Here is a 72,089-nt window from a genome sequence, read left to right on the forward strand (position 1 = left end):
CCCTTCTATGAAAGCGCCGTTGAAATAAAAAACTGAGAGAGACCAATGGTTAACTAACTAGATATTAGAATATTCTCCGAGAATGTCAGTTTTTCTTAAATATCAGTTTTCTAACACCATCTAAATTAATCAATACATAGCTTAATCAATAGTTAGCTTATGATGTCTTAACCCCAAATAAACAAAATCTTGGAGTATTTTGACATGCATTGGTATTGCTATTAAAAATATATTTATTGGGACATCTGGGTGGCTCAATCGGTTAAGCATCTGACTTTGGCTCAGGTCATGATCTCACAGTTTGTGAGTTTGAGCCCCGCGTCGGGCTCTGTGCTAACGACTCGGAGCCCAGAGCCTGCTTCGGATTCTGTGTCTCCCTCTCTCTCTGTCCCTTCCCCACTCGTGCTCTGTCTCCCTCTCTCAAAAATAAATAAATATCAAGTAAATAAATAAATAATAACATTATTTATATATCAATATAAAATTAAAAATATATTTAAGTACACTACTACTAGTAACCCCAATACACTATTGGCATTCCCAATAGTATCTTATGGTAATACTAGTATGTTTTATTGAAAAAATTGTTGTGCAGTCTTAACACATGCATTTTTGGTAGATAGATGCTTCTGGCCAACAGAAGTTCTGGATTATTTGTCATGAAGTGGCTCTCATGCAGCCAACCCTCACAGCCTCAGCTCCTGCCTCAGCCTCACGGAACCCTTGCTTCAATCTCATTGTTCTCCTTGCAGTCTCTCCAATGTACTGTGCACCTTTCTAGTTGTCTTTCTTTTCCTATGCTGTCCTTTATCTCAAGCCCCAGAGTACATCTGGAGAAAACAGGTTTCAAGCACCGGATTTAAATGTCGAATGAAATAAGTTAAATAAGAAACAAATAGTGTCCAGAGGCTCTATGCACTGTGTGATAAATGGTAGTTAAGTAATATTTTTAACTGTACTTTCTTGGCTTTTGAATAGCAATGGAATTATCATAATATACTTAGCAATGCGTTTTATTATCTTTTTGGTGTATTTCAAAAAATTTTAATATTTATTTATTTTTGAGAGACAGAGCGTGGGCAGGGGAGGGGCAGAGAGAGCGGGAGACACAGAATCTGAAGCAGGCTCCAGGCTCTGAGCTGTCAGCACAGAGTCTGACGCAGGGCTCAAGCTCACAAGCCGTGAGATCATGACCTGAGCCAAAGTCGGCCGCTTAACCAACTGAGCCACACAGGTGCCCCTCTTTTTGATGTATTTAACAACTCTATTTGACTCTATCCTTGTGAAGTGTAGGGACAGACTGCATCTTACTCACCTGTATCCTTGACAGCTCACTGCATTATGCCTGCTCTGAGGCACTTAATAAATATTAACTGAATCAAGTTGACTTGACATTTAAAAAAGGGTTTGAAGATATAAAGTGACTCCTAGAGCATATAATCTTGGTGGAATATAAAATACAAAATCATCTACTCTAGCTTGTCTCTTTTGTTACAAGCAGGTAATTAACCCAAGAACAAGAGTATGAAGAAGCTGAGATGCATTTGCCCACTTGGACAAGAACATGCATCACTTATAGTCTGGCTTCATCAGTCCCAAGTTTTCTTGGGTCAGGTGTAGAATTTGCCAACTGATCATATTTTAGACAATGCCTTAAGTACACTGCAATGTGATATCAAGTTTCAGTTCCAGCTCACATATAATAAAGTTAGAGTTTAGATTTCAGAAAGATCAATAAGACTATAAAATACTGAATCAGTGTAGGTTTATTTGGGGGGAAAAACAGGTGAAACATTCTGAGGATTTTCTGAACATCTTCATTTCTCCAATTTTCCTCAAAGAAGCAAGTGTAACGTGGATGTTCTGTTTTGAAATTTCTGATGGTCTTGTAATATTTCAATATTTATTCAGTACTTATCAATATCTCTTGAATCTATTGTTCTATCTATGTAAAACTTGGTCCCCACTCTCATTAAATTTGCTATCCAGTGGAGGAAAGAGACCAAAAAGTTAATTATCAAATTAATGAAATAGGAATAAAGTAAACTGTGAGGAAAAAATAAAGACCAGAGATAGAAAACAATGAGGTAAAACTTTAGACAGCATAGCCAGGGACAGTGTCTTTTAAAGAGGTACCATTTAAATGGTGCTATGAATGATGAAAGGTAATTTATGTAAAAGTCTGGGGAAGAGAGTTGCAGGCAGAGGAGAATAGGTCTAGAACTGAGGATGGAAAGCCCTGAAATAACTTTCTGGACTATTGTTAGCTTAGGCTGTGCTGTGAGATGGGTAGATCTACCCAAGAAATTGCTACGTTTTCTTCAAGATCAAAGACCATATAAAATAGCCAACATTTCTTGAGAGATGTCTCCAGATCAGGCACTGTTTCGAGTCCTTTACATATAACTTTCTTAATTATCCCAATAATCCTATGAGGTTGTTTTTATCCCCATTTTATAGATGAGAAAACTGAGACACAATAAGGATGAGCAAATTCCTCAAGACTCAAAGCCAGATTCAAACAAGTCTTTTGTCTCCAGAGTCTATACCATTATGCTATTCTGCCTTTTTTGTGTTCTGTAGCTTTTAGGAAGCTAGTATGGAAATAAAATCAGGCTTGCTTGGATAGTAGTGGAATAGACCAGATAGGATATGGTGAGATGAAGTAAAATCTACAAAGGAATCTCTCTCACACATACTCCTCTTCTCTCCTGATTTTCCTCCAGGACTGAAAGAAAAAAAAAAGGGAGGGCATGAGGCTTAGTCCATTAGTCCACAGGATATAAATCTGAAAGGAGATCTAAAGTGGGGATAGTAATTAAAAGAGGAAAAGACATGTGTACACAAACTGTTAGTAAGTCATTTCACATTCTGGTACCCAAAAGTTCATTTATCTAGCAGTGGTGGATTGAACCAAAAAGGCAGAGCCAAACTCAGGGTTTCAAGTTTAATTGTATATGCATGGTTTCACAGAATTTTTCCAATTGATAATGGCTGAGTAATGACAAGATGACTGGAGCTGAGAGGTGGAACTTTATTCAATGGGAGAACTAAATTTTTTTTTTTACATTTATTTATTTTTGAGAGACAGAGTGAGACAGAGCACGAGTGGAGGAGGGGCAGAGAGAGAAGGGGACAGAATCCAAAGCAGTCTCCAGGCTCTGAGTAAACATTCAGCAAAGAGCCTGATGAGGGGCTCGAACCCATGAACCATGAGATCATGACCTGAGCCAAAGTCAGACACTTAACCGACTGAGTCACCCAAGAACCCCTCAATGGGAGAATTAGAAGGACAAATTAGGAACTGAGTCAAAAGAGACCTGAGGTGAAAAGGGAGACCCAGGAGAAAAGATGAGCTCTAAAGAACTGTGATACCAAGGCCCTAGAATATCTAGTAGTGTGAATGGAAGTTAACCTATACTGATCTAAGTTCCTTTATGGTCTTCTTGCTTAGAAAGAAGGTACCAGACCCTCACTGTTACTCTGTATGTCTCCTGACCCAATCTGAGAGTCATGACACTTGAAGACTGAAAGGACAGTTGACATCACAGGCTATCCAATCCACACATCTGTTCTGAGACCCACCATGTGCCCACTAATGGGTGCTCCCTTTGTAGCTGTCTCTCCAGACAAGCCAGTGGAGAGACAAAGGCACCCCTTGGACTTTCTTTGGCTGTCTTCCCCAAGCTGGATCCTTACAAATAGAAGTAGGCACAGTAAATAAATACTAAACTAAAATGATCATTGCACACAATGTGTACCTCTGCCAACTAGATGTTCCTGAATGGATCGGAGCCAAAATTTGGGGAATACAGAGCAATAAGAGAAGCCAGCAGCCCAAGAGCATTAGAGACGGCCAGGACAGGGGGATATCACAGTGTCACAATATCTTACTCTTAACTCATCCCAACTCACTTTCCAGAAATCTGCAGTCTGTTCTTCCATCACCTTGGCCTGCCACAGGCGCTGAATCTATGTAAAGGAAGTGCAAAGTATTCAAGAACAGACCTTTTCCCACCTATTCTCCTGGACAAAGTAAGTGTGACAGACTTCACTGGAAAAACCTCTCCAGCTCTCTTTATCCATGACATCCAAAGGAGCTATTTTTTGCGTTGCTGTGAGCTGAGACTGCAGAAATCTCCACAAAAGTGTCCCCAAGACAATTGTGTGTGCACAAAGACAGAATATAACGGCAGGGGTATTCTGTAGTGTGTGGAAAATCTCATATACTTCTTGGAAACTGTACCAGTATGGACAACAATACCAAATGAGAAAAGGCAGATGGGGTAATTAAAACAATACACAGTGCCGAAGCAAAGACTAAGCATTGTGTTTAAACTTAGAAACAGTACAAATCATCTAGTCACTGAAACACTTTTCCAATCACCGTTTCAATAAAGTAAATAGCTCCTTAAAGAACATGAAGAACTAATACAACTTGAGAGAGCGGAAGCCGTCCAGTTTTCCATTCAATGTGGTGGAGAGAGTGCAGAGAGGGCGAACTAGTATATTAAAATCAGGTGAGCCCATAGACGGTAATTGGAAGATTGAGGGCGAATCCCCAGCTGTTTAAATCCTCAAAGAAATAATGGGCTAATATCCTGTATGCACAGATATGTTATATGTAGGTCAAAGAGAGGGTAAACTTTTTTCCAAAGCTTCCCCTAAGCCAGAAGCTAGCTCTCTACCTTTTGAAACAGTGTTGTGTACAAGCAGGCACTGAGATCTCTGCTCAAGAACCAGCCAAACTGCCGGCCGTGGTTAGTGAAAATGCTTATTTGTTCTGGGAAGCAAAACTAGTGGGAGAAAAAAGGCAACTTTTGAACAAAACCCTAAAAAGAAACAGATCTGAGGAATCTGGTGAAATTGAAACTTTTAATCCAAGGAAGATAATAATGACTGAATGGAAAATAATCTTCGTACCCTCATATTTTGATTTCAAACATTGGAAATTATTTTACAGTCTAGAGTTGCTGCCATCACAGTGGATAATTGTGCTTGATCCGCAGTTGCTTATTGGAATTATTTCTTCTCTTAACCTCAGGTTAACTGACGGCAGCAAAAGAGTTAGTTGGGGAAATTACTTTAAAGATAACTGTTTCAAGTGAAAGCCTGAAAACTAATTTTAGTCTCCTTTAGCTTCCACTGGAAGAGTGATCACATTGTAAATGAGGAAAAGAACTATACATAGGCATGGCTAGTTTCTACATGGAGCAGCTAGCTCTGTTCACCAGGATCTCTTCCAGGTACTCACATGATCTTATTCATGAACAGACTGGCTTACATTTTGGGGAAATATCAGTGTAGATATTTGTCCATTCATAGTCCATGTCCAAATGTGCCATGCCCCTTTTGGCAAATGCAGGTGGGGAAAAGATAGGTGCCACAAATTAGAACTGAAAAAAGCGCCTTTCCATTTATTGCTCATATTGAGCAAGGTGCATACTCTGTTTTTAGTTTAATGAGCTTTTCTTCCCCCCATTGGATATAATTTCTTGTTTAAATATTTTTAGCAGGAATTTAAATTTTTCTCTAAAATCCTCTTAATCCAATTCTCCATGGAAATATATCTTCTGTCCCTATCTATCTATCTATCTATCTATCTATCATGTGAAGACCTTAAGTGGAAGTGTAGTGAAAATTGTATCCACTTTTTTTAATGAATTAATTTTTTAATAAAATGAACTGATAGCAGTAAAGATATCTTGTGTTCACTCCTTACATTGTTTCTCATATCATTCACTCTATCAAAGTGTTTGTTTGAATTATTCATTTATACGAAATGTAGTGCCTTTAAGGCAAGCCTCAGATTCAGATCTTTCTTTAAGTAACTGTGAACCTGAGATAGCCAGTAGAAAAATTCTATTTCATGATGAACGAAAAAGTAGTCTAGAGAAAATGTGAATCCATCTGGCAGAGAAGGAGCTAACATTAGTTTTCTTTTCTTTTCTTTTTTTTTTGTCATTATAAAAATGTTAACCTTGCATATTCTTTGACTTCTAGTTAATGTTCCCCAACTGTCAGTCTACCCTTTGTCCAATCCAGATGTCCAGTTAGTCTTCTGGAGTAACAATATAGCATTTAGTCAAAAATCTAAAGCTATGTGTATTTTATTGCATTGTGCTTAAATTACATATTATTCCTATTTTTATATTCCTATTAGAATCTGGTTAGTTCCAGCAACGGATGGGAAACTATTCCTACTCTCTTGAAATTTTAGAATGGAAAAAGGTATTCAAAACAACTAAAATCAAGTTCCAGTTAAGTGCTAAAGTCTTTTTAACTGTACTTAAATGTGAATGCACTTTCATTATCATGTTAAAACATTATGTTTGGGATTGTTTCTCAACCATCTGTTCATGAAAATTCAGATTACTGGAACATATTCTCTTTTAAACTTGTAGGGGAAAGGTCTGTTTGACAAGAATATTAGAAATATGATGAAATCTCTAAAATGGAAAAATTTTAAGGGGAAATTACCTACTAATATTTCAACGGAGAATGTGGGCAAACTAGTAGTTTCATAAATGTTTTACAAAATTAAATCTGCAAAAATGAAAGATTTCTTTTGATTTGGGAGGAGGAAAGTCAAAATGTACAAAATGTTTTATTTTACAAATGATATGATTATACCAGAAATTGAATTACACAGAGCAAAACTCTTGACTTCAGAAGAGGATCAAAAATATTAATGAAAAACTGTTTGATGATTTAGAGTCAAATAGTGGATCCAAAGGCCAGCTCAATTTTCTTGATGTGATTATGGGTGAACACAGCAACACATGGAGAATATTTGTAAGACATGGTTTTTTGTTTTTCTTTACGACAACTATTTTCGCTTCTATAATCACTTGGGTGTTACTATCTATGATAACAATAGTCATTATTTACAACCAATTATTCGATGTTTAACTAGGGGCAATGTCATTTTTCAATATTTATCTACTTTTTACTAATTTACTAGTCTTTCTGTCAAGAAATCTACCTATGAAATTGAGTAATGGTTTAACAACATAGTCTGGAATTAATTTGCCTGGGTTCAAATCCTGACTCTGCCACTTACTAGCTAAAGATTCTCAAGGATTCTTTCAAATCCTATTTGAGAGGGGAGGAATCTGAAGAATGTGATAACCAAAGAGGAAACAGGTGGGCAGTGGGGCAGTTTCTTAGGGGACTTTACATAAAGCTGGCCCCCATCAGTGTAAGAGAAGATGAGAAATAAACCCACCACACAGGAGGGGACAGCTTGAAAACTTGCCTGACTTCATCTTGGCACTAGGTGGTAAGAAAATACAATCGTCCTTGAGAATTGCAACCACAAACAAGCCCTTATTCGACAAACGTTTCGGATCGAACTCCACTCTGTCTTTGTGGTCTGAAAAATCTGAATCAAGGAACTTAATTTAAGGTAGTTCAAGATTCGTAGTGTCCTAGGAGACTAACTGAGCAAAGGAAGCTCCTATTGGAGGAAGTTGGCTTGAACCCAGGCCCCAAATAATCTACAGATAACATTCCTGGTTGTATGCATGACGTGGAGGAGAGGATCAGCAGATACAGAGTATAAAATAATTACACTTAATTCCTGCAAGAAATAAATGAAGCCTAAAATACCCATAAAAGGAATAAGATGCTTCAAATAAGAACCAAGAAATTTTGAGTAAATGCCAATTGTATCTTTGAAAATAAAAACTCAAATGTTTTGTTACTTACAATTATGCCTTTTTTTTTTGTACTGATTTACTTAATAGTTCTGTATACAAAAACTTCTAGAAGTGCACTCTAAACTGTTTCTACCAATTCATGCTTTGCCTTTTTATTCTCTTGATACCATCTTTTGATAAGCAGGTCTTAATTGTAATGCAGTTCCATTTATCAATCTATTCTTTTAGTTTTATTGCTTATTTTGTTCTGCCGAAAATGTCTATCCCAAGGTTATGAAGATAGTCTCTTTTCTTCTGGAAATATGATTGTTTTACTTTTTGTTTATATGTCTATCAATCTATCCCAAGTTAATTTTTGCATATACTAATTTTTGATTTGTCTATCCTTGTACCACTGTGACCTAACTCTACTAATTGTAAAATGTTAGTACTGGAATTTTAAGAGGGATATCATTGAATTTGTAGATCAATTTGGAGGGTATTGATGTCTTTTTTTTTTTAATTTTTTTTAACGTTTATTTATTTTTGAGACAGAGAGAGACAGAGCATGAACGGGAGAGGGTCAGAGAGAGAGGGAGACACAGAATCTGAAACAGGCTCCAGGCTCTCAGCAGTCAGCACAGAGCCCGACGCGGGGCTCAAACTCACGGACCACAAGATCATGACCTGAGCCGAAGTCGGACGCTTAACCGACTGAGCCACCCAGATGATGTCTTAAAAATATTGGGTATTTTGGGGTGCCTGGATGGCTCAGTTGGTTAGGTGTTGGACTTTTGATTTCAGCTCAGGTCATATTCTCATAGCTTCATGGATTCTAGCCCCACATCAAGTTCTCCACTGGCAGTGTGGAGTCTGCTTGGGATTCTCTCTCTCCCTTTCTCTGCCCCTGGTGCTGTCTCTGTCTCTCTAAAAATAAATAAGCTTAAAAAATTATATGTTGGGTTTTCCAATGCATGAGAAAATATGTACATTTTAATTGACAAACTCTTACAATTTCTCTCAGCATTTTTTGTGCATTTTAAATTGAAGTCTAATGAACAAACCGTGTTATATTAGCTTCAGGTGTACAGTATGATTCAACAAATTGATCTATATCTTAGTGCTTATCAAGATAAGTGTACTCCTAATCCCTTTTATCTGTTTCACTCCTCCCCCATTTTTTGGAATTTTTAATAGTAAAAATAGTAAATTTTTTATCTTGCATATATTTCTTTAAAGACTAGACATTTGGTATTTTGGTACGATTGTAAATGAATTTTTCTTTTAATTTTTTTATGTTTATTTATTATTGAGAGAAAGTGAGAGAGAGCACAAGTTGGGGAGGGGCAGAGAAAGAGGGAGACACAGAATCTGAAGCAGGCTCCAGGATCTGAGCTGTCAGCACAGAGCCTGATGCGGGGCTCGAACCCACAGGCTGTGAGATCATGACAGCCTGTCATGAGAGTCGAAGTTGGACGCTTAACTGACTGAACCACCCAGGCGCCCCTGTAAATGAATTTTTAAATTTTTATTTACTTTTGTTGCTAATAAGAAGAAATTCAAATGGACATCTATGTGAATAGTGACTTTTTATTAATTCTAATTATTTGTAAGTTCCTTTGGCTTTTCTAGGCATGCAAGCATGTCTTGCATTAATAATGACAGTTTTGGGGTGCCTGGGTGGCACAACCACTGGGTGGTTGAGTGCTGAACTCTTAGTTGGGCTCAGGTCAGCTCGTATAATAATCTCAGGGTTGCTGAGATGAAGCCCCTCTTCTGGCTCCCTGCTGACAGCACAGAGCCTGCTTGGATTCTCTCCCCTCTCTCTCTGCCCCTCCCTCTGCTCACGCTCTCTCTTACTTGCAAAATAAATAAGTAAACATTTAAAAAAACAGTGACTGTGAAAAGATTCTTTTCTATTCTTTTTATCTTTTATTTCCTTGTCATTTTACACTGGGTAAGACTCAAGTACAACATTGAATAGAAGTGATGGTAATGTACATCATTGTTTTATTCTTAGTAGAAAATTGTTCAATATTTAAGCAGCTTAAATATGATGATAGCAGTAAAACATTTGTCAATAGCTTTTATCAAATTAAGGGAAGTTCCCTTCTTTTCCAAACCAATGAGAAGTGTTTTGATTTTTGTTTTTTATAATAGTGTGCTAATTGTTATCAATGATCTTTGCGCCTCTATTCAGGTGATATATGAATTTTCTTTTATTTTAATGATAAGAATTATACTGATTGATTTCTGAATGGTAAATAAACTTTAAACTTTAATAAAACTTTAAATAACTTTAAATAAACTTAATACCTATTGGTCATAATGTCCACATATACTGTCTTTTACATATGTTACTGGATTCTAGTGTTTTTAGTGTTTTGTTTCTTGAGAGGTATTGGCCTGTAGTTACTCTTTCATGTAATGTCCTTGATTACCTTCATGTATCAAAGGTTATACTGGCCACATAAAACAAACTGGAAAGTGTCCCTCATTTTACAACTTTTTGGAAGAGTCTTTTGAATTTTACTATTATTTCTTTTTCAAATGTTTAGCATAATTCACTTGGGAAATCATCTAGTCCTGAAGAGTCCTTTGAAAGAATGTTTCAAAGGAACATTAATTGAATTAAATGTTTAATTACAGATTCGATCCATTTAATAAATATGCTGCTATGCAACTTTTTCATTTCTTCTTATGGTAGTTTTGTTGATTTTTTTCAAGTAATTTGCCTATTTTACTAGAATTTTCAAATACATTGGCATAAAGCCATTTATAACATATTTTATTATTTTTTAATACTTATAAGATTTATAGTGGGTTCTAGTTTTTCATTCTTGATATATCTTGTTAAGGATATATCACATTTATTAATATTTGCAAAGAAAATTCTTTTTGATTTATCTGTGTTTCCTATCACACACCTGTTTTTCTTTTCATTGATTTCTGCTCTTACCTTTACTTTTTTTTTCCTTCTACAATCTTTGAGTTTACTTTGCTGTTTTTATTAGCTTCTTGTGATAGAAGCTTAAGTCATTAAAGTTTGACTTCTCTTCTGCTACATGCATTTAGAGCTGTAATTTTATAGTGAAACACTTTTTTGGTTTTTGTTGCAGCACCCAAGTTTTTATGTCATTGTTTCATTATCATTCAATTTTAAAAAATCCTATAATTTCCATGTGATTTAGTCTTTGACCCATGATGAACTCCTTAATTTCCAAACATTTGGGATTGTTCTCTTTATATTTATCTTTTTTTCCTCCTAGTTTAATTCCCTTGAGACAAAAGGACATACTCTGTGTTATTTCAGTCTTTTGAGATTTGCTAATTCTTGCTTTCTAGCTCAACATATGGTCCAATTTGGTACATGGTCACACGTACAAAACATTATTCTGCAGTTGTTGGATGAAATCTTCTGTATGTAGCAAATAAGTAATCTTGGTTGATCAGAACTTCTATGTCCTTCCTAATTTTTGTGTGCTGATTCTGTCACTTGAGACATGTGTTAAGCCCTCCCTCCCCCCATGATTCCTGAATTATCTACTTTTTCTTTTAATTCTATCATCTCTTGATATTGAAGCTATGTTATTTGGTGCAAAAAAAAATTATAATTCTTATATCTTTCTATAGGATCAAGAATAATGAGTCTTTAATGTAATTAAAGACTGAGATAATTGGATTTTAAAATAAACATGTAGCTATTTATTTCCTATTTGTCCAACTCTTCTTCGTTGAATTCCTCCTTTCTTGACCTCCTTCAATTAATCACTGTCTTTCCATTTTCCTTTTCTGTTGGGCTCTTATTTTCATAATCTTTTATCATTCCTTAAATGATTGCTCTAGAGTTTAAAATATGATTTCATAATTCATTACTTAAATTAATACTGCTATCATTTCCTCATGATACTGCTTACATTTCCTCAATGCAAGAAACTTAGGACAGTTTAATTCCATCTATCCCTGAAGGGGAACAGAATACACCACATCCAAATATACCATTTGGTATATTGAGTATTTTGAATAAAAGCTACTTAAGCAAAATCCAGGGCAAGAAAGACACTGTGACCCTCCTTTGTCTTCCTGAAAGTAGTAAATAAATGTCCTTGTGAAAGGTCCCTTCCCTGTCTCAGGAGGAAGAGACACCCTTATGATCAAGGGTAGCGAATTTAGGGCTAAGAAGGCTGTAAGCCTTGTTACTTCTTTACTAATTTATTACTCCAAGCCCAAACCCTTCTGTCTTGTCAATTCTTCACAAATTTATTGTTTCTTTGTTTAAATGATATGAAAACTGCCTACTTCGGCTATGTTTTTTATTTCCATATTTTAATGAGCTCCCCTATGTATGAAATTAAATTTGTTTTTCTCCTGTCAATCTGTCTGGTGTCAATTTAATTATTAGACCAACCAAAGAACCAAGAATGGAAGAAAGGAAAGTTTTCCTTCCCTAGACTATTTGCATTAGTACGTTATTGTCGCATATATATTATTGTATATGTTATAAACTACATGAGACATTATTATTATTGTATTTTAAACAGTTAACATTCATTTACATTTATTCCAATATTTACTTTTCTGACGCTTTTTATTTCTTCATGTAGTTTTATTTTCCAGCCAGGATTACCTTCTTGTATTGTATTTAAAGAACTCCCATTAGTATTTCTGAAAATACAGGTATTCAACAATAATTCTCTCAACTTTGTTGTCTTTTAATCTGCAATTTTGTTCATTTCATCTTCATTTTTGAAGGATATTTTCCATAGGTATAGAATTCTAAGTTAGAGGTTTTCTACTTCTAATACAGTACTTTAAAGACAATATTCCTTTGTATTCCATCTTCTAGAGTTTCTGTTGGAAAGTCACCCATCTGTCTTATTGTTGCTCTATTAATGACAATGGGCCTTTGCTTCCTGTTGCTTTTAAGATCTTTTATTGTCTTTAACTTTTAGCAATTTGACTATGATGTCCTTAAGGTAATATATATATATATATATATATATATACACACACACACACACACACACATATATATACATATATATACATATACATATACATATACATATATACATACATATATATGTATATATATAGTATATAGACACACATATATATACATATACACATATATATATACATATACATATACATATATATACATATACATATATATGTGTGTATATATATAGTATATAGACACACATATATACATATACACACATACATATATATATCACATATTATATGAATGATATAGGTAATATATATATATGATACATATATGATATGTATTCAGGTTCTTTAATCTCTTGGTAAATGTCTCATATCACTTTGGGAAAAATCTCAGTAAATCAGAGGAATGTAAAACCTGCATTATTATTATGGATCAGAGAACAGGGGTATAGGGAGAGAGGACTTAATTCAGATATCAGATCTTTTAGAAAGTCTTTGGACAGTCCCATACCTACTCATAAACCCTATGTCTCCCCTGAGTGTTATTTCCTAGAATGTTGCATTATAGCACATTTAATAATGTACTGTGCCTGTCTATCTCTTTCACTAGAAATGAGCAGAATGCAAATAACATGGACCTTTTTTTTCCCAATATGCACAAATGTGTGTGTATGCAAACATATGAAAAATAATTTTTATTAATCATATAATCATATTCATAAAAATGACTTTATTATGTCATCATTTATTTGTATTTTTGTTTGTGTGTTTTGCTTGTTTAAAAATTTTTAAAACTAGACGATTGAATACGTACTTTAAAATGCCCTGAATAGGGGAGCCTGATTGGCTCAGTCATCTAAGCATTTGACTTCGGCTCAAGTCATGATCTTGTGGTTTGTGGGTTTGTGCTGACAACTCAGAGCCTGGAGCCTGCTTCAGATTCTATCTCCCTTTCTCTCTGACCCTCCCCCACTCTCTCTCTCTCTCTCAAAAATAAATAAATATTTTAAAAAACTATTTAAAAATAAATAAATAAAATAAAAAAGTTAAATGCCCTGAATAGTATTTACAATTAAGAGCTACTTATTAAAATTGTAAAGTTATGTTTTCCCCTATATCATTGAATTTACTGGATAAGGAGATCAATGCTTACATTGTAATTGATTTCTAATTTTTTAGTAAGTATAAAATGCCTACAGTAGATTCACCTTTGAAATTACTTTTAATTAAGCATAAAGTATAACACTAAACCATTATTTAATATTTACAACTCTATATCAATTATTCAAACTCTTAGTGTTTCTCTTCAACTACAACGTCAAATATCTTCAAGAAAATCACCATCCACTTGCTTGTCCACCTGTGGAATGAATTACATTATTTTGTCAATGGCTGGGAATCTCAAAATCATTTGCATATTCTTGGCATAGATTTTATTAACATGTATTGATCATTGCTTCTATATTTAATATAAGTAACAGAAGAGAAATACTAAATGTCCTATGATTAAATTCTTCTAAGCTGCTGTGAGTTTTTTAACAGAAGTATGCTCCTACAGATAGTTACAAGAGTGGCATCTGTAGGTTACTCATATATCTGTATATCTGCAGATATGGAACTATAGCAGATATGGGACTCATATATCTGTATATCTGCAGATATGGGACTATAGCAAAAATAATGTAGCACCTTAACCACAGTCTTACATAAAAAGCGTTAATTATCTAAGTAGTGAAAGGCTATTCTGTGCTAATACTTTGTGATACAAAGATGACCCTACCATAGGCCTTGTAGCATAATAAAATAAGAGTTTTGGAATATTTTTGAATATGCAATAAGGGAGGCTAAGAGGTAATTGCAGTATTGAGATGCAGTTCAGTGCTATTGGTGCTTAAAGAGAACAAGCTTGTAAGGACAAGCTTGAATCCTAAGATTGCCAGAGGAGGTATTAAAGCTATGTGAGAAGGATGTATGTCATGGAGGGCACACACATACATACACACACACAAGCATCCAGAAAATGTTAACGATACAAGACTAGACAGAGATGTTGAGAAGTTTAGGTTAGTTCATCTATAGGAAATGTGTATGAAGCACAGCAGGAAAAAGCTATCAACAAAAACTGTCATCTCCGCATAGGGGAGGTCAACTGTAAGGAAATGTTTGCATTTATTCTATGGGGGCAAGAAGCAAAGGAAAGTATGTGAACAGGGATGTTATGTGTCAGGGTTGGCCTCAGAAAGACTGATTTAGCAATAAGATGTGCCATGAATTCAGTTCCACATCATATTTAAGAACCTACTTATTCCTCACTTGAACCACAAAAAAGTACCAAAGACAATAGAGGTCAAAGAGAGTACAGAACCCAAGGAGAAGAATTAAAAACAAAGAAATAAAAACAAAACAGAATGAAGAGTGCCTTGAACCCAACAGAGTGAAGAAAATAAGTACTCGCTCTTTTCAATAAATAGATCACAGATCTTCCCAGTCAGTTCCAATTTCACCTCTTCAGGGAGACCTTTTTTGACTGCCACCATCTAAAGTACCCTGTAACAGTTGGGGAGAGGGACAGAGGAGCAGAGGGAGAGAGAAAGAGAATCTTTAAGCAGGCTCCATGCTCAGTGTGGATCCAAGCAGGGGGCTCAATCCCAGGACACTGGGATCATGACTTAAGCCAAAATCAAGAGTCGGTGGCTGAACCAACCGAACCACCCAGGCGCCGATACTTTTGATCCTTTTTTTTTTTTTTCTATTTGAACGTGTTTCTTCTTCAAATTGGTTTTATGGCTTCAGTTCATGAATCCAGTCAAAATAGAATTCTCACTATCTCGGTGTTTTGTGTACAAGAACTCCCTAAGTGCTTTGGGGAAAAGACCCAGGTTTCACACACAATTAATTCTGTTATTTCCAGATTGTTCTATTTGATTCACATGGCATTACTGAGCAAATGCAGATGTTGACATACTTCTTTTTACTTATTGCTTCTTTCTCTTTTTCTGTAGCCTACTCTCATTTTTAAGTACAAATAGTGCAGGAAAAAGCTGAAGAATTTGGTGCTGTTCTCTCAGAACTAGCATTCTTTGCCTCATTCTTTCCCATATAAGGGTGAAATCAGGGGTAAACATAAAAATGTTTCTCTAGGCAATCTCTATCATAAGTTGACTATTCATACTACATGGACATGTTCCCAAAAGGATATTAATTTAATTCTGATTTCAGCTACAGATTAAAAAAAAAGGTAACTTAGATGAAAGATATTGGTTTTCTGGAAAAACAGGCTTGGGTAACTGGTTCTGTGGTAAATTAATTCTGTTAGCAGAGATTCTCTAAGGATATAGATCCCATAAAGCACAAATTTACATTTATGTTGGTTTAAAAATGTTTGCTAATCATAAAGCTTCGCTGTCACCAGCTAATATATCAAGGCAAATGTTCATTATTAATGAATATTTAATAGCATCATCACCATTCCAAGTAGGTTTGGAAAATTTTAATTCTTTGGCCAGTCTGCCATGTGTGATTGGATCATCAATATTTTTACATCATTGTGCGGTTGACAGAAAGCCTATTATCATAAGCGTGGTAGTTACAACAGTTGAACTTCCTTAGGGTTAACTTGGGCTTTCATTAGTAAATTATTCTGAATATTGGTTCTGCAGGAATTTTCCAAGAACGTTTATTAATGTTCAGTAAAAGTTAGATCTCAAAATTAGATAATTCTCTACCTGACTCACTAAAATGCACTGAAAAGGCCCTGAGAGCAAATAGCCAGATAAGGAGCGTGGCAATGCTTCCTTGGACAGCTCCTTATTCCTTCAGGTCACCCCACTTTCCTCAGAAGACATGCAACCCTTATATGTGTCGACCTGGGTAAGGGGATGCTGTCTACCCCATTAGCCTGTAGAAAATCTTAACAATATTTTTTTTCCTAGGTAAAATTAAATACAAATAGAAGTTCTTGATAGAAGTTCTTGTGTTTTTTAAGTACTTTTCTTAATGGTTCTTCTTGTGCACACTCTGGGAGCACAAACCCCACATTGGACACCATTAATCTATGTGAGAAACCATGGCGACTTGGATTAGGCCAATGAAAGTTGAGCTGATGCCAAGCATTACGTCTAGTGGTGAATGGTGTCAGAGACAACAATCTGTGCAGCAAATGGCACTTATTGTTATTGGATTGCCATATAGCATCTAGGGCTTTTTACCATTCAAAATTAAAAATATATTCATTTTCAAAAAGAAGATGCCTTGAGTTAATAATTCATATTTAATATTTCAAATTCTTATTTAACATTTTAGTGTTTCTTAACTTTTTGGAAAGTATACTTCTTTTCTCTTACATTGAAAACCTGAAAAAAAAGTACCCTAATTCCTTATTTGCATTTTTCTCCCTCATTTCCCCACTAATACTACTATGGATGGACTACTGAATAAAGTTAAGTACTTCTTTGCAGCTCTGTCTTTACAATATATTCTGCTAAAGATATACACTATTGTGGGGTTCCTGGGTTGCTTAGTCCGTTAAGCGTCCAACTTTGGCTCAGGTTGTGATCTCATGATTCGTGAGTTTGAGCCCCAAGTCGGGGCTCTGTGCTGACAGCTCAGAGCCTGGAGCTTAGTTCAGATTCTGTGTCTCCCTCTCTCTTTGCCCCTCCCCCCTTCCTCCCCCCCCCCCCCCCGCTGTCTGTCTGTCTGTCTCTCTCTCTCTCAAAAATGAATAAATATTAGAAAAATAAAAAAGATACATGCTTATTGTGTTTCAAAGTTATTTGATATGTTTTTGTCCTCTCTGTCCTGTTCCCTTCTTATTCCCATAGGTAATCATTTTTATTCTTATTTATAATTCTACCTCCATTTTTGCAAATAAGAACAAATGTATATTATAACTGCATGTGTATTTAAGTGTATTGTTTCTGCTAATATTTCTTACAAGGGCAACATTCTAGTTTTATAATAGTGTACTATGCCTTTTCATTTAGTATCATATCCTGGAAGACAACTCTCTACCAGTATACAGAGATTTTTCTCATTCTGTTTTTTATTTGCATAGTATTCCCTTATGTGGACATACTATTCAGCCAACCCCCTTTGTAACTTTCCAAATATGTGGATGGGAAACTGGAGGCTTAAAAGATGACAGAGTGAAGTAAACAGTCAGGACCAGCAGGAGAAAGAGAAGCAATTGACAAAAAGCCACAAGACTCCTGGGGAGACCCTCTGAAAAGGCGTAGGTTAGTGAGGCTTTCTTGTCTTGGGTGAATTATGGTAAATTGGTTGTAGTACCAATGCCAATGTATGTGTGTTAGGGGGTAGGAGGCTTCCCATACATCACCAGTCAATTCTCAGGCACCGGCAGGTATCCAGGAATTCAACTCAATTCTGACACTGTCTAGCAGGAGGTAGCATCGGATCCCACAGGTGAAGGTTCAGTCCTACAAGATTGCTCCCCCCCTCCACTTCAGATGCCAGCTGGGAGCCCTATGCTTCCAACCCACCCAGCTATGGACTGGGATTCCCATGACTCCCTCCTTGTAGTTCAGATGCCAGTGCAAATCCAGGTTATTACCTGCACTTCTAAGCAACTGGCTATAAAAAAGAGGTTCCCACTACTTCCTCCTTGTGCTCAATCAATTTGCTAGATCACTTCATAGAACTCAGAGAAATTTACTTACTAGATTACCAGTTTATTATAAAAGTATGATAAGAGAAGATAGGACTCAGTAGGCAGAGAAGGAAAGATTAGGGACTGAGGTCCCTGGGTGGGGAAAAATGCCAATTTTGGAACAATGCTGGGAGTGTCTGACCACAGCAAACCCCCCCAGGCATAAGGTTTCTCTTAAGAATGTAACAGATCCTACCTATTCCCCCTCAGGTTTCCCCTCAGGAATTTTACAAAAGACCTAAGTCTGGCCATAGACCACCCCTCATACAATGGAAATAAGCCAATCAGGAACGGACAACCCGGGGCCTAGAGCTGTCAAGCCAATAAGGGTAGAACCTCAGAAGGAACACGGAGGAAGGGATGGGGGAGGGCTGACCAGAGCCTTATAAAACAGTGACCCTTGCTTATAGTCCTCAGGCATTCATTTTCCAATGTCCCCTCTCTGTGGAGAGAGCTTTCCTACCAGTCTTCCTTTCTAATTTTATACTCTAATAAATTTTTTCCTGCTGCTCATTTTGTATCCACCTCTTCATTCTTCTGAAGCTGCGAGACAATGAACCTCAGGTATTGTGGTAAAAAATCCTGCAACAAAAGGATATAACTCTGGAACAGACAGATGGATGAGATGCATAGGGCAAGGAATGTGGAAAGGGCAAGAACTTCCATTCTTCCATTCCCTCTCTTGGTGTGCCACTCCTAGCACCTCCACGTGTTCACCAACCTGAAAGTTTCTCAGAATCCTGGTGTTTTTGTTTTTTGTTTTTTTGTCTTTTTGTTTGTTTTTCTGGAGGCTACAACAGATGGGCATGGTTAATTACATCATTGACCATTGGCTGTTGATTCAACTTACAGTCCCCCTCTCCACAAAGGTCAAAGAGTGGGACCAAAGTTTCCCACCCTCTAATCACATGGTTGGCTCCATTCACAACCAGTGCCCATTCTTAAGTGTTTTCCAAATGTAACTTCATTAACATAACAAAACACACCTTTGTCACTCTCCTTCAACAGTTAGGAAATTCCAAGGATTTGGCAGATGTGAGCCAAAAACCAGAGGAAGACCAAATATGTATTTCTTATAATAAATCACAATATCACACATGGTAAGGAGAAATTTAAAGTCTTAGATTCAAACCCTTCTCAGTGAACTGGCCTATTGGATCTACATCTCACCAGAGTGAAAGGAATCACCCTTCTACAAGGCAGAGCCACCCTGGGAATCACTATCTTTGGGCCAGCTAGTGGCCTGAGGTGTGCCTTTCTGGAACATCTATGGTTTCTCTTCAGGCCTTCTGTGTGGGGAGCATAAAAATATTTATGTTCAACTGCTGCAATTTCCCTCAGCCAGAACTTCTTGATATATTGTTCTTTTCTTCTCCCTCCATGGAAATGTCTTTTGTATTTTACTTCCAACTATTTTTTGGAAAAAAAGGAAAAGAAAGGAAGAAGGAAAGAACTAAGCAGGGAAAAGAAGAAAGGGGAAAAAAGGAAAATAGAAGATTTTTGGTGTATTTCAGTGATGCATTAAAGGTATAATCATTGTTGCTTTAGAAAAGTAGTTCCTAATACACCTTACCAAAATTATCATGCCATCTAGTTCTAGATTTATTTTAAAAACTCTATTGAAAATAAAAGAATTAGGTATACTTTTAAAACAAAATTATTAATTATAATATTTTATTGAAAGAATAAAAGTACAGCAGAGCTCACAAAGCTACAGTTGTTATGCTTTATAAGAACAGAGGTTTACACAGGTTTTATGTATGCACACATTCATGACATTATATCACAACATCAGAGCACCTTTCACTGCCACAGTGTTAGGAAGTGAATAAAACATCCAAATTAATCTTTTAAAAAATTTAAAACGATATAGTATATTTTAGGATTATGTACATGTTTGAAACATTTAGATGCTTTAAAAATGCATTATTTTCATATGTGCACCACAATTGTCCCCAATTCTCAAACTACTATGATACCAAAATTCTGTTTTGTCAAATAACAAAACACAAGATCCCACGATCTATATCCAAGCACCAGTTAAAGTCAGCATTTAATTCTTCATCAAACCAGAAACTTCTAACATGTGCAAAGTGAAGTGGGTATTTCAAAGAATCATTGAAATAATTAAGTGCCTCAAATTTTTTCTTGCTTTAATTAACTGATTATATTAGAGAAAAATGGGTGGGGGGGAATTGGATATTTTAGATTCATGTTTTTCTAACTGATGGAATCCTAGGCCTCTCAGAAGAAACTTCCCAGGCACTGGGGAAGGCTTGGGTATAAGCAGGTTCATTTTATGTATAGCATATGTTAGAGTTTTATATATAATTGAGATCATAAAAAGTATTCTCTTGCTTTAAAATAAGTTTGAAAATACTAACATGGAAAACTGCTTCAAAATATATCTCATTTGGTTGTACTAACATAGTTTAAGAAATATTTCCGTCAAAACAGATCATCACAATTATGTGATACACACATATAATGTCAATGACATACCTCAACCAGAAGTTTACCTAAGAATTTTGTCTTCATTAATTATATCAGGTGATAAACTTCTAAGCTTTTATGTATATTTGTTAGACTACAAGGACTTTGAAGGGAATAATACAATTTTATCATTAGCTAAATACTATGACCAAAGAACACTATCAAATTTTAGACCAACACGTAAAAATGGAGAGATAATCTAATTATTTTAACACATCTCCTTTCAATCTTATGTACTATGCCAAATAAAAATAAACACTTCTGAAATGAGACACACTTATAATTTTGTTAATTTTAATTCTAATTGTATTTATGATGTAAACTAAATGAAAAATATACTTTAGCAATACTTAGTTAAAAAAAAACACTTCGATAAGCACCTCAGAACTAAAATATCATTAAAAAACATTATTTAGGAAAGTGAATGCCAAGATATATTCTCTCTTTGATCCTCTTAGAAAATTATGTCAATAAAGGCAAGAATTTTCAAATGCTGTCAGATTTAAGAAGTATCCAAGAATTCTAATACTGTGCAACTTCAAATTTTTTTGAACAAAACACTGGCTTTTTCTTGCAGGCCAAGCAGCCATCAAAAATTTATTTTCATAATCACCAGAGGGCGCCAGTGCCTACAGCATGGTTGATGTAGGTGTGATCTAACCTTCAGGTAGTATTTGGACTTGGATGTGGCCAAGCTAAAAAAGGCCTTAAAAAGAAAATTGATAACCTCTAAAGATATGTATTTAAATTCTGTAAAATCTAAATAATGTTGGACTGTCAGACAAAAAGGAGTTCACTGGCCTATTTATGGGTAACAGGATTTTATTAATATATCTGAATCAGGAATTAAATGGATAATACTTTTAACAATGAATAAAAAGAGCATTACTGAAGCTATTAACACTAACAATTCATTTAGCACCATATATTTAGCACCAGAATCGATATTGCTAGTTCACACTTAATAAAAACTTTAACTAAAAAGAAATCTCAAAATTGTAGTAAGGATATGGTGGTTTAACAGATTTTCAGCACCATTAATGAGTGAATTGTTAAACTTCCTAAGGTTTTGATTGACTTCTCATAAGTCAAAATTATATCATGACATAACTTTTAAAAAGTCATTTTGCATGGGTTTAAATATGCCTTTCCCCACACATATAATGACGATACAAAAATATATATATATATATAGTCAAATATACTGTTAGACATTGATAGAAATCTAACTTTACTCTCCCTAAACACTTTGGTAGGTAAAGGCTTCCATTTATGTCTAGATTTGCATCCTATGATACTGAGGAACATAAGGAATGATGTTATACAAGGGGGAGAACATATACCACAGGCTGAGCATTACTTTCCTTCCTGGACACATTCAAATGATCTGTTTAGCTTCTATATTCATTTCATAAGCATTTCACAAAACACTTCAACTGGCCTAACTGTGTGTTAGATTTGCTTAGGTGAATGTTATAAGTTGATTTAACACATGTGTTAATGAGAAAAATGCATGTTGTTTCAATTCAAATAGTTGGAATAAATTGTAGTAGTTGAACTTGCCTTAGTGTTTGGTCAGCTCTGTGCTGAAGTTGCACAGAGCTTCCAAAGGAACATTTCCACAAAGGTTTCAAGGGAACATTATGGCGCCACAGCCAAACGAAGCCAGTAGGGATCCCCTCAAGGACCACAGAAGTCCCAATGCTTAGGCTACTGAACAGAAACAAAAATGATAATAATAAAAACTGTTCCCACCACATTTGAAAAGCAGATTGAAAAGGTGATCTGTCCTCACCAGGGACATTAAGACTGTGCCTACACAAGTCCTCAAATACAATTCTATAAAGAAATCCATCAGAGTAACATCTAAAATTGTCATTTTCCAGTCTTCTGATGACATGAAAGCCAAAAAAAATCTATACTGTGACAGAAATTTTTTACTTTTTTACTGAATAAAGGGTGATAAAAAATCTATACCATAGAGGATCAGAAGAATACGTAGAATATGTAGGATGTAGAATATGTAGGATGCGACTTCTTTTGAATGAAATCATTTGAAATGAAAACCTCAATATTGACTATTTAAAGCTGCTCTTAAGAAATATCTTCTACCCAGACTCTTTCTGCCCCTGGGAATTACAGCGAGAAATAGCTCTCTTAGCACCACGGTTGAATGCTGTGAAAAATATGACACATGGTGTTGACACCAGCAAATTTTCATTTGCTTTAGCTTGGAAAATGAAACATTTCACATGGCTACTTTATATTACTAACTTTAAAAAGTACAGATAGCATAACAAAAATACCCGTTATATTTTCAGCTGAGTAGTTAAATTATAAATAAATGTCTAGCTCTAGTTGTGATTTGGAAAGGACTGTGGTATGAGTTATACATGCAGAGACCCTAGTCTTCATCTGGTATGTTTGATGATTTATCTGGATTTTTGATGCATTCAGAGCTTTGTATTTAAGACATTTTTTTTTGTTTTAATAAAACATGGAAAGGTGGGACTCCTCTACACTGTTGCAATTCTAGACTTTTTAGTTAATTCTAAAAATATATTTGTAGACACATTCATTAAACACTTACTGTATTATAGCCACTATATAAGAAACTGGGATGAACACAAAGAATCAGACAAAATTTCTGCCAAAGAGAAGCTCATAAGACTTAATTTTATCCCAAATAAGTTTCATAATGTTAATGATGCTTTTCATATTCATTAATTTCTATTAATATGGTAATTTTAGCCTCCTAGGAATCTCTGTGAAATGTGTAGCAAATATCATTATTCTTTTTCAGAACTGAGAAACCAAGCCACACAAGTAGTCCAGCAACAGAACTGGAACTAAGAACAGTCTTCTTTGTTTAATAGTACTTTTGCTACTTCCGTAGAACTAATATAGGAAAATGAAGGATGGAAATACTTCCTAGATAAATCAAGTAAACATCCCACTAATTACTTTTTGCTCCAATTGCCCTTAGTTAGATAAAAGTTAGACTGGGGGCCGAGTCTTACAACTACTTCTGTTCTCCATTTTAGTCTCCAAACATATTTATGTTTAGTAAAGTCTACATATGTGCCCACAAAAGCAGAATATTATGATATGAAAACATTTGGTCACCACATTCAATTTGTAAAAGGAATCAGGCCAATTGTTTGTCATCATGTAAACCTAAACTCCAGATGGTGGATTTTTCCCTCATTGAATGGATTTAATTAACTCATCTTTCAGTGCATCCACCCTAAGAAACTGCAAATGTGTAGAGAATTTTAAACAAGTAGCTTCCTTCTGTTATTTGCACTCTGGAACTAACGCTGTTTGCTTACTCTGTAACTCTATGGAAGCTTTACATAACTTGAATCTCTTTCTCTCCCTGTCTCTCTCACTCACTCACTCCCACCACACACATGAAATTAATATAAGTGTCTTGACCCAGATGTTGACTTTTTCTCTCTAAAGCGGTTTCCTGAATGAGGAAACACTGCATTTCCAAAATCTTATGAGTGAAATTTTCATAGTGACTTTGATTGGACTTCCACAATCAAACTTAATGGAGGACTGAAAATTATTCTTCTTCACAGACATAGAAATAAGATTTGGTAAGTAGTCCTTAGCGAACCATCTGAAGAGGGCTACTCTGCAAAGCCATAACTATGGTGTGCGTGCAGGATCTTTAATGTGATGCTCAAAGGCTCATGGTGATTGGATTGATTCTCACCAAATAATGACATAAAGAGACAGAAGTGTCCTGGCATCTCTCCAGTTTTTGTTTTTGTTTTTGTTTTATTTCTGGCATCCTTTACCCTCTGCTGACGGGCCTCAAGATATGCTACACTCTCAGGATAGGCCCTTCTGAAGCTCTCCGCCTATATTTTTTTGTGCAGTAACTGTTTTTCTGTGACTTTTCATACCTTAATTCTCTTGGGCTTTCTCAGAATTTTTTTCGCGTTTTGTTTTCTGTCTTCCAAAGTCACAACTATTTACTCTAATACAGTAATCCCTGGGCAGTTAATTCTTGTCCTGCCTCTTTTAGTTCCAAGCATTGTAGCTACATTTTCATGCTAATCAGAAGCCTCACATATTATAGAGGGTGTCTTATCACCTATTCCCCCAACAGGTGAGCATGGTAGCATCTACTTCCTCAAACTTACATTAAAATCAATTTTAAAAAAACTGTAAATTTATAGCAAAATCATTAAACTGCATTATTTTCTGAATATTTTTGTGAGCTTCTTGAAGGCAGGAACTGTATCTCGTTATCTTTGCATTTTCAGAACATAACGAGCAGAGTGCCTTGCACACAGTAAGCACTCGACACATGATTACTGATTCAATAAAAGTGATTAAACAAAAAGCATGATTTGACACTTACATAAGTTGAGCATATCCTTTGGTGAACCCAAATAAGACAAAATATACCTCCAGAATGAAATCTTGGGTGATCAATTAAATTATTATGTCCAGATATCACTGAGTATTATTTGCAATTTATCACTTTGTAGGAATTATAGAAATGGGTGCTGAAGATGTCCCACCACCTCATATATATTTCAGAATAGTGTTTTTAAAAATTTCCCTCAAGTTAACTACTGAATCACGTTATTGTCTGCGTTACATAATCTATTATATGTGTGTGCATGTATATAAATATACATATGTGTATATATGTATCTATATACACGCACACATATAAGTCAAGTATATATTTTATTCCTTACAAACATAACATAATTCCTTTGGAAAGCAAGTTTTGGGATTGGATGCATCAACTATGTCAATACTATATCTACAATATTTTAATTTGGGCTTAGAGATCAGAAGATAGAAATGGATGTTTTGGTTACTTCAAGATGAAGCAAACATACTAGACAAACACAAATTTATACAATGAATAATAAAAGGAAAACAAGATTATTATAAAATATGTATACTATGTGCAAAACTCAATATATATATATGCCTATTCCCAGAAACCATTCTATTTCCTGAAGGAAAAGATAAGCTTATTTAAACCAGTATAGGTAGTTTGATGTTACTCCTGGAAAACAAAGATTGTCGGTACAAGATCCTCCATAACTTGGAGGGCAAGCTGAACATGGTACCCCTACTTTATATGGTGCTTCTCCAATCCAATTGCCCCTAGAAAGAAGAAAAAAAAAACATATAAGTGCTATATTAATGCCCATTTAGAACAATTTGATTGTCCTTAAGCACATGATCACATGTATTGACATGTAATGATCTTTTTTGAGAAGTTTAATCAGTTTAGGAAGGCACTGAAAATTGTATCCATTTCTTATTTATACAGCAATGTATTATTCTCTAAATCTCACTTTTTAAATCTTTCTCTCTGCAAAAATTAATATTATCTTAATTTACAGACTAGAAGTAAAGCACTACAATGAATAGTGACATAATTAATGTGAAGCAAGGCTCGATGCTTATTCAGTCACCACATCTGTCTCTGTCCTATAACTAACTGCCTTCTAGAGCACATTGGCAGGACATACTCCCATTTTCAAAACTCCCACTAATGTTAAGGATGATAATATATACATGTACTTAGTATTTTCTGGGAGGCTTAGAAATGTTGAGGTGAGCTTGAAGTTGTCATAAGCACAAAAAATAGAGGTTCACAAGATTCGTTTCTAAAGTTGTAAAACATTTTAAGTTCTCAACATTTATAAAATGAGATACAGAAAACTCCATTCTCATGGTAAGAGATTAAGGGCTCAGAGAAGCAATTAAAGGTGATTTCAAAACCTTTTGTCATGTGTAAACTCATAGCTTTCGTTCTTAGTAATACAGTTTGTTTTTTGATAAGGCTAAACAGACTAAATTGTTTTGTGTTATCAATATTTTTATCTGTATTGATAGCCATGATAATAGTAATACATTAAAGTCATCACTCATGACAGTTAAAAATAGCCATAATGCCTTACTGTTCATTTATGAAGAAAATAATAGATTTATTTTCAGTAGCATGGTACCTAGAGTACTAAGAAATAGCAAGATAGCCAGCAATTTGAAGGAAATTGAATGGTCAGGAGAAAATTTGGTTGCCTGTCAATAGTAAAAATCAGGGTTAAATATAAGACAACAGTAGGTAAGAGGCTAAAATATGAAACAGGTGGTTCTCATCTTCTTTAAGACCTAAAGAAGACCAAGCAGTGACCCTTAAAGTGTACCTACATAAACTATCTGCTGAAATCAGTCATTTAAAAATTCAGGCTTTGATCTATAAAATATTTATAGAGGGAAATTTATCTATAAATATAAAAAACATGCTGATTAGCTATTCATATTACAGAATGTCATCAGATTCCAAGAGTGTCCACCTCTGTTTAGTTCTTTCTATACTCTGCCCTCTGGATAAGCTTCCTCGAGTATAATTTTGACAATGTCACATGCTTACCCAGAAACACTCAAGAAGCTCGTGCTCTTATGAGTGTAGCTCACCCTTCTATCCTAATCTCTCCTATTTTATATTCATAATCTTATTTCCCTCTGTATCTTTACCCAAAGCTATAAATGTATATGGACCAAGCATATGCTATTTTGATTTCATATCTTTCTCTTTATTATACATACCTTTGGAAATTATATAGCACATATTTTTGGTAACATAAACTTAGAAATATAATTATATTGCATGTAAAAAGTATTACATATTACATTACAAACTTTTATATAAATCACAGATTTTTACCAAATAGAGGATAATTACATTCAATAGTAAATCAGTCAACTAATAAACGTATATTATTCATCCTTTTATTTTTTGTTTCCTATTCCATCTAATTAAATTCTCCCTCCCTGTCTCCTTCTCTCACTCCAACTCTCTCTCTCTCTCTCTCTCTCTTTTTCTCTCTCTCTCTTTCCCCCACCCCCCAAAAACAGGCATGAGATAACTTTATATTGGCATTGGAAAATTCACACTCAAATATTAGGAATTTACAACTTTCTTCATTGCCTAGGTTTCAAAATAGTGGTTCTTATTTATAACAAAGCATATTAACACAATATATTAATCTCTTGTACCCATAAAACAATCAGATATCTCATCAGTAATACTAGAAAATTCTAAAAACAGAACAGTCAAACAATTGAAACACAAATCTCTTTTACCATATGAGCACTACTTGGACTATTTATGTCAGGAAGAAGGGTAAAGGATTAATAGGAAAATATAAAGTGTGAAACTGAAAATATCCAGCAAATGCACAATTTTAATGCTTTTGGTAATGCAGACACATTTTACTTTCCAAACCTTATTATTCTAATAATTGTGAAGGGGGACCATGGGGAAAATCACTATTTTTCTAACTTTGCAAAAACACTGCAACTGGCATACTACCATATAAATGAGTAATGCAGTTATTTGTGAAACGTTTTCTCATTCCCTCCCCATATTGGCAAAGTCAGAAAAAATCTTTGTTTGGAACTTACTTTGGAAGACACCAAGAGTGTCATAAATCCTTTGCACATTTTGGTATTTACTCCAAATGGGAACAGACTCATGTATAAATACTGGAACATTTTATCATCTGAAGAATTATTGTTATCAAGAAGGCATTTTATCAAATGTTAACAAAGGCTTATTTATTCTCATCTTGTAAAGAATATTTATAAATATGACTATATTTTATAATCCTTGATCAACTTTCACAATACATTTTTATGTATTCCATAAGATAGAACTAATGAAAAAATTTTAAACTTTCAATATTGAAACTTAAATCATGACAAAGCTTTCATTTAAAAAGAAGTCATAGCATTTAAATTTTCCCTTCCAGTAACAAATGACTCCTTAGCCATCTATAAAATTAGTAAACCGTAACTTTTAGTTTTATTCTTAAAAGAAAGAAGGAAGAAGGGCTTTCTTTTGCTTTCCCAGTTAAAAAAATAAGCCAACATTCTAGTACTGATAGATGGGAATATTGCAGTGTTGATAAAGTCCCTATGAGATTCTTTTCTGATAACTTTTATAGAGCTATCGAAAGCCTGGAAGTACAGTGTTTATTTTACAGTTATCATCACTAAAAAAAGATGGTGAAGGGAATTTAGTGAATCTCCATACCTCAAATTACTTTGCCTACAATTTTAGCCCCAAATACCAGTCTTTGTGAAAAATAATCGTTCATCTCAGTATTTTTCAGATATACTGGGGTGAAGGGAGATTTGAGAATTAGAGGCTATTGTAGTTAAGTCTTATTCATATTAAAACAATTATCTGACTGGAGATATTTAACATCATTAAAGGTTCCAGGAAGTAGAATTCAGCCTAGTACTCACTTTGGGGCATAGTTGCACACCAGGTAAACTGCGCGTCGCCATACAGCTCCCCAAACATTCATGTTTTGGCAAGTATGAATTGCACATCCTATCCGATTGGAGGTGGCCCAGACCATCTGCAAAAATAAACCAATATGTCATTACTGAAGTTAAAGCTAAGAAAAGGCATATTCCCCAAAACAGCAGAGCGTTTTTAAAACTATGAATCAAAACTTAACAAGACAATTGAAATAACCTGCGTATAATGTGTGCACATGGGGCCAAAACATCTCATAGGACATCTGGGGTTGCAATCCTGAGGATATGGAAAAGCATAATCTTTCACTTCATCATACCATGGCTTGACCAGCTGGAGAATAGAGCGATATCTAGATATCAAGAAAAACAACGACAACTTAGAATACAGTAGTGGTAATATATAGTGGACTCATGTTAAATTATAAGTTATTATTTTTTTTTTTACTGATTATTCATGCTGAGTGAAGAGGAAATCCATGCCTCATAATTACCATCACCACCTAGCAGAATCCTCTATTCCTCCAAGTAGGGCCAAGCATGAAAATACCCGGGACCAAAGCAGGTGAGCCCATACTCACTTAAGAGTATGTCTGGTTGTTTCAAAAAACGAAGTACAAATATTTCAAGAATCTTCATCTTTATCTTGTTTTATCTATATCAAAAATTTCTCCCACCAGAATCATATATATAATTAACAATTAGATATGCAAATGTAGTTGTGATACTAGAACTTAGTGCGGTTTTTTTTTCCCTTAAACTTGAATTACTTTCATTGTAATAATAGCACACCTGATTTTTCTCCTATATATGGAAGAGAATGGATCTTTGAAATGTTGGATGATGGCATTCCACAGTGGTGGAAAAGTTATCCTCTCATTGGGGACAGCCTTTCTCATAGCTGCACATACTTGCATATATATATATATATATATATATATATATACACATGTAAATATAAATATTTTGTATAACACACACAGGCATACACATACAGATATATGCAATCATGGAAAAGTTGCATAAACACAAAAATGGCTTCTGCCACAGTCAAAACTTTTCTTGAGGATATAGGATATAGCACACATCTAATCCTTTCAAAGACTGTGTGAGGTAAGTGAAGAATACAGCCAAGGAATGGTGTTCCAAAGGTGAAATAGGAAACTGGTCTCATTAGGCCCTTTAAACCAAATAAATAATCCTTGAAGACATCTGAAACAGTCATAGGCCAAGCATCATTGCTTGACACATAATGAGCACTCAATAAATATTTGCTGATATTACTTGAAATTGGTGTCACTACCCCTTGGGATTCATAAGTAATAAACCATGTGGATGAACTGTATCAGTGAAACTGCTTCCTACCTTCCAGTTCGTACCGACAGATTTTGGCCCAAAAATCTCAGTAAGTAAGAAGGTCCATGGTCCCAAATGCAAGTAGCTGCCCAAGCCTCTGCAGATTTTGCAAGATTTTCATCCCAAACCTGTGAAGGGGAAAAAAAAAAAACCTTCCATTTTACCAGTTTTGCTAGTAACTGACAAAAAGTAAAAGGAAGAAGTGGTACTACTACCTCCTAAAGTCCTTTCAATTCTGGTTCTTTAGACTATTTTAAATAAAAGGAAGCAAATTGAGGCCATTGATATTCAAAATTCTGTAATGCAATATAATCATATAATGGCATCCTCCAAATCCTAAGTACAAACATCAGTTTTAGTAAAGGATAGGTGAACAAAAATACCCTATCTGGTTGTAACTGGGGACACTTCATACTGACTACCGAAATTGTAGTCTACCATAGTCCATTGATTTTGCTAGAGGTCATCTTCACAGCAACAAGGAGCCATGTGATTAATATACCTTAAAAGCTAATATCATCCAATTATTTATTCAAATCAATTTACCAAAATTAATAATGTCTAATATTGTACTGTAATTTTTAAGGGTCAAACCATATGATAGTATAATAATTCCCAAGGAGCCTTCATATTTTATATCATTTGAGTCTTTGGTAGTAGAAATAATATAATAATATGAGAAGTAAATTTTAGTTGGTATGAACTGGAAACAAACTATGATAAAAAAATAATTTGACTATGCTACATAGGACTGCTATGAAAATATAGCATATGATGGTCCAATGAAATAAATTAAGAAAAAAGTAATTTTTCTCAAAAAATGAAGGTGTTTACATTGATGATGAGGGTGTTATTGATGTATAGCTTATTCTTTGGAAAGAATTGTGGGATAAAATTTAAATAAGCCTTAGATTTAATATACATTTATATTAGTTACCATATAGATTGACATTTTCATCTTTAAAGCTGTATGGGGAAGTTAAGCCAAGCATCTGTGGACCTGCCAATGATAAATCAACTCTAAAATGATAATACATATCTTTGTGAGAGAGTGTGTGCACATGAGTGGGGAAGGGACAGAGAGGGAGAGAGAGAGTCTTAGCTGGCTCCACATCCAGCAGGGAGCCCAATACGGGACTCATCTCACCTCCGTGAGATCATGACCTGAGCTGAAATCAAGAGTGAGCCATAGACTCTATGAGGTGGAGTCAGAGACTCTATGAGATGGAGCCATAGACTCTCTCTATATGAGATGGAACCCTGTGTCAGGCTCTGCAATGGCAGTGGGGAGCCTTCTTGGTATTCTCTCTCTCTCTCTCTCTCTCTCTCTCTCTCTGCCCCTCCCCCACTCTTGCTTGCTCTCTTGCACACTCTAAAAAATAAATAAACTTAAAAAAAATAAATAAAGAGTTGGACACTCAACCAACTTAGCCACTCAGGCATCCCTGAAATGGTAATCTGTTTTGTTTTTTTTTTTCAACGTTTATTTATTTTTGGGACAGAGAGAGACAGAGCATGAACGGGCGAGGGGCAGAGAGAGGGAGACACAGAATCGGAAACAGGCTCCAGGCTCTGAGCCATCAGCCCAGAGCCGACGCGGGGCTCGAACTCACGGACCGTGAGATCGTGACCTGGTTGAAGTCGGACGCTTAACCGACTGCGCCACCCAGGCGCCCCGGTAATCTGTTTTATAACAAGTTACAAGGTACAAAAACAGAAAAAGAGAACATTTGTAATTCTTATAAATCAATATAGAAAAAAAATGCTTTCAAAATTTTTCCCTAGTGAAATGTCATTTAGTGAAGTGTTTTTCCTTTGTAATGAATGATTTTAATTGAATTTTATAGTTTGTATCATGACATTATTTCCTAAATCATTTAAATATTTACATATTATTCTATCTGAAAAAAAATTATTCAAATTGTGACTAGTGAGTGGTTAGTAGTATATTTTAGAAGGTTAGAAATTACACAAAAAGTGACAATTTTATAATTACTCAAATTCACATGGAACTCCCCATATGAAAGTGTATCGATGTCCTGCTGATCACTGTGCTCCTGTTTTTCATAGTCTCCTTTATTTTATCATTCTTTTGGTGACTTTCTCCTCTATCAGGTTGGACGGAGCTAAGCAAGACTCACCTACATTAGGGTTGATGGCCATGAGTTCACTGTGAGTTATAAAGCTTTTAAGCAAACTCACAAATCTGCTAAACTTATAACACTGAAAGCCTAAATTTTCCACAAGGGTAATGGGATACATATATTTATTTAATATAACAATGTATTTAAGTGAAGAGAAATTATTTTAGTGACTTTGAAATAAAACATGCAAAAATTAAAATAATGGATGAACACTTCTAGAAATATTTTTGTCCCATGAGGCCATGGCAGTCACCTTCAACAGAAATTTGTTGGTTCTCAGAAGATGTTTTAAATTAGGAAAACAAAGCCATCTTACATAAACTCATCTAGAATTACGTTAAAATAAACTTACAAAGTTTGTATAAAATCAGAATTATTTAGAAAGGATCTGGAGTAGTTCTATGGTGGCAACAGCCACATCTCCTTTGTCCGTATAAAGGAAAGATTAACTGAAGGAGTTATAGCAAGATACACTTTCCTCAGTTATCCAGACTACATCTGCCAATTTTGAGGATTAAATTAAATGTGGCAAAACATTACACAATGCCATTTAATCAGTCAGTATTCAATGTTACATACAGTATCAAAAATGGAAACCATTCTTTCTATCATGAGATTTTGTACTAGTGTTTTCAGTTACTCAGCTCAGACATAAATATTATAAATTATTACTTCAAACTTCTCCTTTGTTTTATCTGTAAAAATCTGGGCAAAGTGTATCAACAATACGAAATACATTTATAATGAAAGTCTTAATATTGTAGGACTGAAATGAACTTTTAAAAGCCATTTGTTTGACTGATAATGGATTTATCTAGTATTTATTCTTTTCATGTTTTTTCAATGAAATATGGATTTATTAAATATGGGTTACAGTTCACTGAAGTACATAATAGCATAATTAACTTACAAAGGAATTCCAGATGGAATAGCACCAAAAAATTATGTCCCCTGATGGGTTCCTAATTAATTGTAATCACTTGGGAAAACAATGCATCTAAATATTATTTACATTTTGAACTACAATGTGCACTCAGATCAATAACTGCTAAAAACACTGAATTATAGTCTTGTCCTAAAATATCAGCCCAGCATGGCACAAATAACACTGACCTGAAGATCAAAAATCTTTTATTCTAACCCCAATTCTACTGCTAAGATCGTCTGTGACTGAAGACATGTCAATTATTCTTTCTCCCGCTTAACTCATTTGTGAAATAAGATTGGATGGGGTCATTTCTAGGGTACCTTTCATCTTCTCTTCTCATGATTTAATATACCTAAGTAGCCTCAGCATCAAAGTGGCCTACCGCTTGCTCAATTCTAACCTGTTCTGTTCCACAGAGAGAATAAAACTAGATTCCTTTCAAAATAACCAAAATATTTAAGGCTGTTACAAATTTAAAAGTAATTTAGCATATATAATTCTATCTTTATGCTCATTAATATACTTTAAAACTTAAAATTGTGTATGTCAAAAAGATAAGCCAAAAAGTCATGCCTGAAAAATAGCTTACATGAACATACTTTGTTAACCACGATAAAGGATTTTGATAAGAAGACAATGTATTTAGCATTACTGATGTCTACATTTTTATGCATGACTTTCTATGTACAAATATTACAATGAAAATTCTGGAGAAGATAGTTAATGGGGGAGGGATAGTCACTTTCTTTCTCTCTGTGTGTTTACTTTTAAGGAACTGATGGGAGGGATTTCTGCCTGTCTCTATATTCCTGAAGGAAGATGCTAGAGGGCATGTTGGGCATGGGCTAGGTCCCCCACAGAAAGCTGGTCATTTTGACTTCCTGTGGGAGACATGGTCCACTGTCCCTTTGATACCTACTGCAGGGGAAGTCAAAGGTGCTATATACACTTTCTTGCCTCTTTGTCCTCAGGCAAGACTCACAGCCATCCCATAGAGAAGGGGAAGATCCAGCTTGAGTAGGGAGCTCTGAAATCTAGGAATTACATCAGTCACATCTATGGGAAAGTTAAGATCTGCATTTGCCATCTGTCTTTCTCCATTGGTTACAACTTCCAGGAGAAAATGGGTATATTATTTATCCCCTTAATATCCAGTAGTATTTAAATTTGTTAATATAATGAGAGGTCTAGGAGGTTTGAAAATAGCAAGCAATTATAACTTTACTTAATAACAATAGGAAATTTCAACAAAAAGTTGGGGGCTATAGGGAGTGGTCCAATATGATCTATTTTTCCTATCCAGAAGCTCTAAATTGCAATGAATGTGCAATGTGGCCAGTGTAACCATGTGAAAGAAACAAAAGTTCAGGAAATGAACATGTAAATTACTTAAGCATTTAACTTAACATAGCTTTCTGGATGCTTGATGGACAATCTATCTTCTGACTTTTTCTGAGTATGTGTAGCATTTATTTGAAATAATTTTAATATTATATCCTACAAATACAGCAACAGAAAAGGGCACACATGTGCACTTACTTAACACCCTATGGAATGCCTAGTAAATATGCAGCATACTACTTGTTACCTTTATGGAAAAGCTAAATATCTGATACTTAGCTCTTATTCAATGAGCTTGAACATTCTGTATTTCTAGTTTTTGTCCTTCTTAAATAGGTAAGATGCAGTCACAGAAAATTTAGCTGTAAACACGTACAATTTGATCTTGCCTCCTAAACGTGAGGCAAAAATTAGGCCTATTATGCATGGACACCCAAAAACATTTACAAGACCCAGTAGAACTTAGATATTGACTCAATTAGATAGTTCACAAAATAAAGATTGCTTAAAACACACATATGCTTGTAGGTATGCCCCAGTGCCCCAAATAGTATTCCATTTCTTGTTGTTAGAGCCATTTAGTTGGCCAGCTTATAAATGGATTGATTTACTTTGTACTAAAATGTTCACCATGAGGTACTCTACTTGTAAATATTAGCATCCTGTCTGTGGAAATCGTAGTTGGACTAAGCTATGAGAGATATCCAAAATTCAACCTGATGTCATTTAAATGTCTAGAAGAGTTGTGGCTCCAAGAAATAGAAGGGGTGTGAAAAGAATGCAGATTCTCATCAAGTTCGGTGGTCTTTAGAGCCTGAGCTGAAGAAATACAAAATCAAATCAAAGAATGTTGCAGTGTGGGAGAAGTTTGCTGACTTTCATAAGCAGACAGAATTGAAGGGTGATGTGGTCCAGTCCAAGGATGAGGTTGTTTTGCCAGCTATTTCTGTAAGTTTTGGTATCCACAGCACAGCAACAGCCAGAGTCAGGAAGCGCACTGACATCTGAAGCACCCATCTTAAATCCCAGTCAATAGCTTGGACAACAAGAAATGTCGTCCGAATGGAAGGCAACCCTAGAAATTACTTGGGAATACATCCCCATCATTGTTTGGGATGACATAGTGCTTTTTTTTGATGGTAATATCTTTTAATTCCACACATAAGATTTAAATATAGAAGTGTTTGAAAGAATCAAATTAAAGTGTTAGAAAAGAATTTCTGACTAAGGAACCTATGTGAACTTAATATTATTAGTGGTGGTGAAGAAAATGTGCTCATTAAAACAAGAGGTTAGCTTTGTAATTGCAACATTAAATATATAAATGAGTAATTACTTACTTTTGTGATTTTGAGTTGGAAATTATAAAAAAATCTTGTTAAATTTTTAAAGGAGTATTGCAAAATATAGAGCTGAAGAGTCACTTTATTTTAGACTTTGAAGACACTTCAGTAAATGAAAATTATTTTCAATAAAACAACTGAAATACTTTTAAAAGTCAAATATATTAAATGTGTAAGTGCAGTTTAGGAAATTTAGTTAATTAAATCTGTTGGTAATAAACATTAAACAAATGTTGTAAAAATGCTAGATTTATGAATAGAACAAAAGATTTATAAATTGCAGCTAAATTAAGGAGGAACCAGGAATATTAATTTTGAAAACAAAAGTGACCTCTTGAAAAATCTATCCTGCTTATGGAAACCATCTTCAAAGACATAAAATGCTAAAAATAAAAATATCACACTTTGAGTTTTTAGAGATACATTTCTAAGTTGGCTATTGTCATGGATGCTGTGATAACAATGCCATTGGAGACAGTTTGACATGTCCCTTGGACATGTATTTTTTTAAAAAAGGCGAAAGATTTATTCGATCTGAAGAGAAACCAGAGTATGGACATGTATTTTTTAGAGCATTGTGTGGCCATTTCTTGTATATTCTGATACAAAGTAAAGTCCATTTAGATAGGCAAGTGTTGAGGTTTCAAAAAGATAAGTTAGCTAGGACTGTTTGGTCTTCTCCTGAGTTAGTCAAATTGGAAAAGGAGTACTGACTTACAAAAGTGAGAAGGAACCATTAAAAAGACATTAAGTGATGACAAAATTATTTCCTCCAAGGGCAGCCAAAAGCTTTTAAAACACTTCATGGGCTTTTGAAATTGGTGGGTTTATCTCTGTTAGGTAGAAATGCCTAATGAAATGGCCAGTTAAGGAAACCGGGAGCTGAACACATAAGGCCCAGGGTTAAACCAGACAGGAGGGTAGGAATTTGCTTTGGTAAGGCTGGAGAGGGATGGGATGTTTGGGGAGGGGTAGGGCACAGGAAGAGAAAAGGCTTTCCTATGGGAAATTTTTGGCATTAGACTAATGAAATAATACAAAACTGATTCTACTTTATAGGAGAAATAGATAGTTAAAGGAACATGATAAAAAAAATCCCCTCAAGCCTCAAAAATAACTACAAAATATGGGAACACATTATATCACAAAATATCAAAGTGAGGTCCTAAGCATTTTTTCAATGCTTAAAAGAAGATAATGAAGATTTCCCTCAGGTAAGGTGAGTACTACCTTTCATATAGGTGGCAAAGGAAAATTTATATAAGATGATGAAGTAAAGTGCACTGGTTTTTAATGGGAATCATTGCCAATGACATACATTTCTTAACAACAAACAAAAAGGCCTCTTTTGACCCCTTTTCATCTTCCAATTACTGCATCATTCTCTCCTTCCTTTTACAGTGAAATTCCCTGTCTTAACTGAGAATTATCAATTTTTCTCCCACCCTTCTCTCTTGAGTTCACACAGGCAGACTCCCCACCCCACCTCCACACCACCCTGCTCTTATCAATGTCATTAGTGGTCATTTCCTGGTCACCATCTTACTTTCTTTATTCGTAGCTTTTGACATGACTGACACCTGCTCTTCCTGGACACACCTCCATCTCTTGGTTTCATGACCCCACACTTGCCTCTGTTGCTGCTTCTCCATATGTTTGCTGATTCTTCCTCATCTCTCCAACCTCTACTTACGGGAGGGTTCTTAGGACTCAGGCCTCGTCCATTTCTTTTCTTTTTTCTCCCCCTCCTTTGTTTCATCTATATTCATCATTTAGGTAATCTCATCTAGTCTCACAAATTGAAATACCAATTTTATGCTGGCGGTATTGTTCCAAATTTTATCTCTAGATCATCAGTTGAATTCCAAACTAGCAATCCATCTATCCACTTTAAGCCTTCTATTTAGCATATCCCAAACTGAGCTCCAGATATTCACAACCCTACCCCACTCCCTACCCCTAACCAGCTACTCCTGTAGTATTCCTTCTACTAGTGAAAGGCATTGCCCATCTTCTAGTTCAGGGGTCACCAGATCTGTCCCAGAGCCTGTTGATATATTGTCTATGGCTGTTGCTGTGCTACAAAAGTAGAGCTGAGCAGTTGCAACATATGCCATATTTACTATTCGTTCCTTCACAGAAGAAATTTACCGACTGCTCTTGTAGTTGCTCAGGCCAAAAAATCTAAGTAGTCATCTCTACTCTTTCTTTGCTTCATTATCTTATCTGCTCCTCCCCAAATCTTGTTGACCCTACCTTCAAAATACTGCATATTCAGAATATAACCACTGATCACCACCACTATTGCTACCACCTCAGTCAAAGCCACTACCATATGTTATCTAGGTTATTGCAAGAGACTCCTAACTGAGGCAGGGCTTCACAGGTACAAAGCCTTAATATATGCATTAATGAGGGTATGGATAAAAGATATGTATTCAGATTTGAGTAAGAGTACTTAAATATGATTGGTGGTTAGGAAAGAAAGTTTCAGTGCTTTAAATCTATGCATGGCTAAATCTGCACTGTGAAACTGTACTTGACTCAAGTGCTTTGAAGACATTAGAGCTCTGTATAAATATAGTCACTCTCAAATGACTGTGTTGGGGGGATGGGCTAATAAGGAAAATGAATCAAGTAGTGTTGGGTATAAGATGGAAAAGTACTGTTGCTGCTGGACCTCTGGATAGTTACATGGGGGAAAAAGACAGAGAGAAAGACTTAGAAATGACCAAATTTATCCCATCCAAAGAGGCTACTCCTCTCTAACCAATTGCTGACAAGTATGAAGTGGGCTCAATATCTCTAGAACTTTTCACTCAGCAGGATAATCTAGAAATCCTGATGTATATGTGAAATGTATCAACTTTAACATTTGGCAAATAATTTTTTAAATGTAAAGTTATATACAGTTCAATATCATGCAGAGAAAATATGCTCACTAATTAGAATGGTTGTTGAGACTACAGCTTATGAACTCTGAGTAAGGTATAATTATGTTCACATAGATGTGGCATCTTCCCTCCTAATATCCATGGACACTGGCAGGGAAGAGTGACCCAGGAGCCACCTTTGCCCCAAAACTCCTACAACAGACTTACCACACAAGGACTGCTATTTTATCCTTAACAATGAAAAATGCAAGAAATACAAATTTCTAGATTAACCAGTAAGATCCTAGGTAATGCATTCATCTAGGCAGCCAGTAAATTAATATTCACTGGGAGGCACTAGGTGTTGTGGGTTCAGCAGTCAGCAGGCCTGACATGGACTCTATCTTAAAGTTTAGGGAAGAGACAGGTAACAAAAACACTACCAAATAAATAAATGAATAATTGTAAATTGTAATGCATCACATAAATACATTATTAGGTAATACATTATACATATATGTAATGTATATAATGCATCATACTAAAATGCTCCAAAAGAATCATGTGCTACTTAAAGTTTGCTTCTTTTAAAATTTCCTTAGCCAATCAACCATATTCTCAAGTGAACCTTGTTTCATGTTCTAGACCCACAGTGTCCACATGATGTTTGGTTTTGAAAGCAGGTGGTGAATACTTTCAAGTGAAATTTTGCAATAATATAGAATTATACTTAGGATAATTCTTCCTTTTGCTTAGCCTATTAATCCTTTCAATATATAGTTTCTTGACAAATAAGTGGATATTTGAGCCATGTAATGTTTTCTTCAGCTCACTTTTGTGTCCTAAACCATGATTTAAGAAATTCTCACCTGGGAAATTACTCCAGGATCTCCTGCGGAACTTTTGAGAAGATAGATGCCTACCCCAATCCCGGACCTATCACATCAAAATGTTAAGACCGGGGAGCTTGAATGTGTGCTTGCAAAAATAGTTCTGTTCTCTTCTGGTTAGAAATAATTGTGTAAAGCTTTATCTGGTGGAGAGTCATTTTGACTGCAGAGAACTCTGGGCCTCCCCTCACCTCTCCCATCCCTACTCACCTCCTTGTCCTGCCATACCACATGGGACTTTCAGTAAGAAAGGGATACTTCTAATGGTTAACATCTGTTAATTGTCACATATAAGCATTTACATCAGTATCCTTCCTCTCAACTCTGCTCTATTACTGATTGAAGTTTAAATAAAATTAAAAATAGCATTTTATCAGAAAAATGTCTCACTGTCACAGACACTGGGTGGTAAACTCTATGAGGATGTTTGTTCTCTGTGTTCACAGAAAACAGAACTATTGGCGAGAGAGGTAGAGATATGGTCGTGTATGTTGCTATACAAATAAGCCAACATCATTCACTCTGAGACTGACAATTTCAGTAGAAAGGAACATGTATTCTATGGCTACACGGATATGAATAACAGGGATAACAGAGGTATTTACAGTACTTATTTAGAAATCATGGAAACTTTAAATGTCTTTATTAACTAAGATATCACAAATAACATATGGGAAAAACATATACAGAACTTTCTGAAAATCCAAAATCTTGAAAAAAAAGATAAAAATTTTAAAAATAAGGCAAACACTTTGCATTATAATGACACTGAATCTGTATTTAAAATATACATCCAACCTACATGCAATTTATGAAAATACGAGAATATTACACGAATCAGAGGAGAAGGTGCCCACTGATTCTGCCAACCTAACTTTAGGATGCATCCACAGAAGTAGAATAAATGGAGAGTGATTTGTCATTGGTACTCTGCACTTGACAGGTCCCATGAATTCTAGGCATCTAATTATCAGAAGAGCATGCACATACAGGAACTCGTTGCTCAGAGCCACATTGCTTCCATTTCCTGAGACTTTAATGGGCACCATTCATCTGTGTATGTGTGGTAAAAAGTGTGTGGGGAGTACACTGATTTTCCATTTATTTAATAATAGAGTATTGTAGCTTTTCCAGTATTTTCAGAAAGCAAGTGTCTTTGTACAACCTTCTTGATAAGCTATGTTGGAATACTGTGCATACAAGAGGTACTTAATACAAGGGCTGAAGGCTAAGAATGAGCTGAGTGATTTAAGATCAAGAGTCCCAGACATAAATGTTCACGGCTCTCAAAGACTTGAGGCACTATCATAATACAGAGTTTTCCTATATGGTTGCCAAGGGGAGAGAAAGAATACTGGGAGTAAGATTTGATTCCACATGAAGAAATACTTTCTAATATTCAGTGAGGTCCTCAAATAAAACGCATGTAGGGAAATTCCCCAGCCAACGGTCTCAACAGTGGGAGAGGAACACATGAAAAGGAGTGTGTATCATATGGTCTTTCAAAGCAGGGGCTTTGTTGTCATCTAGAATGGTGTTCACACCATTTTGATTTACCTGCTTTGGGACCTGGGGGAATTTACTCACTGCTTTCCAAGTTCCAAGTCCTGTTTCTAAATGAGAAAAATTGTCCTCATCTCTCAAGACTTTTCTAAGGGTTAGACAGGATTGTGACTGAAGAGTATTGAGCACAGCCCTAGGAGGACAAGGGTGTGCTTAATGGTAAACATTATCATTGGAGGTTCAGGCCCTGGAATGGCTGTGATCTCAAGTTAACTAGAAAGCCACCTAAAACCAGAAGCAGCATGAGGTGCACTTTTGATCATGTTATCTGGCAGCCTAAAGTTTAAGAGACCAAGCTTTAATCTCAACAAAGCAGGCAATCAGATAAAGTGAAAACAGATAGACCCTTAAGCAACTAAATAATCAGAAACAAAATTGTATGTAGATAATGAGTTTGCTTCCAGGGGAAATAACATCAGGCAGTGAAAGATAAAACTTAGAGAACATTTTAGATGTCTTAAAACTTATTAATGCCCCTGTGTAAATCCCTCTCTTACATATGTTCAATCTTTAAATTTTAACATCATTTGTTGATGGATTCTGGCAAGAATTCTCCTTCCCAGGGAAATGTCATACCCATCACCTACCATTTAATACTGGAATTGTGAGCCAGGAAGACATTTTCATGCATGGTTAAGTTTTTTCACCAACTCAGTGTTACAATAATCTAAAAACTGATTTCTTGATTGTTAAACTATCCTGTGATACACATGCAAATCCCAAATCTTGCCATTGCCCACATCGTTAGAAGAATTCAAATGCCTTTCCGCCTACCTACTGCCTGCTGAAAACATGATCTCTCTGGAATGCAGAGACCAATTTGGTAGAATGTTCATATTTAATGAAATTATGAAACGTGAATTTGATGCACTTTTTAGGAGAAAAAATATTGTGTCCTTAAGCAACATTTCTCAAGTGTTTCAGTTTGGAGTATATGGTGTGAAATTTTAAGAGTCATGAAAAGTTTAGTCTAAAACCCCAACTTGTTGGGCATTGTTCCATATTGATGTCAAAAAAAATGCTTGGTACCTGATTTTAGACACTATGGGTAACACAGACTGGAAACATTCAATTCCCATTAATGTACTTTATGCCAAACATTTTCCTTGACCACTTTAAGCTGTTAATCTTGATTTTTCCCTACCCTCTTCCTACAACATTCTTTAGAAATTCTCGTTGGCAATTAAATATCCCAAGTTCATAACTATTTAATGGCCACTGACTATTACATGCCTTTTAGATATGCTAAGTTCAGGACATCAGACCAGTCAGACTAGTCAATTTCTATTTTCCTGAAGTCCTCTGATTAGTTTCCAAAAATATCTTATCCTGAATGTGTCAAATAGACTAGATGGGCTTGGTGCTACCCAGGCCCCTGAAATGGATTTATATTTGTGTTGATTTAAGCCTCAGTACTTGTTAAAAAAAAAAAAAAAGGTACATGAAACCTTCTTGCAAAAATTCTTGAGTAGATTCCCAGACATAAAATCATCCATCCACGCTGTCTCCATGACACTATCCTACCCCTATTATGCAAAGTAGTCCATGTTGAATACCAAAGCATATTCCTATCCAAACATTTTTATAGTGGAGGAATGTTCCCTCCCATATACTAGCTACTTTTTTCAATCATTATAGATGCATACCTTGGAAAATAAATCTGCAGCCACTTCATAACTACCTGAAATCTGATTTTGATTTTGAGTTCTCCAGAATCCAGAGAAACCCTGTTGTCCTGGTAAAAAACAGAGGTAACCCTCTTCACTGCTTCATCATATACATCTTCAATCTCTCCCATAATGTAAATAACTTACTTCTATTGATTTGATCTCTGAATTCACTTTGTCATATCCCTATGGGCTTAAATGTCAGTGTTCAGTTATCTCTTATCCAGACTATTAGAACAGCCTCTGGACTATGCACCCTGCCTTTACTTCTGCCTTTTCTAATCCCTTCCTCACCTTGTAGCCAGAAAGACCTTTATGAAATGCAAATTAAGTATATAACTTCCCTGATTAAAACCTTCAATAACTTCCCTTAATTTTAAAATAAAACTAAACAAGTTTTTGCATGCCTTTTCCAGCCTTATCAAACACCACTTTTTCTTTTATACACTATATCCAAGCCACATTGAATTTTTATCCTTGCCTTCAGTGTACCACTTACCTTCTTAGAGCACCTTACCACACCTACCACACCTTCTCTGCCTCTATACCTCGAGTCCAAGTCAGGGCAAAGTATGTCTCATGTAATCCCAAAGCACCCTGTATTTTTTCTACTTCAGCACTCAACTCGCTGCTTTTCCACTCACTTGTCTGCTCACAGCTCTTCCTATAAAAGAGTGTCTCTTCGCTCCCCATTGAATCTCCTAGCACAGTGCCAGCACATGAGTAAATAAATACTGTGGAATGAGTGATTGAATAATGAATGACTCTTGCCCATCAGATCACCATAGCCATGCATTCTTTACATTGGGTGCCCAGAAAATGTTAAAAGTTGTTCATGAAGTGTGTTAACATTTACATTTGCACTTTAGAGGCTGTATTTAAAATGGTTGCAAAGAAAATGTTCTTAACCTTCAGCTGACTCCATACATGAATAGCTGAACATTCATATATAAGTAACACGAAGTAAGTAATATTAAGCAACATGCACCTTGGAAGAAAATTCCTACAAAATGTGCCCAGTGTCGATTGGAAGCCAAGACACTTAAAAGGCTCTACATGTACGAGAACAGGAATGTGGCGTTCCAAATGTGCTGGAGAAATGCCTTCCTGTCAGCAGTCTTTCTCAGTTCACCGCTGGCTGGCAACGGGTCTCAGCAGGCTTTCTAGTAGTCATAAAAGCAGTCATTGAAAAGATTTAGGTTAGACACATCAAATTTCTCATGTTTATAACAAGAAAATTGAGTTATCCTTCCCAAATGAGAGGAAATGCACCATCTGGGACAATATATGGTTTCATTTAAAAAAAAAAAAAAAAAAGACATGGATAGACATCATAAGTGTTTGGTCAACTATTGAATAAAGAAAAAATAAGGAGTTTAACATTATCTCCATTCTCTGCCCATGAAGCCCAAATGAACAAAATCAGCATTTTTCATCATTCCTGAGTCATAAATTATTGTGGGCAAATAGTTTATTGGCTGTTTCAAGGATGGATTAATCTATTCTCCATTCATTCATTGCAGTTATGCTTTCTGATACTTTACTACCTGCTGTGACTTGGTAACTAGTATTTTTCTCTTTTCCAGAAAAGTCTAGGAAGCCTTATTCTCTTAGCTCTGCAGATATTTACAGACACCAAACAAATGAAATGGCCCATATTATCAACATAGTGAAATTATATTACACTTTTTCAGCTTTAAGTTGTTCAGTACATATCCATCATTGTCTTTACACTGTCCCTCACCTGCCTTGCCATCACTGTATACTGTCTATGAAGACTGCTATCTCAAGCACCGTGCTTCAGTTAGCTGTTCATACCTGTTGATCTGCAGGTGCAGGTGTCTGACTCTCTTCACCTGGCCTAAAGGGATGGCACTCCTAACCCAGTGGTTGCCTATTCCCCAGTCAACTTCACTGGCAGTCTAAACTCCATCAACTGATAGGGCCATCTTTCTAAAATGCACCTCTGACCCTGCTCCAAGACCTCTATAGTCTCTCTAATTACTTTTGTATGAAGAAATGATCAGTCTCTTCTCAAACTCCTCAAAAGTATGGCTAACACATTATACTCTTTTGTTCCTGGTGATTTTGTTCATGTGTTACTTTACCTACTATAACAGCCAAGCCTGCCCCTTCCTGAGCATCTATCTCAAATGTTCCTCCCTCAAGGAGCCTTTTCATGATTTTGCCAACAGGGATTATCACTTCTTTCTTTGATTTCTCCATGGTATTTTTCTGTACCTCATTTATTACATCAATCTTATGCAGCAGCGTATTACACTGAATTATATACTTAGTGTTTTCTTTCCTGTGTTGTTTTTTTTTTTTATGGTTTTGTTTATATTTTAAAGAAAAAGATTCTGTTATCAGTGGATCTTATCCTCTCATGGAGGGACCTCATCATTTTTAAAATCAATTTGTTCAATTGACTTGAATTCAAGGAATATCTTACAAATTTTACTCCATGTGTGAGTCTTGCAATTTCATTCTTTTAGGGATAATTCTTATTCTAAGAAACTAGTGTGGTTTGTGGTTTAGAGTCATGGTTTAAGCTGCCCTTAGAAGAATGAAAAACAGCTGGTGTCCAAGGAGCTCTGGAAATTTGTCAATAAACTAATTGTGGAACAGAGGCCAAGAGTAAAGAAGTTTGACTTGCATATCTTAAGCCCTATCAATATTTTTTTAAAAAAAGATACTATGTTTAGAAAATAAAATTTTTCAATATGTGGGTGTTTTTTACTAAAATCTGGCCAAATATCCAAAGCAAATATTATACAAGTATAACATGAATGTCAACACTCAGAGTTCAAATTGCTTTCTACTTTATTTTGTCAAGGGTACACTGATATAACCAAGTACTTAAAAGATGATAAAATCATTTAATTTTAAGGGGCTTTTTTAAAATTTAGGAAAAACCTTTTATTTAAACTTCAGGTTCATGTGATAAAATATCATATGTGATGAGAATACTTTCATTAAAATATGTAATACCAAAATTGATGCTACTTATAAACATGTAACAATTCATAGACATTTCAACTAAAGTCATCAAATAAATATTGATCACTGCTATACTCAAGAATTTGCTTAAAACATGGAGATATGAAGGTGAATAAACATGGCCTGAAAGCTTAAAACTAGAAAGTTTGCAAGATCTATACAAATAAGCGTAGACTGAGTTCAATTTTGATGACAGCAGAATAACAGACATGAATGGTTACTTAAAGAAGTTAAAAGAAGGAGAAATCAAATATAGTTGTGAGGGTAATATATATATATAAAAGACACAGCATTCTAAGACTTGAAGGGCAGAGCTGTAGATCATGGAATAACCTAAGGAGGAGATACAGGGAGAGAGGCAGCATGGGAAAAAGGTTCAGAGAAAAAAGTTGTGGGTAAAAGGGACCCAAATCAGGCCACACAGTTAAAGAAAGCCCTGGGCTGGGGCACCTGTGTGGCTTCATTAGGTAAGTGTCTGACTCTGGATTTTGACTCAGGTCATGATCTCACGGTTGGTGAGTTTGAGCCCTGGGTTGGGCTCCCCACTGGCAGTGTGGAACCTGCTTGGGATTCTCTCTCTCTCTCTCTCTCTCTCTCTCTCTCTCTCTCTGTCTCTCTCCCCTCACAGTCCCTCCCTGGCTTGCACATATGCGCACTCTCTCTCCCAAAGTAAATAAAAAAGAAAAGAAAAAGCCCTGAGCTGAATACCCTCTTCTATGAGGCTCCCATGGCTGCTATCACTCACTGATGATGATAATCTGAAGACACAATTGGTGGTCCTAGTGAGCTAAGAATCCTAAATTTTTGAGGTACCTAGTAGAGGTTAGGAACTAAGCTCACTTTCAGACTGCTCACAATCTAAATCAATGTTGAACATGTTAAAATGAAGGTAGTAGTGTTAAACTGAGATCTGTATTTTTCACCTGGCCCAGAGATTAGTCACTTAACAGTTTCTGCTCCCAACTCCAAGCTGCCAATTACATTGTACTTCCCTCAGTGTCTGAGTCTTCACGAGGGATCCACATGAATTATTTCAATGGTTCAATTTAGTCAAACCATCCTTCTAACCCACAATTTCATTAAATTGAGCACATTTTTTTTTCTAACTGAACTAATCAATTTTGTCCTACCTCAGGGCCTTCTCCTTGGCTCTTCCTTCCACCTGGGAAGCTCTTCCCTCACCTATCAGTGTGCCTGACTCCCTTACTTCTTCCAGCCCTTCCCTGGCCACCCTATTCAATTTCACAACCTGCCTACAGCCTGCTTTATTTCTCTCCTCAAACTTATCACCTTCTAATGTACCATATAGTTTATTTATTTATCTTCTTTTTTCTCTGGTTTTCCACCCAGGGGAACCAGATACATTTTATTCATGAATGTACCCCAGTGTTTACAATAGTGCCTGACATAGAATAAATGCTCCATAAATATTAATTAAATAAATACATGGGCAAATGAAGTGTATGCAGTATTTACATGACAATTTGAGACAGTCATTTTATTTTATAGGATTTACTGTGCTAATTACTGCTTCTCATTAACTTGACTAAGTGAAAGAGGATTTATAAAGCATCCATCTACTGATACAACCAGCTCTGTATCTGGGTCTTACAAAACAAATCATATTATAGCTCCCGTATTAGAGAAATATTAATAGAAAAGACTATGCATATTATAAGATTTCAGGTGGTATTTTTAAAGGAGGAAAGATGTCCTGACACCTCTAGGAGTTTCCCCCAATGGAACATAAAAACCTAGCAAATGAAAAGAGGCTTCCTAACACAGGCATCAGCTTTGAAATTACACAGATTTAAATTCTAACTCTATTAATACCATTCACTATCAATACCACCTTGGCCTACTCATTAACTTTTCTAGGTCGAAGTGATTTTATTTGTAAAAATAAAGATCACAATCTTAACCTCATAGGGAGAATGTGAGCTATCAAATGAGATCATCTACAAAAACAATTAGCCAACTCGTTGGCATGTAGAAAAAAAAAATAAACGCATTCGGAATGAATTAATTCTTGACCAGCGGGGGAAAATATAACCAGAAAAATGTGGCTTTTTTTCAACCATTAATACTGTGTTGTACCCCAATGTTACTCATGATGAGCCCTCTGCCTTCACTATCATTAAAATAGTGAATTGTATTATATATTGGTTGGTTATTATCTATATTATTATTTTTTAATTCAAAATCTTTTAATGTTTATTTGTTTTTGAGAGAAAAAGAGAGAGACAGAGCATGAGTAGAGGAGGGGGACAGAGAGGGAGACACAGAATCAGAGGCAGGCCCCAGGCTCTGAGCTGTCAGCACACAGCCCGACTTGGGGGTCGAACTCAAGAACCATGAGACCATGACCTGAGCCGAAGTTACGAGTTTAACTGACTGAGCTACCCAGGTGCCCCGGTTATTATCTACATGATTATTCCCATTTTAAAAATAAGGAAATTAAGTCTCATACACATTGTGTAACTTGCAGGAAGTCACAAAGTAGGCAGCAGAGTTAGGGTTTGAACTCAGAGGATCTTGCCTCTAAAGCACTTCAGTGGCCTTGGTCCTACTTTGGTCTGCATAGCCATGTGATTGGCAGAGGAAATCTTTCCTAAACTCACAGTCTACATACTAAGCTTTTCTGATCTCACGTAGAATCTCATGCACATTGCTCTCACAATTTATGCTAAATAAAAAAACGTATTTGTTCTTTTTGCTACATCGGTGTATCACCTTCTAGAAAGTGCTAATGTTTATTGAAGTCTATTTCGCTCTAGGCTCTGGTCTAATTGCTCAAACCCTCAACTCATACCTTCCTGATAACAACCCAAAGTGGCAGATACTACATGTATCCTCATATTAAAGGTGATGAAAATGCAATAACAAATTCATGCATGTTATATTTCAGGACTGAGGTGTGAACCTAAGCATTTAGATTCCAAAGCCCATATTCTTAGTCATGAGACTATATTGCCATTCATAACACCAGAACCGATTATATCCTCTTTTCCTCTTCCTTTAAAAAATCCTAAGAAACTGCATTTTCAGGGAGTCTAAATTGTACTTCTATGAACTATGACTCTCTTATATTTGGCAAGCCTTTATTTTTCCTGTAACTGACATCTACAATTAGTCAAACTTAAAAAGCTTGTTTAAATAAAAGGTGACTTTAGAATCTGATAGAAATACTAAATTTTGGGGTGAGCACTTATAAAAGGTTTTTTGTGGTACCACCCCCACCCTCGACCCCAACTGAGAAATACCAGACTGGTGATCTTCATTGCCTTAAACAGTCTCCAAGCTGTGCTCTCAGAAGGTGCTGAACTTTAAACCATAACCTTGCATAATTCGAAACAAAAAAATAAAGTAACTTTAAAGAGACATCTATCCTTTCAATACCAACTCAAGGGTTTTGTTTTGTTTTTTACTTCCTAAGCAGGATGATTTAAACACAGCGTGCCTATTTTTAAAAGAGCAAAGAATGTGTTCATGGCAAGTTGGAACAGTGTGCAAGTGTGCTGGCTTCACTGTTATCTGAACAACAAGGCACTAAATCACAAAGAGGAAAAAGTCAGCATGTTCTCTGAAAATACAAATAGATCCGTGTCAGGAAGAGCTTTGTCCAAGAAAGGGAAAAGACACCTACCCAGAGGACAAATCATGGACACAAAACCTGTAATTTAAAAAAGTTAGTTTCAAGAAATGTTTGAGCTTATAAATATGATTGTTAGATAAACAAAGCACAGAAAAATCCCATGTGAGTCTTCCTAAAAAAGTGCACCTTTCAAATGTGGTCAGTCAACATACCCCTCTCTTTATCTTTGTTTCTTATATAAGACCGATTCATTAGTGGTTATGGGACTCACAAAAGAAAATGAGAACTGCCCCCCCCCCACCTACCTCCTTTAATTCCATGATGGAACAAAACTTAAGCTTACTATGCACATAAGAACCTAAGTTAAAATGTGTGCAGGGCTCCATATCCCTTTACACGTAACCACTGTTTAGATTCTTCAACGAACAATCGAAATACAGCGTCCTCACCCAGAACTTAAAGGAAACAAACTCCTCTTACCATATATTCCATGTTCGCAGCTGGTGGGAACACTTTCCCCCGAACTTGATTATGGTAATCAAGAATGGCGATCATGTCATTCTGCGAAATGTAGCGCTTCCGCCTGGCTTTAGGGATATCCGCAGAATCTAGTTGTGCTTTTAGTGCTGCTTCAATATCAGTGAAATTATTGGTTGGCGGGGATGAGTCAGTGGAATTGAGTAAGACGACTGCACTTGCTTCACAGAGAAGGGAGAACAGGAGTGCGCTGCTGACTGCAGAGATTGCTATCATTTTGAGGGGTGGAGAAGAGGCCACCGAGTTTGCTTTAAAGCAGAAAGATAGAGTTAGGGTCTATGAAAAGAAAAAAAAAGGGGGGGGGGGGTCCAGTGGGTATGAATTTACAAAGCCATCACTTGGGAGCATTTATTTGATTTTCTCTGAAAAATTCAAACAAATGTTGAACTCAAGCCTAGGAAACAACCTATATAGTAGTCGTTATACATTTTACTTGGTGTTACGAGTCAGATACCTAAAAGAAACTGCCTATAGCTAGAGAAAAATAAACAGTGTGACTACAAACCCTACAATGAATGTGAACCGCTTGCCCCAAATGCCTGTACCACATAATGCATTACTGCACATATTCAGAGGGAACTTTTTAGGAATTGAGATTACTCTTGAGAGTGAGAAGGAAAAATGCATCACAGTTAACAACAGAGAATGTGCTGATAATGTGTCCCAGACATATATGGACACCAAGTGATAGAATACATACCAAAAAAGTTATAATAAGCCAATCTCATTTCTAAAAAATAAAAATAAAAATGTGAGCTAGTATAAAATCAATGCATGCAAAATAAACTTGTCGAGCTAAAGAGCTTACCTCTGCACAATGCCAAAATGAATATACTGTTCTTCCAAAAATTTAACGTTCTTTGCTAGGTTGTAGCATGAACTCTTGTAAGAGTGTGTCTTATTACAAATTCAGAGAGCAAAACTCTGCAAGGTTTGAATGCTGCTGGCTGCAGGAGCAGCTAACAGCTTTTATATGTCACAGTCTGCAACTTCCAGAAAGGGCAGTCTTTCTTAGGGTCTCTCCTAGCCAAAATCAAAGGGGAGGGGTTTGGGATAGAAAAAACAGTGATTGGGTGGCAACCTTTTTATGTGGGTGGTGAGGAAATTGAGTCACACCCACAGCTTACAAAGTAGAAACCATAAAAGACAAACCCCTTTTTCTCTGGGCTTCTACCTTTTCTGTGAGTGGTTAATTTTCCTCATTTAATGCTTTCTAGTTCCTGGTTCCCATAAAAAAGGAGAGAAAAAAAAAATAAAAGAAGACTGAGTTCTTGAAAACAGAGACGGCTGAGTAACAAGCAGTACATTTTTTTTTAAGATAGTAAATGACATGGGAGCTGAAAAGAGCAAGCTGATATTAAATCAAGAGATCAGCTCACATCATTAATCTGGGTGGCCACAAATATGATTCAAGAGGAATGCCAGGCAGATCAGTAGTAGCCAAACTATAGCATATGATATTAGGATAATAGATGCTCAAGTGGTTGTACTTTCTGTCTCCATGTGGCTTTATTCTTCCAGTTTATGTATTTATTCTCTCCCTTTGTTTTGTTTCACCCTCTCTCCCCTTTTTCTTTCCCCAAAGAGTGAGGCAGCAAATTGCCTGCCTTTTACCTGCCTTGTATATAATGCAAATAGAGAAGCTCCTAACAAAATGACAGCAGCCAAGATCACATCTGTTTCAGGTTTAAAAACATATAGTTGAAATCTAAGCAGAGTGGGGTTCAGCCTCTCAGGAAGCATAGTGGAGGGCATAGCACAGAAGCAATGAAGAATTTAACAGCAGCAACTGGCTGACAACAGTTAGAAGTTCCTTCTCAGAAAGATGGCATTGGAGCAAAAGCCGTGCCCAGCAAGACAAGTGCCAAGAATGTGAATGTTAGGGCAATCTGCAATGGAAGGACCCTCAAAAAATGCCATGTGTCATGGTATCACTAGTAAAATGTGGACAATTCATAGTCAGTGGCAACAGGAATCCTGGAAAATACACACTATTCAGTTTAGGAACTTACTTAACCTGCACTGACTTGTCCAGTTTGCCAATGTGATTGTCTTCTGCATATTTCGGCAGGAAGAGTACTATGTGAATTTACAGTCATCAGAAATGATGGTCATGTGGTTAGAAACACACCGAACTGGGAGCCAAGTTTCCTGGGCTATATTCCCAGTTGGGTCTTCAGCAGTATGTGTGGCCTGATGCATATTGTTTCACTCTTCATTGGTGCAGCCAAAAATGGGAGGAAAAAAGGTACATATCCTATGGCGAGATTGACGTCATCAAATTCCTGAAGAGAACAGTGAGGCATCTGAAGCCAGAAGTTTCTCTGAATTTCAAAGTACAGTGATGAGATGCAGTCTTCAATGTTAACACGTATCAAAGTTCAAGTTTCACTGTATTTTAGCAAGTATTGAGCTCCTACCTAAAGTGAAGTCATTTAGGAGAGCTTAAGGTGCAATACTGAAAGCTGTAAACAGAAATTAATTAACACTGTAGAATTGAAAAGGCAAGAATATATAAGCACAGGAGGTAAGCAGGAATAATAACAAAAATTAGAGTAGCTTGAGACAATGCATGTGGCTGCTCACAGTTACAGATACCCAACAAATGGAGCTGTCCAGCTAGTGTCTTACCCCTTCAGAAGGTACTCATGCATGGCACCTTGAATGAATCTCAAAGACACAGTGTTAAGGATTCCTGAACTAAATAGGAAGTTGGGCAACATACTCTCTGGGGACATCCATTCAAAGATCCTAGGACTTTTGAGACTTTAGTGCTAGCACTGATTAACCTATACCTTTCAATATATCTCATATAGCTGTCCAGCATATATAGGACTAAAGGACTCTATTGCCCAAGGAGATGAGCCTTTCTTCAGGATGGCTGAGCTGTTGCTTAGAATCTCATAAAAATCAACCATTGCCTTCAAGGTTACCTCTCTGCATTGTACACAAAAAGGTACTATCTCTTGAAGTTTGACTTGACAGGCTTCCATGGAGATCAAAATGCATTCCTTAAGAAACGTGTCTGAACCATGAATGGGTTTTCTCTAAGAGGAAGTACAGGGATAGAGGAGGAGAAAGAGAGAGAAGGAATTTCTGAGTTGGACCTAAATGGGAGATGACCTCTTAGAGTCCAATTACATGAGGACAGAGCTGATAGTTGCTCAATCCTGAGACCCTGAGGCATGTCGATGATTTCAGATGTCTTTCAACACACATGGATTATATTGTGGAATTTCAGACTATTAAGGAAACCCACAAGGCTATGGAACCATAAAAGAAAAGACCTGTGGGAGGAGAATTAGAAATTCTGCTTCCAAGCAGACGTTATTGCCAGGAGTATTTGAAATGCTTTGGAAGTAATTTTAATTTTAAAATACTTGCAAAATTAAGAGGCATACATCCAAGTTGCCAATAAGAGAACTATTAATGAACAACTAACAATGAGGTGGTTCTTTATGAGATCTCTTCTTGAAAAAGACCACTAACGTGTTGAGAGACCTTTAGGAGAATCCTTGCCAACAGCGACAGAAATGGAATGTAGCTACATTCCTGAAAAACACAAAAACACACATATAATGTATACAATTAGTAGCAATTTTTGTCTGTCTTGAAACCTGTGAGAAAATGATTGTGACTTTTGAAGTGAAATAAGATACAAATATCCCAGAATGGCACACCTGCTTAATCAAAGGCACTCCGTGTGTGTCTGTGTGTGTCTGTGTGTCTGTGTGTCTGTACAAATGTATGCGTGGCTTTGGTCTAAATCCTTTCTAATCAAAATTTGTTCCATGGACTAGTAACATAGATATCGCAGGGAGCCTTAAGAAATGCAGAATTTCAGACCCTCATCCCCTGAATCAGATTGCATTTTATTAGGATTCTCTGATGATTCATATGCGTTTTAAAGGCTTGAGAAGTACTATCTAAATCACTTTTTTTTCAGAGACCTAACTATATGCCTATTAAATAAGACATTGTAAAAATCCATTCCTCTAGTAACATGGGGAGAATCAAAGACAATATAGGTGTACACAAGTATCTTCAAAATGGGGAACACAAGTCAACTTCTACTTTCTAAGGAAGAAAGGTCACTGGGAAAGGTACCTGCATATAGTATCTCCCAAAGAAAGTACTTAGTAGTGGTCAGAGCCTTTTAAGATTGTTATATAAACCTTATTTGTAATTTAATTCATATTAATTTATCACAGATGGTTGAAACAATGGAATGCAGCATACATGAAAGAGCTTTGTAAATTGTGACATGCTATATAAATACAAAGTATAATTGTATTTTGTCACCCCCAGGACAGAAGTCCAAATCATCCTTTGTGCCTCACTCTTTCTCACCTTGCTTCATACATACACTAACTTTGTAAAACATGTGCATATATTTTTAATTGAGCATCACTGACACACAGTGTTACATTTGTTTCAGGTGTACAACTTAGTGATTTGACAGATTTATACATTTTGCTACATTCACCACAAGTGTAGTTACCATCTGTCCCATTACATTATCACTCTTACAATATCACTATATTCCTTAGCTGTGACTTTTATTCCCGTGATTTATTCATTCCATAACTAGAAGCCTGTATCTCCCACTCTCCATCACCCAAACCCTTACCCCATCACCCTTGGCCACCATCAGTTGTAGATTTTATCTCTGGAATATCTCACCAATCCACTCCCTTTTAAATATCATTTTTATGACTACTTTTTTTCATTTCTCTACTGTTCAATTTTATTTCTTTAGTTAGTGGTTTTTATTTTAATACAGTTTAATTAACATTCAGTGTTATACTAGTTTCAGATGTACAATACAGTGTTTCAACACTTCCATACATCACCTGGTGATCATCATGACCGCAGGACTCCTTAGTCTCCACACCTGTTTAATCCACCCCCCTGCCCTCCTCACATCTGGTAATCACCAGTTTGTTCTCTATAGTTAAGAGTCTGTTTCTTGGTTTGTCTCTCCCTCTCTCTCTGTCTCTCTCTCTCTCTCTCTGTCTCTCTCTCTCCAAATCATTATTATGATTTCTTAAAGTTAATCCCATTATCTTTTCCTAGGATTTTCCAGTGTCTCTCCTCTCATTCAGCAGGCACGTTGTTTTTGGTTACCTTCTTAAAAAGCAAATAGAATAAAGTCACTCATGTACATGTAACTCTCTGTTGTAACTCATGTAACTCATGTACATGTGACTCTCCATAGAGTCAAGTTCAATTGCTTTCACCTGCCTTACAAGGGCCTTGAGAATATAAATCAATTTACTTTGTAAACCTTACTTGCTGAAACCATTCCTTTCTATTTCTGTACCCCAGCTTTATACCCCAACTACAATTAACCACTTTCTTTTTCCTGTTAGAATCAATACGTTCACAAGCCCATGCGTGTTCATTATTTAGGTAGGGTAACAGCCTTCTTTTCTTGGATAACGAAATTATTACAGGTAATTTGATGTTATTATAAAAAGAGTTTAGTAAACAGTAAGAAAACATTGCATAAATTGTGTATTAACTTCTCTTTAATAAATTTTTTTCTTGCTTAATGACAAATCTCAATAACATTCTGGGGTCATCAATTTTTAAAGATGTCTAGGTGATCTTTGCAAACTTTTTTCACCAATTTAACCACTAATAATTACTAACCAATCTAAAATGTATTTGGGGGCAACTGATGAAGGGTGGAGGCTTTGTAAGAATGATAGAATTTTGGTGTTTAATATGTATGTCCATTTATAATGTCATAGAGGATCATGAATTTATTGGATTCAGAAAATGTGCAGAATAAACCTACAAAATATTCTCAAAATTTGAGCTCTCTAAATAATACTGTATATAGACATAATAATACCAAAATACTACATTTCTAAAATAGTTGATAAATTCTATAAAATATATATAGTTATAATTTATTTTGTTATATTACATGGTATTGTGAAGCCAGATTCAAGTGTCTGTATTTTAATTCACCATTATCTCTTTTTTTAATCTTTCTTACAAAAAGTGATTAGGAACTAAATGTATCATAATGATATTTGTGTGATTATTCCAACTTCTGTGTGTTTGTTTTTCTTCAAGTAAAACAAACAAAACCACACCCAAAACAAACAAACAAAAAAAACCTTTTAGATTTTCTGCACTTTAAAAGCATAAAAATTAACAATATTAAATGTGACCAAATTTGAACTTTCTCATTGGAAATAGTTCTGAAAACCAAAGCAGCCCTTTAAGTTCCTGACAAAACTTGATTTTAAAATAAACAAATAGGGGTGCCTGGGTGGCCCAGTCGATTAAGCATCTAACTCTTGGTTTTGGCTCAGGTCATGATCTCACAGTTCGTGAGATTGAGCTATGTGTTCGGCTCCACACTGAGCATGGAACCGCTTAGGATTCTCTCTCTCTCTCTCTCTCTCTCTCTCTTCCTCTGCCCCTCCCTGCTTTCATGCTCTCTCTCTTTCTCAAAATAAATAAACATTAAAAAATAAAATAAATAATACAAAATAATAAAGAAGAATTGTTAAATGAATATTTAATATAAGAGTAGAGCAAAATTGTTTCTTATTCATCTAAGATCTTCAAAATTTGCCATTCATCCAAAAAAGGAGAAGCCATTAAAGAATTTGCTACAAATAAACAAAAGAATAAACAAAAGTATTAGATATGTACTCCAAGAAATTGGTTCTACATGAGAATTAAAAAAAGGAAATTCTCATCATATTGGTGAAGGGAAGTATCAGAACACAAGCTTTATATAATCTGGAGAGCAACCAGTCTAGATTGGAAAAAAACCACAAAAAGCCCCAATAGAGAGTGTTTCCAAGGAAAAATAACTGAAATTGATGGGCTTTATAATACTTTTTAAACATGCTGAGAGTGTGTTTATAAAACACTGTAGGAGGAAAAAGAAGTATAATTATAGAATACTACATGCTATACATAATCCTATGTACTATGGAATGCTGTTTATTTAAAAATAAATTAATTTATTAATAAAAATTAATTTGGTCAACAGTGCAGATTAAATATGTTCACTGAGCTAATAAACACATGACAAAAGAAGAGATTTAGATAAAAGAGAAACCACACGGATTGATTCTGTTACAGGAGCTTCTAACTGACAAGAGCCTCTTATCTTAATAACTCAATGACTGCACTCCTAGAACAACCCTGCTGTTTTAGAGGGTCCTTGTCCACCTTTTTTGTCCTACTGAATTTGAGGCTATGCTTTCATCTTTCTATATAATTCATGGAGTAAATGAGGCCCTGAATGAACATGTATGTAGCAGTTGCTACCGTGGATATTTCATGTTTCTGGATAAGGGGTGGGCTTTAACTCATCTCAGGGATTCTCTTAATGCTTTAAAACAAAGTGTATGGAACACCATGATCTATGGTTTCTTTAAGGTCAGTAAAAGACAAAGGCACTCTTTCAGTTTTCTGATCAATCCTTAAAACAGGCACATATTTTTCTCTACCTCCCTGAGACATCCTTCAGAAATCTTGGGTAATAATCTCAAGACCAATGTGTCTGGTGGATAAAGGAGAATCTCATAGCTTAACTAGACTTTATAAATTTATGGACTTTGACAGCCCTGAAGGAGGACAAGCATCAAGGAACTCTTCAAACAGCTAGCGTGTTTGTGTGGTGTCTGCGAAATAGCCAGCTGGAGACCTGTGTTATTTTCCACTAAGAGGCTTGTAGATACATCAGACTTTAATGGGTATGAAAGATTGTATAGTTAAATTTGTAAACATCTGGCTCCAGGAGATATACAAAAATCACATTCATGGTGAATAGATAAAAGATATAGTTACAGTGGTAAATTCTGGCATGAAATATTAGTTATATCTGGTGAAACATGTGAAGAATCCAAAGTACTTTATAGGCAGATGGTTTGAGTTGGGGTATGTGTGTTGGTTATTTAGTGAAGGGAAAACAGACTCAGATGTTAGGATCATCCAGAAATTGCATGGTTATCCCACAGAGACAAAAAGCCCTCAAGTTCTATTCTAGTCGATAAAAAAAACCCGTACATCTCCACCCCCTAATGTTTAGGAAGTTGATGCTAGAAACAAAGAACTGTACAATGACCCAAAGATAAGATATTTATTTTCCCTGTGCCAAGAATATATCAAAATAAAATCCAAGAGGTTCATGTTGTGGTCAAGTAGACTGAGAGATTTTAATGCACTTATTCATGGCATAATTTCAGACTTTTCCTATAGTGGGCATTCAAAAGATGTTTGTTAAACTTGATAAATAAACAAATGCAATATCAGCATGGCCTTTTCCTAATCCAAGACCTCAGCACACAGCCAGGAAAAACTTGGGCTTTCCAAAAGCCATCTGCACTCCAGCCAGAGTCATCAATTCTCTTTGGTCCTTTCACTCACTATGAAGAAGGTCTGGATAAACTTTGTGGGAAAGTCTCATTAGCTGCCCAGTAAAAATTTAGAAATGAACATATGGGGTGGTTATATTAGGCTGTGTGGAGTCATTAGTCAGATTATGTATGGCAAAGTACTTCATTTGTCATTCACACAGAACATGATTAGAAACGTGCAGTTGGGCACCTCTAGTGAAGGGTGACAGGAAAAGAATTAAATATGTACCATTTGAGACATTTGATAGTAACCTCCGACTATCTGGTAATCAACAGTTATGACAAATTATGCTGAGTAAAATTATACATAATGGGTTAATATTCCAAAAATGATAAGCTGAAATAACTATTATTCTTCCCTCAAATCATGTTCCCACAAAGCCTGCCTGCCACTATGGCTCCAAGGAAAGGAACAGGTTAATGATACATCAAGCATGAGGAGACTAGCACATAAGAGAAGTACTTTATAGACAGAAAAGGAATAAAAAGAAAGCATTTCTTATTCCAGAGAACAGAAGAAGGGAAACAGGAAGATAAGCACTACAGTTATAAATCCAGGTTGCAATCCTTGGAGATAAAGCATGGATGGCAAAAGGTAGATACTTCATACAGAGCAGGAGGCCAAATGTAGAAAGGCTTTGACTCACTTCCAATATGGGCTTTTACAAGGAAAGTACATTGCAGAGTGCCCCGTACCAGTATGCCATTCCCACTGAATGGAGTAGTGGCATGGATAGAACGGCATATTTGCCAGAGAGAAGAGCAAATATGGTAGATGGCTAATCTCCCTCTGATCACAAGTATCACAGAAAGCAATTTCCTGCATGTCCAGGGGTGGAGAGTTTGGGGAACAGAAGAGGGACAACAAAGAATGAGGTAACCTTGTAACAGAGGCCGCAGGTGGAGATGTAAAATCCAAACCAAGAGTGTGAAAGAACAACCAGATTGAAATTCTGAGGACCAATGAGAGCTGAAATGAGAGCAAAACATCAAGGGAGGGCCACTGGACTCCATTCTAAGTGATAGGCTCAAGTTTCACTACAATTTTAAGAGCAGATGTTAACATAAGGCCTAGCTACCAGGCAGTGCAGGGAACTTTGACACTAATTTAACTTTGACTAATTAGCATCCAGAGGACATAAAAACAGACACAGAAGTAAGAAGCTCTATAGATTTCATCTACCCCCCAGTATCCTCGTGGCTAGAAGAATGGAGGAGAAACCCTGAACTAAGTAGTACTTACCCCAAAAAGATTGAGTTAATCTGTGTGTCTGAAATTCCTCCTTTTGGCAAATTTAAGGATATATTTGCCCCTAAATCTGACAACATAGCAGTGAGGGCTTTGGGAGAAGATTAGGGAAAAGAATAGAGCTAAATTGTTTTTGGAACAATCTTGCACTGTGATGTGTAAACTTTCAAATACTTTATAGATGTTTACATAGGGTTGTTTGGAGAACCTATCTGGATCGTCTAGATGTTATCTCTGGATTAAGCTAAATGTTAACAGAGAGCCACACTTTTGGACTACATTTCTTTCAGCCTGCTGCAATGATGCTTCACCTGACCTGAGCATTGGGACTATGTCTCAAGTGTAAGAATGCTAACTTCAAGAGGAATGGTGCCATCTCAGTAATTCCAGGGATATTGTGAAGTGTGTTGTCAGTCACATCATTTAGTGTTTCCACCAGAAGTCTCAGCATGAAAAATTTATTTCTTATACATAATAGGAAAAACTTTATTTCTCCACCAGACTTTGTAAGTTTTTCCTTTATGTCCATTTCAAACCTTGTAATTGATTGTGTTTCCGTTCCTGCTATGGTTAACAGAAACTGACAGTCCATTTCAGCGCCCATTGTTGGCCCTAGGATTATATATCTACGTATTCATGTGGTTTTATATTCCTGGTCTGTTTGTATTATTGCCAGCCATTATTTTAAATTATTATCTTTATTTTATTTACTTTTTAAATTTTTTAAATCTTTATTTATTTTTGAGAGAGAGGGAGACAGAGCGTGAGCAGGGGAGGAACAGAGAGAGAAGGAGACACAGAATCCAAAGCAGGCTCCAGGCTCTGAGGTGTCAGTACAGAGCCCAACATGGGGCTCGAACCCATGAACTGCCAAATCATGAGCTGAGCTGAAGTCGGACACTTAACCGACTGAGCCACCCTGGCACCCCACAAAGCTACATCTTTCTGAGGGCAAAGTCTGATCTCTTGGTTGCTATAGTATGCCATCATTTTGGAGGAAAGTGAGGTTTATATAAATAAATTATCAATTATTAAACAATTATGAATTGTTTACTCAATTTTTAATCCTCTGTTGAGCACTAATGTTCACAACAGAAATAATAATAAGAAATCAATCACCCTGCATTCCTAGGGTCTTATATATGTTATGGGAAAATTGCGGAAGATAACTTGTAATTAAATACATTCATGCACAACATCACTCATCATCAGAGAACTACAAATTAAAACTACAATGAGATATCACCTCATACCTGTCAGAGTGGCTGAAGTTACCAACATAGGAAACAAAAGATGTTGGCAAGGATGCAGAGAAAGGAGAACCCTGTCCATGGGAATGCAAACTAGTGCAGCCACTCTGGAAAACAATATGGAGGTTCCTCAAAAAGTTAGAAGTTGAACTACCACTAATAGAAATGACCCAGCAATTACAGTACTAGATATTTACCCAAAGGATACAAAAAATACTGACTCTCAGGGGCACATGCACCAATGTTTATAGCAGCATTATTAACAATAGCCAAATTATGGAAACAGCCCAAGTGTCCATTGACTGATAAATGGATAAAGAAGATGTGATTTTATAAGTAGATAGATATAGATATAGATATAGGTATAGATATAGATATAGATGTGGTTATTACTCACCCATACCAAAGAATGAAATCTTGCCATTTGCAATGACATGAATGGAGCTAGAGAGTATTATGCTAAATGAAATAAGTCAGAGAAAGACAAATACCATATGATTTCACTTATATATGGAATTTAAGAAATAAAACAAATGAACATAGGGGAAAAAAAGGAGAGAGAGGCAAACCATAAAACTGAATCTTATCTATAGAGAACAAACTGAGGGTTGTTGGAAGGGACGTGGGCAGAGGGATGTGCTAAATGAGTACTGAGTATTAAGAAGGGAACTTGTTGTGATTAGCACTGGGTGTTGTATGTAAGTGATGAATCACTAAATTCTACACCTGAAACTAATATTACACTGTATGTTAACTAACTGGAATTCAAATAAAAACTTGAAACTAAAAATAAATAAATAAATAAGTTCATGTACTAAGTAATAGAAGAAAGTCATCCAGAAATATTTAAATGAAAGATAAATAGCCAATATCAGGTTAATTGGGGATTTCTTATCAAGGTATAAAAATTAAGCTGAATATAAAATATGGCTAAAAATAAAATTGATAGAGGTGAAGACAGAGCCTTCTCTGTCTCCCTAAGGGGAATAGGTAGAAATTAGGTACAGAGACAAAAATAACAGAGTAATTTTATGGGACAAAGTGATTATATGTAGCCAAAGAATAGGGTTTCATAAGTGGATCATTAATAAAAGTTTCAATCTTCAAAAGTTTTAAGCCTAGAAGCTTGGGCGGGGGGGTGGGGGGAACACTCTTACTAACAATTTGGGAAGAAAATCCCATTTGAGTAATAAAAGGGGAAGCTTAATTTGCATGTGTTGAGTTTGAAATGATATCCACTTGGAAATATCAAGCTGTGGAGTTAGAGACACGGTACTGGGAATTGGGTAATGGTCAGGATTTATTATGTCGGGCCAGATGAGCACAGGACACAGAAAATGCTTGCAGGTCAAGTTCTGTCCAGAAACCAATCAACACTAGAGAATTACTTAATATGTAAATAAGTAACTTATCTTAGTCCAGTCAAGGGAGCAGGTGTAAAGTTTGAGAAAATTATATAAATGAGAAAAGTAGTGGAGAAATCTAGGGGAAAACAAAGCAACACCAGAATGTACAATCTCTCATTTGAGGCCTAAGGTATATGTTTCTAGGTATGGATGGGTGGTTAGATAAGAGTGTGTGCATTTGGAAGTAAACAAGGACTAAATTCCATAAAATTTAGTAGACTGTGATTATAAGAAATGGCCCTGGACTTCCAAAAATATTTTGAGAAGACTAGAAATAAATATACTCTTCAAAATGGGGATGCAAATGAAATCCTTGAAATTGTACTAGTTAAAGTAGTTTTGGTAAAGAGAGAAGTAGGTCAGAGAACAGTCTTTGGAAAATGACAGGTGTTAAGAAGCAAAAAGAAGAAAATCAAAGGAAGGAGATGAAGAAATGATTAAGACAAAGAGGACAAGAAGGAATTATGTTGGCTGTCTTTCAACTATAATCATACACATCATGTTTCACCCTAATTTATCTGCATTTAAAGATTATATCAAAATAAGTAAAATAAGTAAATATCAAATATATCAAAATATATATATTGATATATATATCAATATATATATATTGATATATATTTATATATATATCAAAATATAATATATTATATATAAATATATATATAATATATTATATTTACTTATTTTATAAGCTATACAGTCTAATATTACATAAAATAGAGGCCTTGACTAATTTGAAGGTGTCATTGTGCAGAGCTGGTGTTCCACGCACCTGTAGTTACTGATCATAACACATGTTTTGAAGAAATTTCAAGACTCTACTTACCACTTAATCTTACCACTATCTACTGTGGTGGAACTCCATGCCCCTTCTCTGATGTCAATGTCCACATTTAGAGTCTTTAATGAAATGGGCAACAAATGCAAGGTGAATGTGTACAAAAGGCCAATGGTAACACTAATTTATGATACCTAAAAGCGACTTTTTAATCTTTTATCCCTACCAATTCACTTATATCCCTATCAGATATACCCCTTGAAAGGCTGATGGTCTGCCTCATGGACCTCCCAAATTCCAACCAACCCACTCCCAGCCTCTAATTCACCTTACCTTCCTAATTCTCTTAGACAAGAGGCTCTCAAATATTAGCATTATCAGAATCATCTTGAGGGCAGGTGAAAACACAGGTTGCTGGGGGTGCCTAGGTGGCTCAGTTGTTAAAGCATCCAACTCTTCATTTTGGCTCAGGTCATGATCATGCAATTGGTGGTTCTAGCCCTAGCATGTAAGGCTCTGTGTCAGCACAGAGCCTGCTTGGGATTCTCTCTCTCCCTCTCTCTCTCTCTCTGCGTCCCCCCCCCCCCCCCCCGCCAGGTCTCTCTCTCTCAAAGTAAATAAATAAAGTAAAAACAAAAACAAAAAAAACACAGATTGCTGGTCCAGGATGGGAGTAGGGTCAAGAATTTGCTTTTCTAATATATTCTCAGGTCATGGTAATAGTGCTGGTCTGAGAACTATGAGCACTATGATTTAGAAGCAGATTGTACTTATTTATATAGCTAGACTTGTTAGTTAATGTTGTACTTATCTCCTTCAGAAAGTAATAAGGTAAAGAGAAGACTCTCTCTTGTTCATCTCTGAACTCTCACTGGGCTGGCACACTACCCAGTACAATAATAATGGACAGTACAATAAAAATGGACAGAATGGACAAATTTATCCTCATTTCTATCTCTCAAGATTTTTTTATGTGTATGCCTATCCTCTAACTTAGTATCCCCCCACCCACCCCGTATTTAGAATAAGAACTACCCCTTCTCTCAAAAGTTAAATCTTCAAACTTGTGACTTTAAAGTCTTACATTTCTGGAAGGGATGGATAATGGTAGAAGTGAGACATGTCCACAATTATTCCCTCTTCCCTTTCCAGGATTTCAGTATTTTGTCTCTACCTGTTTACCGTTTCCTGACTGAAAATTTATACATGACCTGCTAATTTTAGAACAATTTTTGGATATTGTTTTCTAACACGTTAGTCCACTCTTCCTCCCTCTACCTTTACCTTGTAAGTTTGGTATGCCTTCAGTCTCTGGCCTTGGGTCCTCAATCATGTCACAATATCTCATCAAGAAAGCTGTCCAGACATCTTTGTGTTCAGACTGCACCTCTCACTCACACTGTGACTTCATACTCTACACTGCTTTCTACTAATTTCATACTCCACAATACCAGAATAATTATTATATACTTTACAAAATATTTTCTTTCAACTTCTCTGTCTCTATTCATGTCACTACTGGTCACCTATTCCTAGTATATAATTTAGCCCAAACCTACCAATTCCCCCTTGAAATATCTATTTATTTGTCTCTATCCATTTAGACTTTGATTACTCCATCTTAGGCAATCATGGTATGGGATGCTCAAATAAATGCTCAACTAACTACTTGACTTCAGTTTTTTCTAAAGCCTAATAGCCCATTTACCAGAATTTCATAAACACCCTTACATCTTATTATTCCTCTGTTTGAAGTTCCAAAAGACTCTTAGTCCACAAATATAAATCCTTCTTTCTCTGTCGTGCTATCGCTTCCTATTTCCCATGAATACTAGGCTAGTCAGGTCAGTTGCCTCCATATGAGAGGATGCCTATCACAACCTTGGTGACTTGGCTCAGGGTGTGTCTTTAGTGGCATAAACTCACTTCCTCTTTACCTCTAGAAGTCTTCTCTATAGGTGTTCCAGATTACTTCTACAAATTGTCTCAAATCCTTTGTCTCAAATCCTTTTGGAGACAAAATGAGGAAGTATAAACCAACATTTATCGCACCTGGAACTAATACCATTTTATTCTGTATTTGATTATATGGTTTATTATTCCTTCTCTATCATGTGTAGAATTAATCTTCTAACTGCCACATGATCATAAATTTCTTTTGGACAAGGATTATAATTTCTGTAGCTTCACAGTGCCTAGAAAAGTAGTTAGCACATAATATTAACTCAATAACTACTTTTTGGCTGGTAAGTTATTTGCACACCTAAAACTCAAAAAGAACACATCTTACCTTAATGAAAAGTACAGATCAGACTATAAGTGAAAGAAAACTATATTTAAAAAGTTTGAATTGTGATTCATATAAACCTTTAAACACTTAAAAGTTATCTTTTAAAAAAATGACTACCCTTGAACATTGGAAGTGAAATTGTCTTACACAAACCACTACATACAATCTTTATCTCTGACTAACAGGAACTAAAGCAAAGAGAACAATTTCACAACATTGTGGTGGGAAAATCATCCTGTAATACCCACTTTTCTTGCAATTTTCAGATGTTTATTAAACAACGTTTTGATGTGTACATACTCCCTGTAACGTCAGCCATGTGGTCCTTCAACTCCTCCAAGTTTGTGTTGTTGGCAGAGGGCCACATCTTCCAGCCAACCTCCCAAGGATCTGAAAAGTAACGAGTGGTACTCAAAAGTTGAAAAACGCTGTAACACAAAAAGTTATATTTTTCTTTCCTGGAAAATGGTGGGAATTAATCCATAAGATACACCCCGAGTCTTCTTCCTTCTTATCACTTCCTAGCCCTAAAATACCCGAAACTTGTACAAGCATAAGCTTCACATTTACCATAAGTTTTTCATAAACTTCAGGAAGAAAAATAAGAAACAAAATAGCAGGGCAAATGAGAGCACTGTACTCTGAAAACATGCACCTGCCCTCCAGCACACATCCTGCACCAATACTTCACAGTCCTCTGATTGTCAGCAAATTACCCAACTTTTCTTAAGCCCAAACTTTCTTCTCTTTAAAGAAGGGATAATAATCTACCCCACACAGTTGTTGTGAGAATAAAAACAAATGACATATGGAAAGCATTTAACACAAAAATCCATACACACACACACACACACACGCACGCACATGTGTGAACACACACACGTACACACATTCCACAGCACATTTAGGGTGTCTCTGCCTATGTCCAAAAACTCTAGGAAGAGGGAGGAAGTAATCTGGGGGACGGAGAAGGTGGAGGGCAAGAGAGGAAAGGAAGGAGAATGTCCAGATTGTTAACAAAAAGAAAAAGGAAACATGTTCTTACAATATTCTAATTTGCTTTAAGTGGTATCCAGTTGAGAAGATAATCATAAAGAGAGTAATAGAATTTAAATTTAAATTTAATGTGTGGAATTTAACGTAAGGAAAGAGAGAATAAGGAGACTCGAAGGAAACAACTATAACTGAGGGGCCCAGTTTCCCACACTGCTCATTAGTGCCTTTCTCGGCCTCATTGTGAGGTGTTCAGACTAGGTGCCATAGGAACAAATGTCAGATCCTGGAGAAGGTTCGGATTGAGAAAGCTGGAAGAAGGAACTGAAGAAGAGAGTCAACAGGAATTTGTAGAGCATGTGGGCTGTCTCGGCAGTAAAATGATTCAGTTGGGATGTCTGGGAAAACCCAGATGGCTGGACACACCAATAAAGTCTTGGTGTCACACTGTCCTAGCACATTGAGTAACATTTAGAACGGGACAGACTCAACTGTCCTTTGGTCTTTCTCCTTGTTCCATTTTCCCACCAATGCTGATGACCTTTGTGCTCACAGAGTATCTGTGCATCATCCGAGCTACATGAGTCCATTGAATGATGCACTTGTTCAGAAAGAGATACATATGACTATCCAAATGTTCGGGCCAACTCCAGAGGGTGCCAAGCAAGATCCACTTCAACAGATCATAATTTATACTGGCAGCTGGACAAACAAAAGCAGAGTGACGCATGAACCAGCTTAAGAAAATTGCCAATCCTCCACCAACTGCTTGTTATATTACTCTTAAGTGTTTCTAAATAGGTCAGTTAGAATAACATCATGTGGGCCATAGTAAGTCAGAAGAAAATAAATGTCACTTTTAGCAAGTTGAATTCTTCCTCTAAATGCCTTCTCTTTGGTTCTTTTAGTTAACCATCATCTAGTGAAGGGTAAAAAACAAAATTGCCATGGTTTTGTAGTGGTCAGCAGTTTCTATGATTCACATTTCAACGTGGCCCTGTGACAACAGTGGGTCTTTTCCAGGTGGTTTTTGGCATTACCTACATAGCTGGTCATACGATGTATTTTGCCTTGGAGACTGGAAGAATAATAACAATGACCCCATCTCTCAGAGAACCACAACTGCACTCTGGAAGAGGATCTGAGCCAAAAACTCTGAGATTGTGAGCTCTAGGATTGTAAGGAACTCCAGAGTCTTGGGTCATCCAGCTTCTCCTTCCTCAATATTCAAATGACAAGATAATCCCTGGAAGTGTCCCAAATCAGTTCTTCTGGCTGAGATTGGGTCTCACGTCAAAAATGATCTCTAATAAGATTTTAGCCAGATGGGGTTGTGTTGATGGTTATGCACATCTGGAAATGCAACCAGAGGGACTTTGTCAGCAATGATAACTATAAAGTTGTCTTCTTTTTGCTTGTATATGCTCTTCTACCTATAGTGCTTCCAGAGTCTAGTTTTGAAGTAATGAAAAAGCAAAACTAAAAAGGGGGAAAGGGGACTTGAAGGGGCATTTTTTTCTTTGGGTATATGAAGATGATGTATGACAGTCATGATCTTTTTTGAACATAGGGAAACAGATCCCTAACCATTCTTAAATACCACTAATTCAACTTTTACTAACAATTGTTAAGTGTCAATTTTTAGGGTGTAAAAATTTTTATTCTACATTTTACATTTTTGTATTAGAAACATGTATGAGTTTAGACAAAAAGAAAGTAAGAGATAAAATTACTCCAGGCAATAATGAAATTAGGAAGACAGTGATATCAAAACAATAATTGCTTAGCTGGTGCTGTTGTCTCTGTTTACTTGAAACTAAGAGTAAATGACAAATTATTATACTTTCAGAGAAAAAGTGAGGAAATTTGCTTTGCAGTCACCTTAAGCAATTATGTGTAAGAGTGGAAATTATCTTAGGAATTATTCCATCTCTTTTCACTTGGGAAAACAGAGGCAAACAAACATCTATACCCAATTCAGTTAAGTCTCCCTCCATAATACAAAAAAAGCTGCATGCAATGCATGCTCAGTAATGTTAAAAAATGGGAAACAATCAATAACACAGATACTTGAAGTTTGTTCCATTTTTATCTATAGATGGGGTATGAATGATAAGATGGCATCAAGTACATGCTGGATGATAAAGGGACAGAAGAAAACTTGACACACAACCTCAAGTCATGCATGCCAAAGAAATAGCAGCTTTAGACACAACAGTGGGACCTGAGAAAATGACAGATCAAGGTGCTAAGAGGAAACTCGATTAATTTCAGTAACCAGGATTTGTCTAATGTCATAGATGCTGAAGTTTAGTCCAGGAATATTTTAGGAAGGAGGTTAATTCACATGCGGTTAAGGTTAAGGAATTAGAGAAGATTTAGGGATAGGTTAAAGGGGACATTCCTTACAGGGAAGATAACATGTTTATGACCCAGATGGATAGAATAAAAATGATGACTAGTGAGTAATAAATTGCTAATTGTTGTTCTAATTTAGAATCTGGAACGGGATGCAATCAGATGAAAAGAAATGATTGCTATAGTGTCAGTATACAGAAAGTATTAGGCAGATTATTGGGTTAGAATTGGAGGGGCACCTGATTGGCTCAGTTGGTTAAGTGTCTGACTCTTGATTTTGGCTCAGGTCATGATCTCTCTATTTGTGAGATCGAGCCCCACATTGATCTCTATGCTGACAGCACGGAGCCTGCTTGGGATTCTCTCTCTTTCTCTCTCTCTCTGCCCCTCCCTTGCTCATGTTCTCTCTCTCTCTCTCTCTCTCTCTCTCTCTCTCTCTCTCAAAAATAAATAAATAAACATTAAAAAAAGGAAATGGATATGAAGTTCACACATAAATTCTCAGCAGATCCATCCTATTTAATATAAAATCAGGTTAAAATTGCAATTCTGCGGAGTGTAGAAGACCACAACAGGAATCATCACAGGACAAAAGAAAAGGCATATAGAAGGAGGCAAAAATAGAAAAGCAGGTCACTCTTAAAGGATTTCCAAAAAATACTTTGAGTAAATAAATTAAGAATTAAATTGTTGAAAACTAGTGATAAAAGTGTATTTGATTCAAAAACTAAAAAAAAAACTTGGCTTCTCCCTTCATCACTGTTATGTTCTGACCTCTTGGTAACTCATCTCAGTCATGGAGAAATTGCTACTTGATGTATTGCCTTTCTTTCCATTCAAGTTTCTGTTATTATCCTAAGGAAGTCTATCATTTCACAGAACAGTCATCCTGGGATTTTTATTTTGTAAAGTATCTTCACTAAATCTAGTCTCTCTACTCTGTGACCTTAGCAGCTTTCACCTTCATTTCCTATTCTACAACCCCACCTTCCCAGAGTCACGTTTTGAGTCTTGTCATTAACAGGAACAAGATTTTTGCATGTCAAAAATCTTAATCTCTGACATCCCATTTTGTGACAATGGTTCATGTTGTAAAGACCTCAAAATCTGGGAAACAAAAGTGTTGCTATGAAAATAAAGCTAACAACCTTGGATTGAGCTGTGGATAGCACTGTGTCCAGCCTGAGAAATATGAAGTCCTACCTATTCAGTGACTTAAAATTATTATTATTTTCATTGTTACTATTATTTATTGGTAGAAAGCTAAAATTTTTTGGCTAATTCTGGAAAGCATTTTTTGGCTGATTATCCACAGGAGGGCACCTAAATGGTGAGAATGTGAACTTAAAAAACTCCAACCTCAAAGGACCCCAAGAAGGATCAATATAAAGAGAACCACACTTAGTCATATTATCCAGTGATGAAAACCAAACACAAGAAGAAAAATCTTAAAAGTAGTCAGAAAGGGGAAAAAAAGACTTAAAGTGGAAAATGACAATATTAACAGACCAAAAGATAAGAAATGACATCTTTAAAGTGCTGGGAATAAAATTTATCAACCGAGAATTCTGTATCTAGTAAAATCATTCTTCAAATATGAAGGAGGAAGTAAAGACATTTTCAGGTCAAAGAGTCTTAAGAAAATCCAACACCAATAAACCTGCATTATGAGCGGTACTAAAGGAAGTTCTTCAAGATAAAAGGAAATAGTACCTGATGGAATCTCAGATCCACAAGAAGGGATTAAAAAGCAATGGATGTGTTCCTTGTGGTTCTGGAGTTAAGATCTTGTGATAAACAATGGTTGAGAAGTTACAGCATTTTCAAGTCATTTTCCATGGAGTGCATGGAGGTAGTATGATTTGTGTTATGAGTATATATGTAATGAATAAATTTGATATGTGGATGTTCCACAAAGTAAATATGAATTTTTAAAATAGAGATTGAAAAATGGATGGGTCTTTCTTCCTTTCTTTCTTTCTTTCTTTCTTTCTTTCTTTCGATGCTGTTATTTTTTAAAAATTTATTTTATTTTATTTTACTTTTTTAATTTACATCCAAGTTAGTTAGCATATAGTGCAACAATGGTTTCAGGAGTAGATTCCTTAAGGGCATTTCTTTCTATGTGGATTGGGACAAAGCTGACCAAAAGGATTCAGAAGCCCAAGAACACTGTTAAAGAGGATCTGACTGCTGCCTTCTTAACTTTAGTGTAGATGATATTCAAAGTTTCCAGGATTCAGGCAACCAAAGAAAATAATTCCTAAATCAAGTACATGTTAAAGACTGTAAGATATTTTATTTTGTGATTTGGGGTAACAAGATTAACCTAAGTGACTGTCAAGAATCTATAGGAAAAGCCCAGGTCTGGTGCAGGGACAACAGTAATTATCTTTACTTTGAAATGAATGCAAAAGATGTCAGAAATGTGACATGGACCTTTAAGGAAGCAATCTGAAGAGTTCTTGATACTTAGAATAAATAGGTCATACCCCTTACTTATCAGCAGACTGTTAATCTCTACCCAATCCCAAACCGACTTCATTTTATTTTTTACTATTACAGGCTAAAATATATTCTAACCAACTCACACATACCCACCACATAATTACAAAGGAGGATTATATGTTCCATGTATGTTGGAATGTACTATGTACTAATGCAGAAATGTACCATGTGCTAATGTAATTAAACTAATTTACATTGCTGCTTCATTACAGGGTAGGAACAGGAAAATCTGCTCCCTGAATATTTAGTAGGTCGTATTACTTCATATTTATAAAATTTAAAGGGTGTCTAATGGCAATAGTTCTTTAATTATCAAACTAGAGAGTTAACAATAGAGATAACCAAAATATTGCTTATTCTTAAAACAAAATATGAATATCCTAGAACAAACTTTAAAAACCCCAGCATATACTTTTAACAGAGAAAGGAAGGCTATGTTTGAAATCTGTGTAGATAATTTAGTAGACAGGTCTTCGTTGGAGCACGAAGGCTCATCTGAGATTTTAGCAAGCTTATCAGCAGAAATGGTTTTCATGATGCAGTAAGTGCCCAAG

At 35.9% G+C, this 72,089-nt stretch overlaps 1 protein-coding gene across 1 annotated transcript; it reads right to left on the reverse strand.

The window, feature by feature from the left end:
- Positions 1-24,522: 24,522 nt before the first annotated feature.
- PI15 (peptidase inhibitor 15) lies at positions 24,523-51,271 on the reverse strand. The gene is made up of 6 exons (XM_025922896.2): positions 51,116-51,271; positions 50,251-50,555; positions 30,436-30,554; positions 29,291-29,423; positions 29,056-29,171; positions 24,523-25,899 (listed from the first exon to the last, which is right to left on the reverse strand). Exons 2-6 carry the CDS (start codon positions 50,521-50,523, stop codon positions 25,764-25,766), a joined length of 777 nt encoding a protein of 258 aa, XP_025778681.1. The 5' UTR covers positions 50,524-50,555; positions 51,116-51,271; the 3' UTR covers positions 24,523-25,763.
- Between the last annotated feature and the right edge of the window lie 20,818 nt (positions 51,272-72,089).

The sequence above is a fragment of the Puma concolor genome, chromosome F2 (genome assembly GCF_028749965.1).
Source record: "Puma concolor isolate L17-30 chromosome F2, mPumCon1.1.hap2, whole genome shotgun sequence".
NCBI lineage: Eukaryota > Metazoa > Chordata > Mammalia > Carnivora > Felidae > Puma > Puma concolor.

Coding starts and splice junctions, on each gene's coding strand:
- PI15 (XM_025922896.2), bottom strand. CDS start 50,523: ATGATAGCAATCTCTGCAGTCAGCAGCGCACTCCTGTTCTCCCTTCTC. Junction 29,424..30,435: donor CTGTCGGTACGAACTGGAAG/GTAGGAAGCAGT, acceptor CTTGATATCTAG/ATATCGCTCTATTCTCCAGC. Junction 25,900..29,055: donor GTGTGCAACTATGCCCCAAA/GTGAGTACTAGG, acceptor TCTTCTTTCTAG/GGGCAATTGGATTGGAGAAG.